The sequence below is a fragment of the Saccoglossus kowalevskii genome, chromosome 21, assembly GCF_978046115.1.
Source record: "Saccoglossus kowalevskii chromosome 21, keSacKowa6.1, whole genome shotgun sequence".
Taxonomy (NCBI): Eukaryota; Metazoa; Hemichordata; class Enteropneusta; family Harrimaniidae; genus Saccoglossus; species Saccoglossus kowalevskii.
This window is the reverse complement of record NC_140661.1, coordinates 16,935,606-17,007,694: the sequence shown is the minus strand read 5'-3', so window position 1 is coordinate 17,007,694 and position 72,089 is coordinate 16,935,606. Positions and strand designations below refer to the sequence as shown.

The following is a 72,089-nucleotide window of genomic DNA, read 5'->3' as shown; positions in this document are numbered from 1 at the left end:
CCTTTATCACGTGTCTCCGCGTACAATTTGTTGAAAGCGCTGCCTTCAAAACCAGACAATACGGCAAATAACAAAACATTAGGACATTAAAACATTGTGCAAGGCACACGACATGTTTCCTCGGTCGTATATCAGATACTTTCTCAGTGGTATTACTATATAGAACGTGAAGTAATAGTTAACATTGTATTTTTTTGGAATTAATGTTGATATAATGACTTGATTATGAAGTATATCAACATTAGCTTAGTTACTGCAAACCTAGTTCATAGAAAAAAATCCAAAAAATACGCATTTTGTTTAAATACTCAATATATCCGTATTGACTCTTAATTGGATTATATTAAACACAGTGCTTTATGGAAACTATACAAAATGGACACAGATGGAAATAAGAATAAGTTAACATTCACAGAACACCATATATGTATACAACTGACCTCTTGCATACATTCTGCAAGCACGGTATCACTCCCTGACAATCTGTATTTTCACACAATTGCTAAGCAGTCCCGCAAAGCAAACTACGAGTTTTGTGTTTCAAATTCTCATACAGATAATCCAAAAACAAAACGAAATCATATAGCTGGATGGAAAATCTGAATAAAAACTTATGATACCACCTTGTTCACCTAATGCCTAAAAAAGGTGTGTTTCAGGTATCGAGCTAGAAAAGAACAAGTAGGGTAGGTCGGATTTTTTTTTAGTTTTTTTTTGCATTCAAACATCTAAAAAAATATAAATAGCATGAATATATCTGGGTCCTTATTCAATACCCAAATATTAATTGAATTTATATTTTGAGATCATAAATATTTATATTGATCAAAATTGCTCACATGGTCAACTGATAATAGTTAGTTTTAAATTACTTACACCACCAAGATATCAAGTATCATACTCAATGGATGTTGTTGGTCTCAGAATTTACAAACAGCCATTGAGGACAATTGTTAATATCTGGTTCAACTGAGGCAAACTGAATAGAATGTGAAAAAAACAAGTTTCAAAGATGTTTAAATGTTCAAGTTTTATTCAAGTTTCCATGTTCAAGTTTTATTCAAGTTTCCATGTTCAATGTTCATTTATTTTCCATAGGGTATCATGCAGCATGTTACCCTTCACTTGTGCATGCTGCTGTCATGAATTTGTTTTTGCGTATCTGTTAACCGACTTAATTAACTGATTATTAGCTGAATTGCTGTGTTATGTCTGTCATCGTTTAGGTCTATTTGAAGTTTTGGACGGAACTTGGCTCAGTGATTTGGAACTAATTACAAGATACCGTCGCTATTCTGACATCCGTAGTTATTAATGTAGTGAACGATTAATCAAAAGATATGACGTATTCAGTACTTAGTGTGATTGGCTTTATGATTGAAGGTTACGCCCTAGAGTCTTTTTACTGCTTTGTAATTGGTCAGAGTTTTGAAAATGAATAAAGAGAGTTTGAGAGGGTCTTGGCGAATACTCTACGATAGACGCAGTAGAGAGAGAAGGCAGTCCTGGGCAGTCGAGTCTGAGTCCGAGAGAGTCCAGGGGCGAGCCTTGAGGCAGTCCAGTCTTGGGCGAGTCTTGGGTCAGCCTTGGATAGTCTTGGGGACTTTTCCCCAGGGCGCTGTGTCTGATAGAGTGCTCGATTGACCGACTAAGACGAGAGCTGAAACGTATTTCGTTGTGTGTGCCTTATTTGACTGTAAAGTTAAAGTGACTTTCCCGATCCCGTACCTCAAGGGGACGAGATAGAGAGACGAGACGAGTTTCCCCCCTGAAAGTGTGGAGAACCCGAGAGAAAAAGAATTTTCCCTCTGATACGTGGTGTGAGAACCCTGGGCATTGCGTCTTACGCACATTGACATCCTGTGAAGAAAAGTGAAATGGCGAAGATGTGTCTTTCTTGTGAACCAAACTAACCGGCTCGATGGCAGAGACGAAACCGCGCTCGACGACTAACACCGTTAACAGTATGGCACCGATGTATAACGCTGAAGAGATGAAGACCTCTGAACCCCTTATGAAGGATGAGTACCGGATAGGACTGTATAATTAAGAATTGAGCGACATTAAAGACAAGAAGATGAAAGAACGACCCGGCTAACGCGATGACAAGAGGAGACGCTTATAGACTTTGACTTTAGCTATCTGTGTATTGCTTAGAGAACCGCTCGTTGGACACTGTAACTGACACTGTGTAACTCAAGGACGTTGAACTCTTTTCCACATTCCTAACCCTATTGCTCAGTAATGTAATGTATTGCTGTTTTTTTCTATTGTTTTTACCGTTTTTTTTTTTGTGATGTCGAATTGTATGTTATGTAAGCGCCCAGATTTTTGTTTTGAAATGATATTTAGTGACGTGCGAGGTCCTTTATAACGATTTAAGCGCGTTTCAGTGGACAAGTATTTGCAACACAGTGTTTTGAGTTTTGTGAAGTTTGATGGAGTTTTAAAGAGTTTATGAGTACGGATTATGATGGGAGGAATGATGCCCCCACGTGTTTTTTTTAAGAGTTTTGAGATTTGTCGATGTACAGAGATATCGACGTTTTAAGAGTTGTTTTTGTTTATGTGTTGTTTTCCGGAATACTTCTGACGCTTTTTGAGTTGATAGCACCTTTGTAACGTTTTTTAATGCCTTTTTGAGATGAGAGTGTTGTGCGCTTATATATGTATTGTTTGATAACGCAAGCTTTTGTTCATGATTGACAGGTTTATGTAATTCAGTAGTTGCTATCGTTTTAGCATTTCCCGTCTTAATTGCCAGAGAAGTAATGTGTTATGAAAGCGAATTTGTCTTTGCATTCCGTTACCACGCCGAATGACTTTTGTTTAGATTAACGACTTTTGAGTTCAGTTGAAGTTTATAAGCGTATATGACAGGAGTTTGATTAATAGCTTTTCATTCATTCTTTATCAGTTACCGCTTTGCAATGCTTTAACCAGAGACGCATCCCTGGTAATCACGTGATCATGCTGTCGACTGCAGCGATTGGCTGATCGCTTGGTTACACCGCCACGCCTTAGTTTTTTTTGACCTTTTGATATAGAGTTTGTAACCTTAGTAATGGAGACAGTGCAGCGAAGGGTTACCCTCAGCGGACCGTTTTGAGAAAGGCGAGTCGATTGGTAGCCTTTCCCTTGTTTTTTTTTATTCATAACCGTTGATATTTGTGACTTTATAACCATTGTATTTAGACTTTATAATCATTGTACTTAATTAGTGTGTTTTACTCTTTTTGATTTATTCCTTTTATTAGTATTGTATTTAACCCTATGACGATGAGTGGCTGACGGTATCTTTGATTTATGAACGTGCAATGCCAAGAGGCATATCTCAGTTTGGGTGAAGGGATGTGTCATGAATTTGTTTTTGCGTATCTGTTAACCGACTTAATTAACTGATTATTAGCTGAATTGCTGTGTTATGTCTGTCATCGTTTAGGTCTATTTGAAGTTTTGGACGGAACTTGGCTCAGTGATTTGGAACTAATTACAAGATACCGTCGCTATTCTGACATCCGTAGTTATTAATGTAGTGAACGATTAATCAAAAGATATGACGTATTCAGTACTTAGTGTGATTGGCTTTATGATTGAAGGTTACGCCCTAGAGTCTTTTTACTGCTTTGTAATTGGTCAGAGTTTTGAAAATGAATAAAGAGAGTTTGAGAGGGTCTTGGCGAATACTCTACGATAGACGCAGTAGAGAGAGAAGGCAGTCCTGGGCAGTCGAGTCTGAGTCCGAGAGAGTCCAGGGGCGAGCCTTGAGGCAGTCCAGTCTTGGGCGAGTCTTGGGTCAGCCTTGGATAGTCTTGGGGACTTTTCCCCAGGGCGCTGTGTCTGATAGAGTGCTCGATTGACCGACTAAGACGAGAGCTGAAACGTATTTCGTTGTGTGTGCCTTATTTGACTGTAAAGTTAAAGTGACTTTCCCGATCCCGTACCTCAAGGGGACGAGATAGAGAGACGAGACGAGTTTCCCCCCTGAAAGTGTGGAGAACCCGAGAGAAAGAGAATTATCCCCTGACACTGCACAAATTGGAAAGACACTCTTGAAGTTTTTTTTTTCAGATTCTGGTCAATTTCTCCTTCGTTTCCACCACAGTAGAAGCAGGTGTTTGGTATTACAATGTTGAGCTATAGAAGGAAACCTCCATCGGGCTTTGCAAATTTATAGTCAGTCGTACAACAGCTATGCCATGTAGAGAAAACCACAAGTATAATCAAATTCAGAAACCAGCATGGCAAACATAGTTTTTTGTCTCTCACTGACAACTCTTTTGTGGAGTACACCAACCGCTGTTTTCGACACTCAACACACTCTTGCAAAAATCTAGCAGTTTGACCAAAAAAACATATGCTTGAAACTGACTCTGTGGCTTCACCATCAGTGATTGTCACATTTTTTTCATTGCAGTAGCAGGGGCTTGGACGGTGTGTTTTGCTGGATTTTTGGCAGATGTTTAGTGCTTTCTTGTGATCGATTTCTCCATGACCTTAGCTGCATCTTTGAAAGATGGCCTGTCAGCTTCACTGGTTTCTTGGCCTAATACTGCATGCAGTGGTTTGTAATGTTCTTTTGTGTCATCCAAAGTTGGGGCTGGCAAGAAGGCTGGTTTACTGACAGACCTTAACGGCGGGATTTTCACAGTTTCTGATTTGAAAACAATAGGTGTGTTGGATACAGTGTACCGCAAGCCAGGCATTGTAGGCAGGGACATTTCTTGTATGAGTCTTCACCAGCTTGTTAACGTCCAGATCTGTGAAGATCAAGTTTAAGTGATGTTGTAAGGAGACAATAGCCTCAGGCAGTTTCGGACCCATGACTTGTATTGGCTCTTCTTTCAGGGATAGCCTTCTAAATCTGTTTTCAGTAACAGCGTTCTGTTGCTCAATACTTTCTGTTCATGCAGTCTTGATATCTGGATTTTTAGAACCAAGATTTCTGATGTCATCCACAGTTCTGCAGACCGATGTTGAGAATTGACATCACCCTTTCTGTAGGATTCACCCAGCTATGACCTGGTGCACACCTCGCTGTAATGAACATGTCCATATTCAGTTCTTTGAAGATACAGATGGATGCACACTTAACAGCTTCTAAGTTGTTTCTGTGGTCTGTTCCTGCATCTGTATATTTCATGAGAATCTTCGGCTGGATCTCTGATGACTTGATTTGTTTCACCAATGACGCAGCATGCCGGAATGGGCTGGGGGACTGAAACACAGAGTCATTCACTATGACAGTAACAGTCCCACGGTAAAATGATTCTTGAGCATCATCTGGGATTCTGTCTCACCTAAGAAGATAAGTCTCATACGCTGTACAGTATCTGGATTGGCTGCTGCAGCAGAACCCAATGAGAGTTCTTTATAGATCATGTCCGCCACCACAGGTTGAACTGTTGCAATGTTTTGTAGCCTTATTTTGAATCGATGTTTCATGAGCCTTGTGTGATACACAGGAAAGTTGGGTTGAATTTCAGCAATGACTGATGCCACTTCTGTCAGCTTTTGTTGTTCTGTCCTACTTTCTGTTACTTTGACAAAACAGTGAATGGTAAAAATACTCCCACCTAGACAGTATTGTATACATCTACAGAAATTGACCGTTGTATGTTTTCAATAAAGCGAAAACGCTGCATGTTATTCTGGAATGGTTTTTCAATCTGCAGATCTTCATCAAAGCATACAGGCTGACTGTGGACTGTCTGAGGCAAGCATCACGTATAACTTGGTGTTGATTAGTAGTGTACCATAAGGCATTAGTTAGTTAGTCGGACATAAATAAATATATAATTATGCTATTCTAATTTTTTATAGTTGTATAAAATCAATATAAAAATAGACTATTTATGAAATAAATCGCTATAAAACACATCGTTTAGCGTTTTTACACTAAAATAAAGTTTGCAAATAGATATAGGTACACATAAATACGTCAAATTCCCGGAATAACAAAGCCTACTTATTCTTATAATTGGACAAAATAATTTGTCGGCACTTTATGTTAAAATTTAATGGATTGTCAAATTCAGTTACAAATTAAAAGTAACTCATTTATATTTCATAAATACAGGTAAAAAATAAATGCCGAACGTTATTTATAAGAGCGCCATAGTACCTTGAGGTTTTTATGGATGGTAGAGACTTTTTTTTAGTCGAAGCAGACATCAGTACATCGAATGAATTTTCCGTCTTTGGCAATGCGGTTTCTGTGCATTTCAAGTCCCAAACACATCTTGCTGTCCGGTTCAGGGACACAAGCGAACTTTATAAATTTAGTCCCAAATGAATTGACAATGCTCAGCACGGGCGATTTAAACATCGAGTTCGTGTTTCCGATTTTTGTCCACGGCCCTTGTTCGTTCTTTGCTAACGCAACCTCACAGAACGATTGTCCCATACATGCGTATAAATCTTCTAAATCCTCAAATATTTCAGCTGTTAGTGAAATAAACGACCTCGATGTCCGAACATTGTGCTTTGAACATACATTTTTTATCGCACAAACGACAACGGCACTTGCACATGAGGCGACCACTTTGGAATCTAAAAATAGGTAAAATGGTGGCAAGTGATGTGGCATGCGATCGCTGATTGGCTAAGAGACGCATCATCGAACACACATTCCAAACACCATCGGAAGTCGAGACGAGAGACGAAACATCATCATCAAAAAGAATTTTTTTTTTTTTAAATTCAAACTCAATAAATTAAAATCATATATATGTTGAACAAAAATATGACCAGGACGTATTTTTAGATAGGGTCGGGTTACCCGAAAACACAGCATCTTTAATTTGTTTAGGCCTAAGCCCTCGTGAAGTGATCGAGGGCTTTCGGGTATGCTTAACATCTATTCACGAATGGTAGTTGTCTTTTGCTAAAAATATACCTGGAGGATAAAGTTTGAATATTCGTCACGTGATGTATTAATTGTTTTGGGTATACGCGACTGCATGAACGATTTTATATTATAACGGTTCCTGTAATTTAATGATAAGCTGTTTTTGTGATTGGCAGTGGATCTAAAATGTTATATTTGGATAGGGAATGAGACCGATACAACGATTAACCGTCAATTACTTTGAAAAAATGACTTCCAATACATTTGTACTCAACCTAGGCGGCAGTATATATGCCGGCGTCAACCATGTGTCTTTATTTCCTTGTTCGGCAATAGTTAATACCTTACCATACACAGACTTGAATAATTATGGCGTCACAATAGAACCTGTGCACAAATAGGCATACACAATATAATCTGCATAAACTAGCCTTGTTAAACGTGAATACAAATGTATTGACACCATAAATCGCAGCCAGTAAAAAAATCGCTAAGTGTATGTTGGTGGCGCATTAAAGGCGTCTTACTCGGAACGAACAATGAGAGCGTAGTGCACGCGACTTTTAGTGTTTCTTAAACATATTATTTTCTAATTGAATAGTGTGTAAATATGCGTTATATTTGTATTGACGGCAACATTTAGTTAAAAGTCAACGTAAATTAGTATGTATGTACACTGTAATAACATAGTATTCGTAAGATATCTGCGTCAACAATTATTTGCCACAGATGAAATGTCACCTTGGACTTTCATAGATTGTGTTTTGTCGGAGTTTTCATCTTTATAAGGTTTTATGAAGATATCGAATACCAGCATGCACCGCGCCTGAGTAATAGCGTAACACCGATGTCTCCACCTGGAGTGAGCTTATAAAAAGGTGCTTCATAAAGTTTCCACTGGGTAGTAATACTACTATAATTGGGCGCTGTTCTGACATGACCTTTTACCCACGTGCACGTGACCAAATGTCGTGGCGTTTCATCAGAAACAAGTGGGCGCGGTTTTTACTTGTCAATCATTAATCGGTGATGGAGACCTACAGACCATGTTTTTCTGAAGTGATTTCACGGTCGAAAATGCATTTTCCCGTCTCTTGAATGCTAATTCTAAAGACGGTATTTATTAAATTGGGTGAGTAAAATATCTCTGTTCATAGTGGGCTGATTTGGCTAAAGGTAATTGCTGAATTAGTGTCTGTAGCCACACATAACTGACAGAGTGTCGATTTCATGAAATTAGTGTCTTCCATTCTTGTATCTTTCGATACTCGCTGTAAGGGCTTGCAGATGTTACGTCTCCCCGTGTGACAGACTACAAGTTTAAACAACGTGTACGCACAGTGCTGGAAGTAACGGTTAAAGAATGAGAGCGTACATGATTTACAGACGATGCAGTAAGTATAAGGTAAACAATATATGGCTAATACTGATGTAGTCAATGCATAAACCATTACAGTGGTTGCTGCCAATGAAATTCAGAGTGCCTTCTACAGATCATAACTGCTTGATACAGTTAATACTAGGACGAAACTTTTGACAGTCTGTAAATAGCTCAGCCATAAGTTAGAATATGTCATTTATAATATTATTACTATCAGTTAAAGAGTTCAGGTTCATCAATAATTTATGTCTGTCATCATATTCATGGACAAGACGCATACAGTAAGTATTTATGGTGAGCTTCCTCTTATCAGCATGACTTGGCTGTATTTATGAATGACGCCATAATAGGAACGTGCGCAAACATTATAAACTACGAATTCACAATATAATTTAGACAAATTAGCACAACGAGGCGTGTGTACAAATTAGCTTACATTTCCAAAAATTATCATAAATGCAAATCTAAATAATTATGGCGTCATAATAGGGATATGTGAATCAATTAACACACATTATCATAAATTATCACAATTTTTAAAATCGTACGAGTCATGACGTTTTATGATTTTAAATTCTGATTAGAAAGAAGGTGTATTGACATTTCGAGGTTTTAATTACTCGTAGCATAAAAAAAAGAAATATCTAAACACTATAAATGTATACTCCATGTAACTATTATATACATAACACTGTTTTTATTAACGCTAAATTATTGACGACGCCCTCGTTACTGCTTTGATTAAAAAAATATTTAATTGATGATAATTTATGCTAATTTATTTACAATATCCCCTCGTGACTTTGTCATTATTTAAATTTCCATTCATGGTCAGTCCACAGTCTTCCAACAAAAAAATTTGATTCGCCATTGCTTCTAACCGTATACATCCAAGACCCGCTTCACTCCAAGAGCATCTGGCATATGGGTGTATTGTGAATTAGGGCTAATACAAAAAAATTAAACTCCATAGACGACAATGTTATATACGAGGAGATTGCTATATGAAAATGAAAAACAAAGTTGAAAACATGGCTCAAAAATAGGACATCAACATGCTAGTAATCAACCACATAAAACAACCTAACATGCAGGCCAGCTTAAAGTCTCATAATACGATTTTACCTAGAGCAATCACTGAAAAAACACCAAGATTAGAACATCCAAATACACACAGAATAAACCCACAGGTACACAGCTTCTGAGCACATGTTAGTCTCACCTTTGACCCAGGTGATCATGCCCTCAAACAGGGAGTACCTGGGAAAAAAATATTAAACAAATTTCATTGTTTCTTGCAAGGTATTTAAAGTGAACAGTCATTGGTTGATTAGTGGCATGAGACCTTGAGAGAATAATTAAGTTTTAATAAAGCTCTTGTTGATCTTGTTTTCGATGATTTTCCAAATTTAAACCCTGGTAGTTATTTATCAAAATCTATCACTTGGTAGCGCCCATTACCCAGACAATTGGTTGTAGAAACTCGAGTTGGGACTAATTAACAAACTAAACACAAACATTTTCAGAAAAGAGCAATAATTGTAAAATTGAAAGAGTTGTATTTCTTGGCCAATGTACTGACAGTATGCAAATTTCTTGTCAGTGACAAGATAAACAACACAATTTTGAGAATGATTTTGAATATTTGGGAGTTTGACCTCATTGAACCTTTAATGGGGTAAATTAGTAATGATAGTACTACAAATTGTTAAGATTGTCTGTCATATTGTAAAAAGACAAAAGGCCCATATAATGGGGTTGAGCATTTTTCTCAGAATTCCTAGAGCCATTTGAATTAGTGGTGGCATGAATAATTCATTGATGAATGAATACAATTTTTGAACCAGTTTTATAAAACCCAACCTAAATCAAATTAATAAGTAAAAATTTACCAAAAAATAATCAATAATATACCAAATTACAAATTTTCGAAATCTTCAACTAAAATGTAAGAGATTGACAACAATGGGTGAAACGCCTAGCAAATTTCTTAATAAAAAATTACTCTCATGCTTATAAAATAGTTAATAATACAAAACAAGAAAAGTGGTAAAATAAAAAAGATTCTCAGTTACTTAGCACATCATCTGTCATATAAATGGGACTGATCTCTTGAAATGTGTGCTTGAACACACAAATTCATAATTATCAGATCCATGCAAGGCCAAGAGAGGTAAAAACTTATAATAAATAGGTCAAAGTAAACTTTGGATATGTAAGATGAGATCTGCCAAAAAATTACTAAATTCCATTGAATACAGCCATAATTATGTTCGAAGCGACAACCTCAGGTGGTCCTAGGCAAACTGTTCCTTCAAGACTCATACCACTAATTGAAACACCATAGACGACAATGATGAACAAAGTCTAAAACATGGCTCAAAATGGGTAATCACCATGCCAGTAATTAACCACATGAAAAAAACTAAGATGTTGGCCAGCTCAAATTCCGAAAAATCACAACAAGTCACACCTACTGTATTTGGATTGCACCGAGAGAATTCACTGAAAAAATACCAAGATTAGAACATCCAAATACACACAGAATAAAACCACAGTACACAGCCTCTGAGTAGTACCGTACCTGAGAAAAAAAAATATTTAGAAAATGTCATTGGTTCTTGCAAGGTATTTAAATTGACCAACGGACGGTCATTGGTTATTTGTATTTGTTAATCGTACGCAAGGACACGCGCCCATATTCTACAGCCCATATACCAGCCTGGTAACTAAGAGAAATGTGTATTTCTGTTGCGTACCCGCGGGGGGGGGTACTTGCAAAAAATACTGACATGGGTGTGTAGCTGGTTGTTTGAAACCCCTACCTCTTATCAGACAGAAATAAACTCAAATTGCCTACCCCTTTTCAGACAAACTGTGTATATTTGACACCCCTTTCCAGACAGTAAGCATAAATGGTAAACAGAGAATCAGAGGATCTGTTTCAGGTTTATTCATTACGGGAAATCGGGGGTGGTCAGCTATTTTTATTTACCTAGATGGAATCCCGGGGATAGACTTTGACGATCGAAATGAAGTTACAGAAAAAAAAAATCAGCTTTATTCTCCTGAGTGTTGGATCACTCAATATCTAGAGACATTCATTGAAAAATATGGACACCTTTCAGACAGAAATAATGAAAAATAACATACCCCTTTTCAGACAGACCTGAGTAAAATAACATACACCTTTTCAGACAGAAGTGGTGAACCCCTATGGCGGAACATATACATATCGCACTTCAATGTGAGTATACCCCCACTCGGGGTTGCGTACCGCCAGCCAACCGTAATAGTTTAGTTCTCCTTCGGCATACAGTACAATCGATGTGTACTTGTCAAATAGGGAGTTAATTGCTAAACCAAACAGCCGTGTTCAAATGCTGTTCGTTTTTGTGAAGTGTGTTCGCCACTGTAAAAAACGACATGACTGCAGATGTCTGAGTCCACTGCAGTTATAGTTCATGATTACACTTGCTGTGTGTTAAACATTAACGTTAAATCACGTAACGTGCAAAGTAAACAGCATACTTAGTCCAGTTATCGTCTACACCACAGATGGACTGTGTCTCAACACTTGGTTTTTGCACCTCTGACGCAGAGTTAGTTTAAACGGGTGTGAACACATTAGGCCGACGTAAAGGGGTTGAAACGACAGGAATAAAACTCCTTTCAACTTCAGGACCGGCGTGAATATTGCGTTATCATGACGTCTACAAAAACGTATGGGAACACATAAGCACGACATAAAGAGACTTAGATATAGGGTGCGCAACGCCGACGACCATTTTGCTCGTTTCTTTATGTTATAAACTGAATTATAGTGCTCGTTCAAATGTATTTAATGTTATCTTATATCTAAATTATCAGAGTCACAATATTTATCAAATTTTTCGTCAGTTTTGTTGTCATATGTCTGTATAAGTATAACTCGAAATACGTCGTAGGCAATGGCGGAGGCAACACCGGCGACCATAAATCGCATGTAAGTGTATTGGCGTTTAAAACAAAATAATCAATTGCATTCAAGCCTTATGATTTTTCAAAGTAGACATGCTCGCAATGTGTCATAACTTTAGTTATCCGTTATTTTATTTGTGGCATTATACATGACCAAGTAATGGCAAGTTTGTGTGGAATAAAAACGTACACAAACGACAGAAATATATAGTTCACAAAAACATTGTCTATCGCTGCGAGTCAGCGCCCATTGCCAAATGGACGCCATATTTACGCCACAGTCAAAATGTGAATAGAATCTTAGCATTTGAATTAATAACAGAACTACTATCCTCGCTCATCTGAAATTTGGATTGGAATTATTAGTATCGGCTAGTTATTTTTAGAGAGCTTAAGAATATGAGCACTATTTGAAATTTAATCTAAAAAAATGATTGAGATCAGTAAAATACGAGAACAGGGAGGACTAGATTATTGACCTTGTTAAGGTGTTAACTATGTCTTGAAATGTAATTCTTGACATTATAGCCGATAGCACAACGAGTGCACATAACTATATCTGAAACGTGGTGACATCGGCGCCGGCTGTTACAGGAACAATGGCCTGGCCAGTGTTCAAGTATATTAACGTTATCATTTGTCTATGTTTTGCATATCTTATCATCGTGAGTTGTATTACCAGCACGAGTAGGGTTGCCTGGGGAACAAGAATAACCATAAACAAACCTTGGTGATTAATATTCAAACTGACATTATTAGTAGTATGATTGCGTCACAGCCATTTTTATTGTTGCAAGCCTTTGACAGACATCGATTGTTATCATGAGTAGTTATTCCAAACATGGATACTATACATAGCAACGTCAACAAAAATAAAATCAGTAAATCACCAGATAAACAGCGATATGACAATACTGACACAGACGTTTGTGAACACTGTGTGAATAGTGTGAAATTTACTTTGTATGATCATCACATGAGTAGGGATATCTCACTCACTCGTATATTAACATAATCTTTCCATTTTTTTAATATCTTTTCATCATTGGTGGCATTTCAGCATAAGTAGGTTTGCGTGAAAAACAATTATAACCATAGACGTACCTTGGTGATTAATATTCAAACGGCCATTATCTGGTATGTGATTACGTCACAAGCCATTCCTATTGGTTGAAGCTTTCTATTTTAACGTTATTATATTTCTATGTTATTCATATCTTTTCGTCGTGGGTTGTATTCCTAGCACGAGTAGGATTGCCTGAGAAACAAGTATAACCATAAACATACCTTGGTGATTAATATTCCAACTGACATTATTAGTAGTACGAGTGCGTCACAGCCATTTTTATTGTTGCAAGCCTTTGAAAGACATTGATTGTTATCATGAGTAGTTATTCCAAACATGGATACTATACATAGCAACGTCAACAAAAATAAAATCAGTAAATCACCAGAAAAACAGCGATATGACAATACCGACACAGACGTTTGTGAACACTGTGTGAATAGTGTGAAATTTACATTGTATGGTCATCACAGGAGTAGGGAGATCTCACTCGCGAAAACAGAACAGAAATTGAAAAATTATCGCCATATTTACGCCACATTCAAGATGTGAATAGAATCTTAGCATTTGAATTAATAATAACAGAACTACTATCCTTGATCATCTGAAATTTGGATTGGAATTATTACTATCGGCTAGTTATTTTTAGAGAGCTTAGGAATATGAGAACTATTTGAGATTTAATCTAAAAAAATGATTGAGATCAGTAAAATACGAGAACAGGGAGGACTAGATTATTGATCTTGTTAAGGTGTTAACTGTGTCTTAAAATGTAATTTCTGACATTATGGTCGATAGCACAACGAGTGCACATAACTATATATGAAACGTGGTGACATCGGGGCCGACTGTAACAGAAACAATGGCCTGGCCAGTGTTCAAGTGTATTAACGTTATTATTTTCTTATGTTATTCATATCTTTTCATCGTGAGTTGTATTTCTAGCACGTGTAGGATTGCCTGGGAAACAAGTATAACCATAGACATACCTTGGTGATTATTGTTCCAACTGAAATTATTTTAATGATCAGAAACATAAAAATCAGTAAAACACGAAGACTGGGAGGATGAGATTATTGACCTTGTCAGTGTATTAAATGTGTCTCAAGGTTAAATATTTGACATAATGACCGATATAACAATGAGTGGACATAACTGTATCTGATACATGGTGACATCGCCGCCGGCTGAAACAGGAACAATGGCCTGGCCAATGTTCAAGTATATTAACATGGATACTATACATAGCAACGTCAACAAAAATAAAATCAGTAAATCACCAGATAAACAGCGATATGACAATACTGACCCAGACGTTTGTGAACACTGTGTGAATAGTGTGAAATTTACTGTGTATGGTCATCACATGAGTAGGGAGATCTCACTCGCTGAAACAGAACAGAAATTCTGGTGGTTCGCGCAGTACAGATTTTTATAACGTGTGAAAACAAATATTTATTTGAAAGATTAAAATTAGACCAATATGCACTTTTTGTCTCAGCAACCCCTATTGTCGCTAATCTCACAAACCTGAAATTGTGCATACTGTTTTGATATTTGATTCTATTGGCTTTTAAAATATTATAGGAAAGACAAACTGTCAAACAACTATTTCAAGAGTGATAATCCAATTTGTTTACTGGGAGACTCGATGGAGCAACCTACACTATGCACGACTAATTTGTTAATCCTTAACCATACAGTTTACACGACTGCAACTGAAGCAATCACTGAAGATGTTGATTGATTCTCAGCGTTCACATTACCAGCAACAGAACTGCTATTCGCATTCAGCTGAAATTTAGATTTCAGTTTTTAAAACACAAGAATGCGGAGGACGAGATATTGACCTTCTTAATGTATTGAATGTGTCTTAAAATGTAATTTTTGACATTATGGCCGATAGCACAACAAGTGGACATAACTATATCTGACACGTGGTGACATTGGCGCCGGTTGAAATAGGAACAACGGTCTGGCCAAAGTTCTATTATATTAACATTATTTTTTTTTTCTATTTTTTTGAATAGCTTTTTATCGTGGATGGTATTCCTAGCACGAGAAGAATTGCCTGAGAAACAAGTATAACCATAAACATACTTTGGTGATTAGTGTTTCAACTATTTGAATGATCAGAAACATACAAATCAGTAAAACACGAAAACGGGGAGGATGAGATTATTGACCTTGTCAGTGTATTAACTGTGTCTCAAAGTCAAATATTTGATATAATGACCGATAGAACAATGAGTGTACATAACTGTATCTGATACAAGGTGACATCGGTGCCAGCTGAAACAGGAACAATGGCTTGGCCAATGTTCAAGTATATTAACCTAATTTTTCCATTTTTACATATCTTTTCATCATTGGTGGTATTCCAGCATAAGTAGGTTTGCGTGAGAAACAATTATAACCATAGACATACCTTGGTGATTAATATTCAAACTGCCATTATTTGGTATGTGATTACGTCACAAGCCATTTCTATTGGTTGAAGCTTGCTGAAAGAGAAACATTCTGATTTTTCGAGAAGTATGGGTTTTAATAGCGCGTGAAAACGAGTATGTGTTTGAAAGGTTACAATTAGAACACTGAGCACATCTTGTGGTGGTATTGTCGAGTACCACTAGGTAGCCCCTATGACGTCCATATTGAGAGATATTGCCCTGGAACAGCATTAATTAAAACAAAATCAGTCATTTTGAATACATGATGTATAATGCATAAATAACATTTGAATCTTCTCTGAAAAACAAAATGCTTTGCATCAATGTCCAATGATGTCAAGGTAATTACAAACACTTCTACGGCACTCTGACATGTCTATCTGGCATGTGGTTAAATAACTTGCGTTTGTGAATTTCTCAATTAATTTTTCAATTCAGAATGGGTGTGAGCGGTGTATGGTTAGATAAATTGTTGTGCATGGTGGATGTCTGCTCGATGTGATAAAATAAATAACACATGGTCATTCGGGCAATATCATTATTTGTTGTCTGTCCCCGAGCTGTTGGTCATGACCACCATCCCCTGGGCAGGCAACAAATCGTGATATTACCCTCACAAACATGTGCTATTATTTAAATGTAACACGTACTTGCTTGATAGATTCAATTTGACCACTAAGCTTATTTTGTCCCAACAACACACATTATTGCTAAAAGCACGAATCTGAAATTTGGCTCACTGTTTTTGATATTTGATTCCATTGACCTGTAGAATAAAGGAAGGACAAAACATGTCAGAACAGCTATTTCTAGAGGAAAATTCAAATTCGAAAACAAAGACACCTATTCAGGTACAGTGATCTTACATGATGGTGCATGGTATGTCGAGTACCACTAGGTAGCCCCTACTAAAAAGATGTGTTTCAACATGAAAATATATATTATATATAGTTTTATTGTATATTCACTGTAGTTGTTACAAGATTTATTGGTACCAGTCTTGTATTTATCAGCATAGTTTGCACGAAACATTTCAATTACGACCTAGCAGCAGCAGCAGCTCAGTTCTAACTGCTTGACGAAAAAGTATATTTGTAAGGTAAGATGAACATTACTTATGGAACGAGTCCGTTTCATTAGAATGAGTGCGTTCCATTAGAAACAATCTGTTATAGCAAACGACAATGAATGAAAAAGACTATAACTGGATCTTCGAAATGACATGAATTTAAATAGTGTTTGTTTTGTAAAACTGAAACTGTGCGACTTTCCTCATGCAGATTATTTGTGTTAACTCTGATGTGGTTTAGGTTTATAATGTTTTGCATTTTAATGTGCATGATGTTACACATGCGATCCACACCGCTAAGACTGTCCTTAAAATAACTTGTGTGTGTGCGTTTGATTTCCTTTTTTTGATATCCTTTTTTACTGACGAGAAATTAGCTTTTTACCATGAACGGCTTATAACTCTTCTGTATTTTTTTTTGGTTGAGTCGATTTCCTTCAAATGTGGCAGGCAGTTCACACTATCTCAATGGCAATAACCAAAAAAACTGAATTTTTAATACTTTCGCACCACATGTATCTCATTTTACAAAATCTTGGAAATTTGTTTATATTGATATATCTTTTTTCACTGGCGAGAAATTTGGCGACATGCTCCGACATTGTATCAACGTAAGTCTAGACGCAACTTTGAATGAACCGCAATTGCTGGATAATACAATTACAGTCGGAAATAATAATTATGACAGAAAAATACGTGCTAGTAATATAGTGAAGTGACTTCTGAAGACTGAATGGTCTTTGCGAACCTATACGGGCTCCAGTTTTAGTTTTAAACTGACACTAGCTCATACGTTCATGTCTTACCATAGCAACGGTCGAAAACATGTTGTTTGTCTTTTAAGGTGAGCGAATAGCCCACCAGGCTACTGCTTGTTTTATAATCAGTGGGACTGATATTTTGCGACGTATGCTAGCAAGGGACGATTTTGTTGGCGATTTGCTCCGCTAGGATTGCCCTTAAAATAATCTGTGTGTGTCTGTGTCTTTACGTATTAACTCGTTTGTGATTTTTTTGGTTGGGCTGATTTCGTTCAAACTTGGCAGGCAGGTCACATCTTTACTATAGTTATGTGGTGAAATGTGGGAAGAAATCATGGCCGATCGTTGCCATGGCAACAACCAAACAAACTGAATTCCTACAACAAAGCTTGGAATCAACATCACGGATATAAAAGCTCATTGTATACAGCTTGAGAGTGTGCCAAAACTTAGTATTTGTTTTTTGACATCTTTTTTCATTGGTGCAAAATTTGACACCCGACTTAAGGCAACTTTTAACGACAGGCGGCTTTTAACTCCTGTGATTTCGTTTTTGGCATGACCGATTTTTTTCATACCAACACTCTAGTTGGACTCAAAATCTCGGGAATAGATCATTTTATTGAGTTTGCGTGTGGGCCCAAATTTTGTTTATATTTATATATCTTTTCTCACTGGCGAGAAATTTGACGACATGCCCGGACATTGTATAAATCTAGACGCAACTTTGAATCAATTGCTGCATATTACAATCACAGTCGGAAATAATAATTATGACTGAAAATACGTGCTAGTAATAAAGTGAAGTGACTTCTGAAGACTGAAAGCTTTTTGCAATTAAACTTTGTATACGGGACACAATTTTATTTTTAAACTGACGCTAGCTCATACGTTCATATCCTACTATAGCAACAGCCGTAAACATGTTTTTTTTATCTTTTAAGAGTAGCGAATAACCCAACAGCCTACTGCTTGTTTTATTGTAAGTGGGACGGATATGTTGCGACGTATCATGGCAAGGGACGATTTTGTTAGCGATTTGCTCCGCTAAAATTGTTCTTAAAATCATCTGTGTGTGTCTGTGTGTATTAACTCTTTTGTGATTTTTTGGTTGGGCTGCTTTCGTTCAAACTTGGCAGGCAGGTCACAACTTTACTATAGTTATGTGGTGAAATGTGGGAAGAAATCATGGCCGATCGTTGCCATGGCAACAACCAAACAAACTGAATTCCTACAACAAAGCTTGGAATCAAAATCACGGATATAAAAGCTCATTGTATACAGCTTTAGAGTGTGCCAAAACTTTGTATTTGTTTTGTTTTTATATCTCACACGTAAGGCAACTTTTCACGACAGACTGCTTTTAACTCCCCTGTGATTTTGTTTTTGGCATGACCTATTTCTTTCATACCAACACTCTAGTTGGGTGGTAAAATCCTGGTTAAATTTACTATGGCATTACGTTCAGACTCTAGTACTCGACTCGTATAACAAATAAAACGCCCGAACGCAAGCAGTGTGCAAGATAGAACGGTAGTATATTTTCAATGCCCTATTCAAATGTCACATAACTTTGTGTGCTACACCACACCTCAAACAAAAATGCTAGCAGTAACATACAACCAATATAGACTTCCGTTTAACAACGGCAAAAAGAACAAACAGTCAAAATTAACAATCAAATCAAAGAGTTCGTTCTGTGCTGGCCTGTCACTCCGTCGTCTTCGAACTTTTGTCACGACTCCCAGGTGGTGTCAATCTGCATTCCTTCATCTCCGTCGAAGCGTACCAAATTTCAGCTCACACGTGGACTTCTTGCAGCTTCTTCCAAAACGTCACCGGAACGAAAACACAAACCAGACCGGAGGGCTAACAATGTTCAAGAACAATCCCCATTTCCTAATAAACTGATAAACCAGTCAGTGATACTGGTAAAAATTATAGTGCTATCAGTTTACCGTCTATTTGGAGTCTCCTTGCTATCAGTTTACCGTCTAATTGCAGTCTTCTCGTCAACGTAAAACAAAAGGCTTTTATACCAAAGCAGACTCCCTAACTCAGTACAAATAAATATGCAAAATAGGGATAAATTGACAAAAGAACACAACATAAAGCGACCGAGGACAATATGACGTTTCAATAAAACCCCAACTACAAATTACACAAATAATAAATACATAAAATAAACTCAAACGTAACAATGGCAAACAGACAAAAAACGGAATTTTGAATACCTTCGCACCACATGTATCTCTTGTTACAAATGTTGGATTAAAAATCTCGGAAATAGATCATTCTATTCAGTTTGCGTGAGGGCCCAAATTTATTTATATTTTTATATCTTTTTTTCACTGGCGAGAAATTTGACGACATGCGCCGACTTTGTATCAACATGAGTTCCGACGCAACTTTGAATGAACCGTAATTGCTGCATAATACAGTCGGAAATAATAATTATGACAGAAAAATGCGTGCTAGTAATTAAGTGAAGTGACCTCTGGAGACTGAATGCTCTTTGCGAACTTTGTATACTGGCTCCAGTTTTAGTTTCAAACTGACACTAGCTCATACGTTCATGTCCTACCATAGCAACGGTCGAAAACATGTTGTTTGTCATTTAAGAGGAGCGAATAGCCCACCAGCCTACTGCTTGTTTTATTATCAGTGGGACTGATATGTTGCGACGTATCGTAGCAAGGGACGATTTTGTTAGCGATTTGCTCTGCTAGGATAGTCCTTAAAATAATCTTCGCGTGTCTGTGTCTTTACGTACTAACTCTTTTATGATTTTTTAGGGTTCGGCTGATTTCGTTCAAACTTGGCAGGCAGGTCATACCTTTACTCTACTTAGGTGGTAAAATGTGGGAATAAATCCTGGCCGATTGTTGCCATGGCTCATTGTATACAGCTTGAGAATGGGCCAAAACTTAGTATTCGTTTTTTGATATCAAGAAATTTGACCTCAAATTTAAGGCAACTTTTTATGACAAACGGCTTTTAACTCCACTGTGATTTTTTTTGGCTTTACTGATTTCTTTCACACCACTACTGTAGTGTAGTGTGGTAAATCTGGAAAAAAAAGAATCCTGGTCTAATTTTCCATGGCAACAGCCAAAAAACCTCCTACCAGTCTAGTAATGGCAGTGTGCAAAGGGAATGCTTTTTATTTTGGCTAAGTTACATTGTTACACTGTATCAACATAAGCCCCATCGCAACTTTTTTAGCGGGCATTGACAGCGGGTCAGATTCAGACTTTTTACACTACAAAGTTTTAGCTAAACATATGACACACGTTAATGGCAACAATGTGACTTCATTAATTATGGAATAGATGTATGATAACCTACAGGGCTCACTTACGTCGCTTGTGGACGTGCTTTGAAAGGGCTCTGTCAATCTAGTAGTATTTTGCCGTGAGTCATAATTGAAACAATTCCGTTTTTGCCAACAGAATTTCTGTTGAGCAGGGTTTACTTATCCATTCACATTTTGTTTTTACTGTAGATTGTAGTGATTTCACTTGAAACGATTAGAATACCGTTCGTGATTCGGAGTCTTAGTAGATGATATGATATTATATTACAACCGAGTTCACAATAACGTCTCAATATTATTTTAATATTTAAGTTATATCGTATGAATTGTTCATATTAGTAAGTCGTATAGTTTACATAAACTTGTAAATCATATTATAGATATGGGAAAATCGAATCCACCTGAACAAAAATCAAATGATGTAAGTACTTGATCCATAACATTGTGTGCATTTGACTATTCTACCAATGTTGTTAAAAAGAAATAGTATATGTAAAAGCGTGTGTTTACACCATTAATTAAGTATTGCTACACATTTTATTATTTACACACACACTGACCACCCCCACACACTAGGACATCTTTCCATCCAGTAAACAATATTATGTTAACATGTGCCAAGAAACACTACTACATCCCCAAATACAATTTATCTCCACTTTTCGATGGACGCATCGAATCATCATCATGTAGGTAAAGTAGAACATCCCATTGAAGGTAAATTTAAAAAGTTGATCTATTTATGATTGTCAAAATGAAAAACAAAATTCAAATATATAATTATCATTTGTGTTAACGAATTTCACTTTTAGAGAATCATATTTAATTTATTGGTTTTCATTTTATTAAACACTGTTAATGATTATCACAGGAAAATGGTGAAGCGGGTAATTCAAATGAACAGTCTGATGAAAAGCCAATAGAACCTTCTAAAAAAGTAAGAAATTAATTGTATATTCAATGTAAATATTTATAATATGTTGTATCCACTGCACTTGTGTACAAGAAAAACATGCTACGACATTGTCGCTTTCCTATTCGCAGATGATTAGCTATAATGTAACATATCGCCAATGAAAATGAGTGAGATCGACGTGTACACATTAACCATCTAAAAGATAATTAACAGCAATATCCAACAAACTATGAAACTTATTATCTCCCACCAAATACTCAAATTTTCACATTTAAGACTTATACGCACTACAAATTGACCATGTTAGTAAATCATATATTTATTATATATCCGTGTAATTCATATTATAGATGAACCAAGCTAAAAAAGACTCAAATAATGTAAGTACTTGTTTCGGAACATTGTGTGCATTTGACTATCCTACCAATGGTGTTAAAAGTAAAGAGTATAAATGAAAGCGTATGTTTGCATCATTAATTAAGTATTGTTACTCATTTTATTATTTACACACAGACTCACCCCCCCCCCACACACACACTAGGACATCTTTCCATCCGTAAACAATATTATGTTAACGTGTGCCAACAAACACTACTACATCCTCAAAATACAATTTATTGGATGTCTCCACTTTTCCGTGGACGCATCCAAAAGGTATCATCAATCAACATGTAGGTAAAGTGGAACATCCCATTTAAGGTAAATTTAAAAAAGTTGATCTATTTATGATTGTCAAAATGAAAAACAAAATTCAAGTATATAATTTTCATTTGTGTTAACGAATTTCACTTTTAGAGAATCATATTTAATTTATTGGTTTTCATTTTATTAAACAATGTTAATGATTCTTACAGGAAAATGGTGAAGCAGGTAATTCAAATGAACAGTCTGATGAAAAGCCAATAAAACCTTCTAAAAAAGTAAGAAATAAATTGTATATTCAATGTAAATATTTATAATATGTTGTATCCACTGCACTTGTGTACAAGAAAAACATGCTACGACATTGTCGCTTTCCTATTCGCAGATGTTTAGCTATAATGTAACATATCGCCAATGAAAATGAGTGAGATCGACGTGTACACATTAACCATCTAAAAGATAGTTAACAGCAATATCCAACAAACTATGAAACTTATTATCTCCTACCCAGTACTCAAATTTTCTCATTTAAAACTTATACCCACTACAAATTGTCCATATTAGTAAGTCATATATTTATTATATATCCGTGTAATTCATATTATGGATGAACCAAACTAAAAAAGACTCAAATAATATAAGTACTTGTTCCATAACATTGTGTGCATTTGACTATCCTACCAATGGTGTTAAAAGTTCTTTACTTTATATGTATATATAAAATCGTATGCTTGCCTCATTTATTAAGTATTCCCACTCATTCTATTATTTACACACACAATCACCCCCCACCCCCCAACACACACTTAGACACGAGACAGAGACAGGGACCTGGACAGAGACAGAGACAGACAAGGTCAAAAGATACATGCTATTTTGGTTAAAGGAATAGGCGCATTAACAATTTATATCGTTTTAAAATTTTACAAATTGTTTCCCATTAAAATCGCATTTATTGATTTGTTCATTAATATTTTTCCAGATGCATAGTTTGTTTCGCTTTTCAATGCGGCTTTTATGTAGATGGAATTATTTTCATTTAGAAATCAAATAACAGATGCAAAATACTTTAAAGAAACCAGCAACTTGGGCATGCGACAATGATTTAGGGTACGAACCGAATAATATCACTCAGGAAATAATATATAATTATTGTATTCAATCCATTGATAGTTGTTGTCATAATGCTTTGAATCACAGGCATATTCTAAATTGGAAAAAGAAGATAAAACCACTTTTGAAGAACTGTGCAAAAGCGTGTACCCGGAAACAATAGATGTAAGTCAAGCATTATAAATGCATACTCACTGCACATTCACAATCCCTAACAATATTCCAGTATTTATGGCATTAAGGTACAGACATATATTTGATTGCTCTTCATCTCACACATGGCTTTATTTAAAAATAATTTTAATTGTTCGATACAGAATAACTAACTCATGTAAAATTGTGCCAATCAGATCAAGATCATTTTCAAATTCCAAACAGCAAGTCCAATTCGCATGAACAACCACTTGTATATTCACTCACATGGTGACCCAGCATGTCATCGTTGTGGACAATTGCCTTCCAGTAAACAGTATTATGTTAATATCTGCCAACAAGCACTATTACATACCAAAATACAATTGTATTAGTTGTCTCCACTCTCCAATGGATGCATCCAGCAGGTATCATCATGTTGGTAAAGTATAACATTCCATTTAAGCTAAATTTGAGGTATTGATCTATTTATGATTGTCAAAATTGAAACAAATTTCAAATATATATTTCATTTTTATTGACGAATGTCACTTACGAGAGAACTAGTGAATGATATTTGTTTTTTTGGTTGTGAGCTTATTAAACACTTTTCATTTTTTTCCAGATAAATGAACAGACCGGTCGAAAGGAAAAAGAGAAGGAATATTTTTTCAATAAGGTATGTACAGATGTTTGTAAATATTTATAATATGTTGTATGCACTGCAATTATGCACAAGAAAAAAGCATACAACTTTGTCACTTTCCTATTTGCAGATCTTTTATGTAACAATTGGCCAATAACAATGAGAGAGGTCGATAAGTACACATTGAATATCTAAAAAAATTGTTACAATATGTCACAAACTACTGAAACCTCCCAACAAATTTTCTCATTTAATTTTTATATCCACTACCAAGTATTCCCGCTTGCCAATTATATTGTAAATGCATAATTCTTTGAACTGCGTCAGTCCAGTCCTCCACTGGTTGTCGAGCACATTTAGCCAAGTCACTCACTCAGAACTTTTAGAGATAAAAAGAGCACTTTCACTTTGTGCCCCTTTTGCATAAAATGGTCTACGATCATCTGTGAGGGTGTACACATGTTCAATTATTAACCAGAGAAGCTCCCACATTATGGTGTTCTGGTGCATGGGCTCACCACAAGCAGCACGAACGAGACAAATAGTATAGGAACAATAACTACTACTGTAACCAGTATTTGTATAAAAGAGAACATGTATTGATTATAAAATACCATCTATTCCACAAGAATTTATAAAATGGTTTAGATCATACATCTAGATATCGGCGGATTGTTAATTTGGCAGATAAAGTTTGTATCAAAGCAAGTCGGCTTCACATGTGAAGATTTAACGAGTTTAATAACTGTATTTTTTTTTCACAGCTACACGAATACTTAATCAAGAAAGATACAGAGAATGCTGAAAAATTGTTAGATTCCAAGTTTGATGAAAAAAAGTTGAAGGAGCTGCACAAAAAAACATTGTATCATAAAGTGAGTGTATACTATTTAAAACAATATAGGATATTCGAATTGTGACAGGTAAAAATTGCCCGAATTGAATTGACTGGTGGATATGAAACAAAATCACACTTGTATCTGAAGCTAAAATGTGTCTCAGTGCTATGCAGAGTTTTCATTACAATTCCAAGACTATTGTGGTATGAGTATGTGTTTCCTTTGACAATTTTTATTTGTTTCGCCCACTGAAGGTATATGTTTGGTCATACATTTTTCAAAGAAATAAATGTTCATTTATAAATTAATGTTAACTCTGTAATTGATATAATTGTTTTTATTACATTTTATCAATCACCGTGATGCCTTTCATCATAGCTATATTCAATTATTTTATCGCGTGACGCTAAGTGTTTAATACGGTTTTTAAAAGAAGAGTTCAATGCAAAGATAAACATGACGAGACATGAGGTAAGTGCATATACTTTCAATAATAAAGAGAACAGAATTCAGATTTGTACACAAAAGATATCATATAATTCTAAAATCCTTGGTTGTGTATCATTGACATCAATGAATAGTTATTTTTCTATTAATAAATTAATATACTGTGAGTAAATGAGTTTAATTAGAAATATATTATGTAATTGAGAGTATATCTATGTGTTATATGGTATCAAGCAACATTTTTTCCTGATGATTATCAATGCAATTTAATGAGCTATGTTGATATATTGGGTTGGATTACCACTCTTGTTGTAGATTTTGGAAAAGCTGAAGACGTCTCTCAGCGAAAATGATGTGACATCTTTGACATTTGTGTCATTTGATCCACATGAGTTCGAAAGGTTACACTTGTATGCCAAAGTAAGTTACTAAATTGCGGCATTATAAAATATGTCTTGTCTTGATCCCACACCTAAACTAAATGTTGATTTCTAGACCCACGAATCAGATAATTTCAAAAAGTAGTAATGTTAAATGCCTGCTTCTTAAATGTGTAAATAAGTTAATGAATGCTCATTGAACACCGACATGACTAATACGTCAATTCTCTCACAACCATTTTAACCATTTTCTCTACTGCCCCCCCCCCCGAAAGAAATTGCCACGTCTCAACAGTTCTTGCAAAATGTTAGGTGATCTCCTATGCACTAAACAACTAATGTCAAGAATAGCACAGTAACAAATAATGATGTATATAGTAGTTAGGAATGCCGGACTATTGCAGTAGAAACAGTATACACGCAGATACATGTTGTATTATTGTGTTAACTATTGTTGTTACCCTTCTTTTGATCACAGATGGCAGAGGCTTTGGTATTAGATAAGATACCTGCTGTTGAAAATCTATTTAAGAATGATAAATTTCATTTAAAAACGTTTTTATCAGAGCGACAATTAGTATCGTTATATCACAATGTAAGTACATCGGTTGTCATATGTCTGTAATAAATCATTTCATGTATGTTATTATATTAACAATTGCAAGAAATGTGAATTGACTGATCACTCTTAAACAGACACACTTGAATGTGATTTATTCTCGCTGATATAGATGATGACACATTTATTTCCATCACTTAATTGAGTGAATGCAATATATCGATGCGGTTACTTAATTGTCCTTGAAATTGTTCAGTTCAGCATACAATAAGATATTTAAAGGCTCAATTATTGCTGCGTTGCACTAAACTGCATTTATGTTGATATCAGATCGGTGGATGACTCGTATCTAAGTTATTGTTCATTGGAGCTTTGTACAGGAACATGAGGTGCCTGAACAATGATGACGAGTGATATTTACGATATCACATCGATATCACATCGTCTTGATTAAACATCGATTTGAATGAATTATAAAATATACAGAGAGTTGTTCAAATATAAAATATGGAATAGCACTGTGTGTGTCGAGAAAGTCAATATTAATTTGTAACTATTCTATATTTATACATTTAACCATGGATCATAATAGAAACAAACGTCCATTAACGCAATTCTGTACTCATCTAAAATCTTCGTCTTTATAAACATATTCGGAAATCTAAGCGCCACAACATATATTCACTAACGAAAATTCGCAGTAGATAACTATAACTATATATTATAGACGACCATGGAAAGTACATACACGGATGATGTTTGTGTAAATTTGTCGCTGCTCTGAACAGATCAGGGTGACATAACATAATGACTTATTTCTTATACAGCCCTCTTCATCCACTAACCAGTGTGACAGTAGTAAACTATTTCATAATTTGCGAAAGGTAAGAATTGAAATTTTACATTTTTAGTGACTTATACCATAGATAGTTTGTGTGTCGCAAGTACTCTACAAATTTCGAGACGCGTATTTGTTATTTACAAACTTGTATCATTACGGTACAATGCACTTGTGCAATACACAGTCAAACTATTCAGTAACCTATCGTATTTCCAAGTTATTTACATATCTAATATGCTTGTCAGAATCTGGTTTTCAATACTGATTACAAAGATGACCCGGTGAAACTGAAATATGTTCGGCGTATTATAAAAGACATGATGCTTGGCGAAAATCAGCTTTTGTATCAGAACGAGTATTATAGCGGCAACACTGCAGAAATACACTTATTTACCTGGGCTGTGTTAATGAATCTACAAGACATGGCAATATTGATTTGGAAACGATTAGATAACGGAAACATAGGTTAGTTACAATTTTGAGTTGATATTCATGCATACAATATGTTAAAAACAATGTCGAAGAACAAGATATATGTTCCTAGATTGTAATATTAACCTGTCGTCGGAGCGTAAATTTATCGCAATTACAACTACGAATTTCCCACGATTGCTTTAATTACTAATATTGTACATATCAAATTAACATGCAAATGTAGCCGGGTCTAGGCATTCAGAGGCAGATGCTGAACGATTAGAAAATCTCCGTTTCCCGACACGCAAATAACCTATTTATATATTGATTCAAATTTACAACTTAACCAGGGGGTCATAATATGAAACAAATTTATATTAATGCAATTCTGTACTCATCTAAAATCTTCGTCTTTACAAACATCTTCGGAAATATAAGCGCCGCAATATATATTCGCAAAATAAAAATGTGCAGTCGATAATTATAACTATATATTATAGACGCTCAGGGAGAGTACATACACATAAAAGCATTTTCAACCGCCTAATTATGTAATTCATCATATTCATTCTATTTTCTAGCTGCAGCATTATATGGTGCCAGTATTCTGAAAGGACTGAAAAAATATGCTGGGGACAAATATATGCTGGAATTGGAAGAGAAATTGTCACAAAATGCGGAGTATGAACATTAAATATATTCTTGTGTGTGTTCTATCATTAAAAGTAAACAAGTATAACAAACCCTTGTGGCAGCCATGTTTGTTTTCATTATTAGAGGACGCTTTCGTGCGTAATCAGTCCATATTTAAGAATTCAAATTTCCTAATATGGTAGGATGAAAACACCACGTAAAATACCGCAAAATTACGACACGCTGTAACTTATGGCGTTACAGTGACAGATAATAATGGGTAATACCATACAGTTATGTCGCTCGCAATGAGTTACATAATAGTAAGCCTCACTGAGACTGTTTTCTAGTTTGTGTATTTGTATTTGAGTTCTCCTTTACAGAACATTTGAAGACATGGCACTTGGTGTGTTAAATGAATGTTATAAAGTCGACTCAAAACAAGCAGAATTGTCAATTGTTCGTAAACTACATCACTGGAATGATGCAACCTGCTTATCTATTGCAAATGCTGGGTGGCACATGAAATTTATGGAGCACGAACTTTGTCAAATGAGGTTACAGAAAGCATGGAATGGACACCTCCACATTGAAACTACATGGCAGTGGGTTCATGTGAGTTTTTCTGTGTAGCTATAAAAATCTAGTTTAGAGATGCTTTATACACACGCTGTGGTTTTAATTCAAGTACAATTTGAAAGTGATAATAGTTAAGCTAATTTTAGTGTATTTAGTATGTGTATATGTGTGTGTGTCTCTGTCTCCCTGTCTATGCCTGTCTATGCCTGTCTCTGCTTGTGTTTGTCTGTGTTTGTCTGTGTCTGTCTGTCTGTCTGTTTTGATGAATCCTGATGAAAAGATACTTTGGGCAAATGCACAGATTTAATTTAAACTATGTATATTTTAGTTTAAACTATGTATATTAATTACCTGATTTGTATGATAGCCATTTTTAGCTGTTCCAAAACTGATATCTAAAGAGCCACTGACAATTTGTACTTAAAGGTTTTGAACAATTTTACTAATTTGATAAGTTTTAGTTGAAAATCTATGCATACTATTTACCTAATTTGAATACGGATTATTCAACTGTTGGCTTTTCCAATGATATCTCGATTACCAACCCTCAGATTTCAATGAAATTTGGTACATTTACATTTTGCCAAAACATTTACATCTATGCTGAGACGTGACTGATAGAATTAAACGACGCTAGCATGCTTCTGATCTTACAACAAAATTTGTATTACCAATTTAATCAATGGTGTTGATATAAAAAAGTCATGATTGATAAAATGAATAGCAACGGACGTGATTCGTCCTTCCAAACTATTTTTCGATATTTTTTTTAAATAGATTTTTATTTCATATTTTATTTTCCGGTCATTATGTTGATGATATTCACAACATGAGTCAGAAATAAATAATAAGTCTCATTCGAAAGGATTGCTCGTTACATTCAAATAATATTTTATTTTATTTTAGTTTTGTGTTGCATTATTCATACCTTTTATGTGTCATGGAATGAGGTTTTCAATGGAGATGAAAAAATGGGATCTATGTACTAGATTTCTTAGACGAAAATGGGTAAAAGGTGTTTTCCCAATTAAAATGGTCGGTTTTTTTATGTCGCCGGTAACAAAGTTTGGATACAATTGTGTAAGTATCAAGAACATATTTATTATCCTACCTCTTTCTCCTCTCTTTATTTCTCCTCTCTACTTATTTTGTCTCAAACTCCCTCATTGAAATTTAGCAAACAGTTAACCTTTATTGGTGAATTAATTTAATTTTAGATATCTTACGCTATTTTGTTGAGTTTGTTTACTTGGTTTGTTTTGACTGACTTAAGACCAGCAACTGAGCCTAATTCTCCCAGTACTATAGAGTATGTCGTTATCTTCTGGGTTGGAACATTAATGGCTGAAGAACTCAGACAAGTGAGTACAATGTTCAGTATCAGTATTAGTATAAACATATAACGTAAAACATTATAAGGATAATTGCCTGTACAGAATGGGCTAATGGAATTTCATATCTACAGTCTTCATTTGGATTTGTTGTCTGTAGGCTAGTTTGTTTCGTATTTCGTATGCTATGGATGAGCGATCCTTCCTCAAAACACCTAACCTTTTACATATTAGAATATCGCTTACCAGATTTTATGTATTATATAAAACATGCCACAGTACTAGCGGTGTACAGCCAGAACAATCACGACAACGTGCCATATTGGATCACGCTGGCTTTTTCATTTTACGGATTCTTGACATTGTCATATTCTAATTTTTATTGTAAGATAGTTGTAGCCAACAGATATTTGGTCTACTCATCTAGAAACTGACCATACAACACAAGGTAACGGCCATATCAAAGTCAAAAATAATAACTTCCATTAAGACAGCAATTTTTGTTTTGTTCTTTGTTTTCATGATCCTATAGATCATGTAAACCACAATTCTGTAATAGAACAAGCCTGTTATTTTTTCGTTACATCAACTTTAAAAAAAAAAAGAATATCATAAAAAAATGTAAATTTACTATTTTTAGTCTATTCTGGTTCTTGTTCACCATGAACGATATGTGCTAAATAGTTTTCGGACCGTAAAATGAAACGGTCAAATATGCCTCTTTGCTGTGCAAATTATGTATTCTATTTACAGAATTGAGGTAAATCTCAATAAACTAAATAGAATATATATATATTGTAAAATAAGGTGTACTGTTCTGCAGTGTACTGTTATGCGAATACGATAAGCCAGGCATATAAAGCACATTGTGGGTGTTGGCTGTTCAAATGCGTGTGTTCCAGAACCCGTTGTGGCTCGTTGAGGAAGTGGGCCTCCCCGGGATGGCGATCGCACAATGTGCCGAGCCCACGATGAGATTATTGCAAGAATATGATTAGACACATTTTAGTAATTGGGGGTCCAGTCCCCAAATGTGAATTATAAACTTCTAGAATTCATATAAAACAGTATAATCAGATAGTATGTCATGTAAAAACAATCAATGGGGTTGAATAAAGTCGGGAATATTAAATAGTTCTGTATGCACAATAACATAAAATGTAGAATCAAAAAATGTTGATAATCATGTTATTAGAAAAAATAATTAATAAAAAAAAATCATTTGCGTGAAATAGCAACTGATATTTGCCTTTATCAGACATACATTTCTTCACAGATGTTTGCGAGACCATTTGGACGAATGAATCAGGTTAAATTATGGGCGTCTAATAATTGGAACCTTTACGACCTTGTTATGTACTTGTGGTTTATAATAGTTATCATATTGAGATTCTCGCTGACTGCTGACCAGTTTTCCGCTGCCAGAATATGTTATTGTATTTCCCTGCTAACATTTTTTATTCGCTCTCTACAATTGTTCACAATCCATAAACAAATTGGGCCCAAGATTATTATGATCTTCAAAATGGTATGTATTCTACTCACAAATAATAATTTACTAATTTAAGCGTAATTAACTCATTTTAAGTTATCGGGTACTCCATATGTTTGTATTAATCATCTTTATTGTGCAAAAATTAGTTTAAATTGACCGGTTTGATAATCTGCCAAAAATACAATTTACGTGGTTCTGAAAAAAATTTAACAGTTTATGATATTCTGGAGGTCGTAAAACAGTAGGGTATATGGTGTTGACGATTGTGCTGAATACGATTGTATAATTGTTATATGTTTAAATGACTACGACCTGTACTAAATATGTACACCAAATTTTGTTTGTCAGATGTACAGTATATGCCTATACATTTATTTCAAATCAAAGCATAAACAATTTATTTTCTATCTTCATGCGTAGACATTTTAATTTGGTATTGGACATATCCTCACATTATGTAAATTATATGTCGTTATATGTTAAGTATAAATCAATATAAATCTATCTTTTTAACATTTAAGATCTTATATAATTTACTATCATCCCTATTATGATCAAATTAAGCCGTGGTATAGTTATGTTTATGTGACCACAATGTTGCACTGATGAATTTGTTTTTGCTTTTTCAAGGTGGAAGACCTATTTTACTTTGTGTTAATATTGGCTGTGTTTGTTGTAAGCTTTGGGGTGGTGATTGAGGCTATATTGTACCCTAACATGGATCCTGACATACGTATTATCTTTAAATCACTGTACAAACCATACTGGCAGCTTTATGGCGAGTTGTTTCTTGAAGAGGTGGAAGGTTAGTAATTATTGATTTCTCACTTGTAAATGTTAAGTGCGTAGGTGATTGACGTATACTCTCACGTATTCAATGACGTCTGAACTTTGGATTTGTAGGTCTGATAGATTATGAAACTTGCCATGAAGATCCAAGATTTTTAAACCAATGTCCAAGTGTTGAAGGACATCGGTGGGTTGCTCCTGTACTTACAGCTATCTACATGTTGATTTCTAGTATATTGCTCATCAATCTCCTGATTGCAGTTTTCAGGTGAGATCAACTTACTAACGGCATGAAAGTGGAACAAACGTTTTTTCAGTGCTTTTGGGAATAAAATAGTATAACTTTCTAAAAACAATTTAATGTAAATTACATAACATTATTGTATATATTGATGAATAACACGGAGTATGAGAAAGACAAAATTACAGACAGTTATACTGTAAGATGGATTACTATTTTATGATAACAACATTTTAAACCCCGTATATCACACATTATGTTCAGAACTATTAATCCCACCGTTGCCTTGAACTAGCAACATGATACACAAAATGTACTAAACTGTCTTGATATATACAAGATAATGCCCAATTCAAACTACAATCAGTCACACGGGGGGGGGGGGGGGGGAGAAAAGACATGTTGTACAATGCAAGAAAATGTTAATTGGCTCAGGTAAGCATAGTATTTTTGCCACGAATGATCTGCAATTTGGGAAATAAACTAATATTTTACACACATTTCAGTCTCTGAATTACAGTGGAGTAATTTCTGTGTATATTGACCCCAAAATGTAAGCCATAGCATTGGGCAATACTTCTGTACCTGGTAAACAACAAAAGAGATATCTGGTTGAACAATTTATGAGTAATAGATTTTTGAATATTTTTTCTTTTTCGGTTAAGTCAACGTGAATTCAAAATGCAAGATGTAATTTTACAAGTCACATATCTTGTGAAATTCAATCCTTCTGTAACCAAGAAGTATGAAGTATTGATCATTTCTGGGTAGTGAATCTATTTTTTAAATAGAAATGACGGCGAAACCACATGATTGATCACAATTAATTATTTAAACAATTGCATGTATTTTTGGCTTTTAATTATAGGAAAACCAAGATGGTGACCAATCAAATTTATTTTTTATAATAATAATAAGCTTTGGTCATATATGTAATAATAAGGCAGTTCGCTCGTTGATGGACACACATGACATGAAATTAATAAACATGCTCATTCAGGAATTAAATACTATATTCATATGCTTATCTACTGAATATTAATGTGGTGTAAATTAGAAAAATCAATAATATGTGAAAAAACATGCCATGTCTCGGCCACTAGATTATATAGTCATTTATTTGTCCAAAAACCCGAAACAAATACTGAAAATAATTGAGCGAGGACATGTGGCACCGCCTTATAGTATTTTTGTAATATATCCCTAGTCAACACTAGACAGGTGACATTGATGCCATTTGAGATGATCTGCGTACAAGTGTCATTGTATTCATTTCTGAGCTCATTGTAGCTGGCAAACAAATTGTAGTCAATGGCTAATAGTTCTCATCAAAACATGGTTTATAGGCCGACATTTACTTCCCATGGGCTTGGCGGTGCTTAGTATTCTAATATGATTGATTATTCAAAGACAGCAGCTGTCAATCGCTCATTAAATGTAGATAGTCATAATCTTTTGTTTATGTGTATAGTTACTGATTTGAGCTTTAAAAAGTGAAATAAACAATTCATTTCTGAACAAGGCAGCTTGTTGGAATCCGAATGCAAGTCGGGTATACTAGTATGCATAGTTCATTCTAAAGTGACACGGTCTATGCTGCAATGTTCAATAAATATATTCACAAACAGAGGCGGTGGCAGGTTTTGTTAACTGTTGGGGCGAAGATCTTTTGTTTGGGGGTCCGGTGGCATACTCCCCGGGCAAATTTTGAAATCTAAACCCTCTAAAACGCTGTTTCCTGCATTTTGGGAAACGAATTTTGATGATACACTTAGGTATATTTCCGCGGATGGGCCGAACGGCGGTATTTCCACCGAAATTGGTGGATTTTAGTGACAAATATATATGAGTGTTTCACCTTATTTTATCGTGGGAGCGACCGCCCCCACTGCCCCCACGGTGCCGCCGCGACTGACGACTGACAGACAAAAATGTTGATTTTCTTTGCATCATCTCATTCCATGTGGAATGAAACACATTCGTTCACGGGTTTTACCTACATGTATTACTATTATCTTCCATGACCTCGCAAGCAAGAGCAGCTTGGATCGATCTCCGGGTCGTAATATATTTTGTATCGTACGGGAACGTGTGGTTAGTTTCGCGTCACATATTCACGTGTTCGTGCCATTGCCAGTGATAATGTTTTTTTTTTTTTTTTTTTTTTTTTGTTATTTAAACTAGGCTTATGTCGAAACAATTGCACTATAGTGTGTGAATCAATTGTCGGGGCACATGTCAACATGTGTTTGTTAATTAGTTAAATGCATAAGAATATGTATCAATACATTTTTACATTTAGATAGATGTATTCATCTAGTGTTATCTTTATTCATATTTCCTTATTAACTGAGGAAATTACCCTATTATTTCACTGTTAGATCGTTTACATGTGTTCGTACATTAAGAGTTACCCCCTATGAGCAAAGGAATCGACCTCAAACATGCTAATTATTCTGCAGTGTTACCCATGATTCCTACTCTCGATGGATATGGCGGTTATCAATGGAGTCCACATTTGAATTTAGTTCATAGTTTTTCAAGTTATTCACCTATTTGCCCCTCATCAAGGGCATTCACAGTTTTAATACAGAAGTTTGTACTACTGATGTAATTACTGGTTGAAATGTTCAGCGTTCTACCCATGAATTAAGAAGTCATTACGACTTTCTTTTGAACTCGATCATTTGAGTCTGCTGTATGTTCTGTGGAGATTTATTAAACGGGGCGATTTATTCGAACCGAATTCCCACAGCCACATCAATATGCAAGTTATGTGATCAAAATCATGACATAGACTAATGATATTAATGATCAATCCCAAACTAAACACATCCTTTTGATCTATAAATCATAAACTTTGTTAATCTAAAATGATCTCAATGTTCTATTAAATTGAATTAATGAGAAAAAAAATGTCAATATATATGCAATCTCTAAAACCTATAGAGAATTAATATTAAACCGTAGTGCACATATTTACTGAACAGTTAATATATTGGATGGTATTCACACAATTCTATAATACACTTCTCATGAAGTACTCTATAGAAGAAGGGAGCACTCCCCATCTAAAAATGACGTATAATTATTTTTTTTTGTAGTTACACTATTGATTCTGTTCAAAAACAATCAAAAACAGTTTGGCGATTTATTCGATACGGAATAGTAAATGAATATGTTGATAGGCCAACCCTTGCTCCACCACTAATAATTGTCAATCATATATTCAGAGTACTTCTCCACATTTGCAAAGGTGAGTATATTGGTTCTTGTTTGTAGTTGTGTATTCTCAAGATTCCAAAATTAACTTTAGTAACTTAATGTGCATAGTAACATATTGAAAATGACTGTTAAATTTGTAATACGTCTTATCTCTGTTGCTACTTAAATATGATTGAATTACAGATTTAGATTCACCAGACAAGTATTCTTGCTATAATCTATTTCGTAACAATGCAATAAAAGATAATGATAAATAGATGGAAGAAAAGCGGGTTAAGGAAATCTTTCTACGTGAGTTTACATTTGATTTCTCCACATTATGTGTATTATAAGTTACATCATTTAGTGAAGTTATGTAAATAATAACTTTAGCAATAACAATAGCTTTGTCTATATATATATTTTAAATTGTAAATTACATAGAGTTGTCTATTTGAAGACAATTGGATGAAATAACCGTATGACGATATCACTGAAAAGCTTCGTTTTTTTATAAACAACACGCTAACGTGTTTGATTCAGGGACAGAACAATGTTAGTTCCTAGTGGGTTTTTTTCCTATCTCTAGTCATGAATTAAATGCGAAATAATTAAATGTTGAATATATCTTTCATCTTGAATGCGTTAGGAAATAAATTTAAGTCATATCATCTTTGAGTTTTTTTTTCTTTAAAATGTGTAGTTGCTTATTTCATTTACACCTCCACCAATTACAGGACTTCCGTTAAATCAAAAATCCCATCGTATTCTCAATGACATGGAATGGAACTGTACCAAGGAATATCTGAAATGTAAAGATCCCTTAACTGATGAGTATCAAAGGTACACTTATAACAAGTTATATCGGTAATTTGCTAGGTTGAATTCAACCGAAATGGTATAACATTTAGTCATAGACCGTGTATACCATGGATATATCAAAGGCAGTGCCCATCTGCCTATTCTCTAACAACAACATATATGCCACATAATTGTATTTTATCTATACAGAGTATGCGAAAGCCTTTGTGAAAATGGAGATGAAAACAAATCAATTCTACTGATGCTACAGTACACTGAAGAAAGGTGATATCACTGTTTCTAACATTTTGTATTTTGTTTTTTGTATAATCCAGTTGTTTGATGTAACAAAACAAAACATATATGACACATAACAAATGAAGCGTGACAATATCGTCACCGTTCGCGTTCTAGGCAATGCTGTCCACCGGCATTGATTTTTGATGAAGCCTTAGGTGATGATTCATGTGTTGTGTACAATCACCAAACATGGTTATTCCACAGTGGTACATTATAGCTACACTGCTATACTTAACATATTGCTATAAGTAGGTTGTACATACATCACACTTTTGTCAGATAATTTGAATGGTTTCTCCTTCTTTTCCAACGTTGTTGTTTTAATGAGGTCATGGTGTGAATCTAAGTATGTACATGTTAAGTGATACTGACGTTGATAACAAATTGTTCCATTAAATTGCGCCCCCTCGCGGCGACATATTGCTCTTGTGCAGGCGTTGCTTTTTGTAAGCCTTGGGCTATGATTCAAGTGCTCGGTACAATCACTAAAACATGGTTATTCACACAATGGAACATTATAGCTACAGCGCTGTACATTGTACATTATATGTTGTATTGTTTGTTAGGTACAAATTTAGTTGTAGTTACTATATTATCAATATGTGGTTACATTTTATTTAATTAATTAACATTTTGCTATAAGTTGGTTGTACATACATCACACTTTTGTTAAATGATTTGAATAGTTTCTCCTTCTTTTCCAACGTTGTTGTTTTAATGAGGTAATGGACATGCTAATGCGCGAATTTAAGTATGTACGTTCATAATAAATTATTTCTTTAAACTGTGCCCTCTCGCAATATTAATCATTGATGAACGACTGCAAATCGAAGCAGCCTTTTGCATCATAGGAACGTCTTGTCACTGAAGTGTGAGATTTATATATATATATATATCATAGGGGAACTGAACAATGTTTCACTCTGAATTTTATCCTAAATATATCGAAAATATATGTTTCAATGGATTCATTTCATTCATTATTTGCAAACTTTCACGATCAGATAAAGTATATACGATTCCGAGTAAGACAAAAAATATAATAGTTGTGTAATATAATATCTTTCACTAACAATCTTTATATTTCCTTTCTTTATGATTATTTTTTTTCCCGATTTTATGGTATCCAAAATACGTTTATTGTTGAGGGTTATTTAATTTGGTATTTCAGTGCTATGGAATGTTTTGGAAGTTTAATATATTTGATATCACATAGTCAATAGAAGTAGACACTATTTAGCTGTTATCTGTCGCCCAAACCCAGGTCCAATATTTTTTGTTTGTTTCAGTTTAATAGTACTGGACAATGGAACATTATTACTAAATACATTATATATATATTTTTTAAAAAGGGTTGTCTTCTAATTTGGTAATTATTATTCCTCCAGATTCAAGGAAAGTGATCGGTTGATGCGTAAAATTGCTGAAGATATGAACAAAAATTAACAAGAATATTAAAGCCCATGGGGTGAAGAAGATAAAAGTGAGAGGAAAAACCATGTTATAATTTACTCTGTGGGGAATGATACAAAGAATTTATAACTGACAAGAAATGCTAAGGAATGTATTTAAAATAGCATATAATTTAATGAAATTATAGTGCTGTAATTATTGTGTTTGATAGTCCACTGGAGTGGCGCTTGTTGTGGGGCTTCACCAATTATGTATTAGCCTGTAATCTGCATTGTAATGTGTATTGTTATTTTTGACTTAGAAATCTGTTTTGTGTACAATATCTTATAAAAAATTAACATATATAAGACTGTGCAATTATTTCTCGTTGAAAAAAACAATAATAATTGTAAATGAGTTTAACTGAATCGTTTTTTATTCCTCAGATTTATGATGAGTATAGAGTTTATTTAAAAACAATTATTATTTAACCACGCTTTAAGCAAGCACAAATAATTAAAAAAATAATGACATTTATCATTAGTGTATTATTCTAATATTGTTAAACAAATAATATCGCTACTTCCTTTGATAGCCATGACTGTTTGATTGATCCATTTTAAGTTTTGCATTTATATGCCATTTTCCCTGTGATAGTCGTAATTTAAAAGGGTCATACTATGATATTGATTTAAAACTTAAATCATTATATATTCAAACATCAATGCTGACATATAGTGTAGACATGTTTTTTTATTTGACTATTATATATCCATTGTATTTGAAGGCACAGCAATACTCGTAAATTTTGAATACTTTAATTTAGTGTTTATATTTGTGTATACATTTGACGACATAATGATGTACACCGTTCTTATTAAAACTCGCGGATCAATTGATAGTATTTTTAAGCGTGATTCTTCTAGTCCACATATGCATTAATTTAAGTAATTTAACTCCCGCATGCGCCATCCTCCAACCACGTCGTAACTTCAGAAATAAAGGCTGCATCATCTGGGAAACGCTTTCTTTTCAAAAACAACTTCATGGCTGGGAAGAGATGAAAGTAAAAGGTTGCAAGGTCAGGAGAGTAAAGGGGGTGGGGGAGGATTTCATAGCCACTAGCCCATGCTTCTGATCTGGCGACATGCGAGTTGTGGACCGGAGCGTTGTCCTGCAGCAGGAGGATATCTTTGACTCATCATATTGGCACATCTCTAAATTCATCCTCGTGCAATTTCAGAATTCAAGGCTGCATCATCTGGGAAACGAGCTACTAGACTGTTGCCAGTCTGTGTACACTTGTTCTATGACATGTTTGTATCGGAAAAGCAAAATAAAAAAAATAACGATTTATAGTACTTGACATATCATGATAAAATAATTGTGCATTTTATTAAAATTTGATACATTTTCAATAAAATCAAATAATTAAATAAAATCGTATAAACTATCATTTCCATGAACATACGTCCTCTGGGGCCAATTCTGGTGATATAAGCACTCCTGAAGACGTAAACTATATTAGTTTATTCAAAAACATCTACTAGTATATTTTTGTATATGTGACATTATTGCAATGAAATATTGCACATGACACGCATCAATCAATTGTCACGGGGTTTAGATACTACAGATTAAATATAATCAAACATGTTGAGACTGATATTAGCAGCGTCATCTTCACAACTTAACAAGACAATGCATTGTTGAATAGCCGGCTCGTATGTGTTAATGATAATTCTATAACCCCCTCTTTTATATATGCATTGTATACATGTGATCATATAGAAGGACAGACACGTGATCACGCATCTGTTTCAATATTTTGCTGATACCAACATAGGCTTAATTCATCGGTTCATGCATATGAGATAGCTTAATCATGAAACACACAAAATGCGTTTCAAAAAAAAAAATACAAATAATATACTTGACAGCTAGTGCCATAGTCCTTAAACTATTCTATCAAAGTGTTTCATTGTAAGGCACTTCAGAAACAAACACGCACGCATGTTTTAAGGTAGCATACCCGACTATGCATGTTTCAAAAGTGTTTATTCAAACGACATGTACAAAAGTTCATAATAGTGACTAAAACACTTTTGTTCTAAATTCCTTTTATTTTGAAGCACTTCCTAAAACAAACACGCATGTAATGTTTCAAGGTAAAACACCCGACTATGCATGTTTCATAAGTGTTTATGTAGAAAAGTTTATAAGAGTACCTAAAACACTTTTCTTCTAAATTGTTTTTATCTTCAGTAACTAAACCCCATTACTTTCAAACTGTTTTATTTCTGTTGATCTGCAGCGGCTCGGGAATCGATCGTGATCGATTGGTTAATGTTAATGAGCTGCGCCATATACGGCCAACCGGGTCAACGGTCTTTTAATCTTATTCTCCGAGAAGTTGCTTGTTGACCTCGTTCGATTCATCGCGCAGTTGCTTTGAGCGCAATGTATCGAGCTAAACTTTGCTCTTGGCGACTTTCTGTACTGTTTTGAGGGCTGCATAGGATTCAAGTTGAGAAGGTATTGGTGTGAGCTCTGAATAACGTGTGAAATCTATAATAAAGGCGGTCGATCGTAGCATGCACCGGCTGGTTTGTATTTTCCTGATCGTAGCATTGAACTCCAATATTGCAACATTTTAGTTGTAGCAGCGACAGCTACATCGGCGACTGACTAATTATTCGCCCATCATTGTCGCGTATGACTGATGACAGAAACACATTCAGGCTGTCGCACATTTTAATATTACGAAACATTTCAAGAACTCGTTTCTTACTAATAATAATAACTTTATTGTCTCCGCGTAAAAAGATTTTCATAAGAAAAGTACAGCGAGTTTTAAAATAATAACTGGATATATGTAAAAATATTATAAAAAAAAACAAAAGAACTTAACTAGTAAATAAAGCTTTGTGTTGTGTAAATATAATTGTCAAGTTCTATAATTATGCCAGTATCTTTGCTTGAGAGTATATGTGAACAGTATATTGTTATTTTTGGATGAAAGTAATGTCATAATTTTTTTTGATGAAGTTTTCCCTGCATGTGTTCATATTTTGGGCAATTCAATAGAAAATGTTCTTCATCTTCAAATGAGTTCATGTCACAGTTATTGCATATTCCTGTGTTCATAGATTTCATAGTTTCATTTCCTAAGTTATGGCAACATTCATTCAAGTTCATTCAAATATGGCTCAAAGATGTATTCTGTTTTAAATTTAGCATATGTTCTCAGTTTGCTATTTTCTTTGGAAATCATTTCTTTCCAAAAACTGGCATATTTATTTTCAAGGTAAGTTTTTAAAAATTATATTAATTTGATTTTTTTTGTTCTATAGTAAGTGTTTTTTCTTTCATGAAGTTTAGTGAATTGTCTTTTAATGTTGTATGTATTGGATTTAGCATTGTGTTGTGCTTGTTCTAGGTATGCCTGTTTTGTTAAGATTATTATCTGGGAGATCCTTTATATGCAACCAGTAATTAATAGCTTGAACTTTTGCACTGAGTAGTAGTGGATAATGACCCATCTTTGCTAAGTTACAGGGTTTTTTAGTCACTTGTAAGATTTGTTTGCAGAATTTAATATTGACTTTTTCAATTGATGTTTTGTCCCATTTAGCATTGTCCTGAATGTCCTGCAAATCTAGGGCCATAATTCTGAGCCAAAAAGCAAAATTGTTTTTATGTAAATGTTAAATAGTTTCATTTTTAGTGTTATTTCTAGATTTCCAAAAAATACTTTGTTCATGATGTAAATTGATTTTTACAGCTTTACCTGCTAAATTTGACACGGTATCAGCAAATTAAAACTCCCATTTGATTCCTAGATATGTATAACTGTTTGTTGTTTGAATGTTATCATTTCCAAAACTGAATTGGTATTTATTTCTCAATGTTGATGAATCAAAGATAACGACTTGTGTTTTTGAAAGGTTCACACTCAATTTTCACCTATTGCAATAATATTTTAGCGTATTTAATGATGTCTGTAGATCAGCCTGGGTAGTGGAAGTGAGGGCTAAATCATCTGCGTATAAAATACTTAACAGTGTTATTATTCAGTAGTGATTCAGTATTGGCATTATCCAAACTATCTTTTAAATCATTAATAAAAATGTTGAAAAGAGTTGGGCTAATTGTACATCCCTGTTTTACTCCTCTATTAATAGTGAATTCTTTGGTTATATATTTATTTATATTAATGCAAGCTTTTGTTTTTGAATACATGTTTTTTATTATTTTGTAAATTTTGCCATTAATGTTATTTTTAATAGTATATAGAATAGCCCTACTCTCCATACATAAGTTGCGTTCACGCACAGCTCCTTAGCACGGGCTAAGAGGTCAAATTCCTTAGCCCGTGCTAAGAAAACGTGCGTGAACGCTTAGCACGGGCCAAGGAATGCGAAGTACGGGTTAAATCTGATCCGAATTTAAGACGCGGTCTAGACCTTAGCACGGGCTAACGAAGTATGCGCGAACACTTAGCCCAGGGCTAAGCACCCTCTGCGGCGACCTTTGGGTGTGAAAATTGTCCCATGTTCGTATAACGACACTATTCCACCAGTCATTACTCCGCGCTCACTTCCACACTAATCGGGTCACTGTAGTAGAGCGTACAGCAGCTCCAATCGTAGACAAAATAAATTTGGTTCGCTGTCTACGACATGCATTAATAAAACGCTGTATTCTGTTACGCCCGTTGTATACTGTTTATGTGCATCCAAATAAGTGGTCCGTCTTCTCTCGCGTTCCTGTGCACGTCGCTTCAAAATTAGAACGAAACATGCCAGCAGCAGAAATAGAACCTCGCGCGTGTCATCCATTTTTCGTTCGTAAATAGCGGCTTACCAAAGGTCACCAACTAATGGTAGCCCTTAGCCCGTGCTAACGACTGGCCCTCCCTGTGCGTGGACGCAATTGGGTCTAGCCGAAATGCAAATATGCTAGATAAGCCTAAATCAGCTTAAATCTTAGCCCGTACTTCATGTAACGTGAACCACAGTCCCTCTATCACCGGTCTCGAAACGCCTATTGTCTTAGGGGGGATTAGCAATAAACATCCAGTGAGTGCGTGTAGCGGTTGTTGGCGTCGCATAGTCACGTGACAGTATAGCGTCGCTTTCCATTTTGGACAACGTATGATCGAGGGCTCCGTATTTTATTCCTTGCTCTTAGCTGTAAAATTTCATATATTTAACAACTTTTTGTTATTACCGAAGCGAAATACCATTAGTTAACAGGTGAGTTATTATCCATTCTTTCTTTTCGAATATTTCGTAGTTTTTTCGATCTTGAAAATTTGACCTCGATTTTCTGACCTCCATTTTGTCAAAAAGTTCATCGCTCAAAACATGTCGGTAGTTTTTCGGTTCCCTTTTCTCGCTTGATATGCTAGCAAAATCTTCAACTCGCATCGTTTTGGCGGGTGGAAGTGTATTTGCTTCGAGTGGGAGTGTTTATATCGTATTATTTTTTGTCGAATTCTTGAAAACTGTGATCTTGGTTATTCACATACGACCAAACATCCTGAGAATAGTCGATTGTTGCGATAATGGGTCGTGTTTTTTAAAGCAGATATTCTTACGTTATGATCACTAAATTCACTATTTTATGTGCTGTTGAAGGTGCCATTCACGGTAAAAGATGTTCTGTGCTGCCAACATTTTTTTTGTGTCCCGAAAAATAGATTTTCTGTGTGTGTTTTTCGAAACTCGTGGTTCAACTCGACGCCATTTTAGATACCGAACTGTGCGTAAATACATCAACGAGAGTTTCTCGTTTCGGTTCCTTTTTTGAGAATAATACAAATCCGGTGTAGATAATAATACCCAATACTGGTTGTTATGAAGATTAACAAATGAGTTGTGGGGTTAAGGTATATTTGGGTATCTGCTGTTTCGTTATATTCGGTGAAATATCTTTGTTTACATTTCTATTTTATTTTTATATTGTCAGACAAGAACGTGCAGCTGTTGAAGCCATACAGGCTCTTAACAACCATGCCTCGTAAGAAGAACAGTTTTCGGAGGCCCAAGAGTTACTACAAGCAATTTGAAAAAAAAGTCCAGTGAATGTGATGACTTTTCACAATCGCATGTTACCATTGCTAATGATGCTACAATGCAACAGGCAAGAATTAAATGTGGAAGTTATTATATTCTCAAAGTGCTGGAAATGCTATGTGTCTTAGTAAACAAACAGTTGATGAATTGAAAATGACTTGTGAGTTGAGTCGCACTTATTTTTATTTTATGTGAAATTGTTATTCACTGTAAAGTTTTCCAGAAATTGGTAATATGCTAGTAATTTAAAATTTATCTTACGAGTTATTTTTGTTTTGTTTTTCCCAGTGCATTCTTTTGTAGAAGTATCTAAATACCTACTAAACCATGGAGTGGATTTTATATTGAGTGAGAGGTTCCGTCAAAACCCACTACAAGCCCACTTCAGTAAGCATCGGCACAGAGGAGGAGCAAATAACCACCCAACAGTTATGGCTTTTGGGTATCAAGAGAATGTCATCAGACTTCAAAAATCTTATCACATGCAGTGCATCACAGGCAATACAGGGAGACACAAGAGAAGGCCCTTACAGCATATAGTAGATGATACTCCTCTTCTCTTCCCAAACAGAAGTGTTAGTATTTCTGTTTTTGAAAACAATGTAAAATAGTAAAAAAACAAGATATACTAATATATTGCTGTTTTTTGTATTTATTGTTAGATGTAAATAAGTTATAAATAAATACAAATTTTAATTAATTTTGCTTTTGTGCTTTCATTGCCATTTTCTTTAAGTTGTAGGGAATGTAATCAGCAAAATATCTGAGTGCCTGCTCTTCCTCAATACTTAGTTCACTTGTGCTTGCTGCTTCAACTGTTTCAGACTGGTAGTCCATGGTGTTCCTTCAGGTTCTTGCCAACACTGCAAAGTAAAAAATGCATGTTCTGAACAGTTGATCTATATCTGTGTCACTGGGCCGAAAATCCATAAATACATTAATTATGTCATCTGTGGTTTTTCTGTCTACCCACATATTTAAAAAAGCATGCCAAACCATCTTGTGGTGTAAGGCCTTTGCAACAACAATTTGTTATGCACTGCTGGGTCTGGTAAAACCTGAAACGGAAAAACTTAATTATTGCACATGGTAATTGCATTTTTTAAATTACTATATTTTAATTTTAGGATATTACAATGCTCTTCCTTCATGGATACTAGATGGCTAGTAATAATTCATATTCAGTACATTTGAGTTGAAAAAAATACTTATTAAGCTTATCTAAAAAAAATAATCAGGCCCACAAAAAAATTCTTTGAGCCTATCTTAAAAAAAATTATAACGTGGCTCTATGGAGATTAAACCTGTAATAAAAAAAATGTCTACCTGATCTGCTGTGTTCTTCACTGGACCTTTTCACAAATTGAATATTGCCAGTTTGCTAGTGTTCAGAAACTGAAAACAATGTAATATAACCATGAAGTATACAGATTACCATAGATAGAAACTAAAACTTATAAATAAATATATTCATAATAAATCATTCATATTTTCATATTCGTCAAGACATCGTGAGGATTTTCGGTCAACAATACTCATTCACACTTTCACAAGAGGCGACAAGTTGGTAGTGATGTCGACTTCATGTTATCGTGTCTGCCCAGTTTGATTCATACACGGCGAGTCTGCCGACCCAAATAAAAAGCAATAGGCTCTTTTTCGTATAATTATTGTACTCAAATTTATTGTCTCCTCCTTGCCCAAGATATTGTCACAGGAGCGCCGTGAAACGGAAGTACATGCAATCTCAGACAACTAATAATCGTTGGAGATGCAACCAGCTGCCTGATGCAACTGTGCTAAAAATATGGAAAAAAAATCGAACAACATTTAGACCAAACATTTACTAATTCTCCTCGATCAGACAGCAATAGTAACGGACATACCTTTGACGTTTGTATCATGAACATTTTTCATGTGCCCCTTGAAGCCACTTAAACTTTTGTACTGCTTGTCGCAAGTCGGGCAGACGTAGACGAAATTTCTCCGTTTAGCAGATTCGCGTACATGTACTTTCATATCGTCTGGAACATCGGCAGCATTAGAGGGGAAAAAGTCTTCCTGTCCCATCACAAAATCCCATTCGATATCTTCGTCCTCGAAGCCAACAAAATCATTTCCGTACTTCCACGACATGCTGCTCAAAAATCGACTTCCAATGTTTTGATTCTGGTTCTGAAAACTTCTGCGCAACCGCACAATTTTTTTTTCGCAAAGCATGTCGGGTAAATCATTAATGGTAATGATATGCCAGTCAACTTGAAGATGACCCCTGACAAGTTGCGTCAACTGCGGATTACGTATAGGTGTCAATGGTTTATTTACCCGCTACGCGCAATAGGACAATAGGACAGCGGCCGTTTCGAGACCGGTGATAGAGGGACTGTGCGTGAACACAACTAGTGTCTAATGCTTTGGCAATCTACAAAACAAACATAGAGTTTTTGTTTATTTTTAATGTGTTTCTGAATTAGAGTTTCTAATACAAAAAAATGATCTGTTGTTCTATGTTTTTTTCTGAAGCTGGCCTGGTTGTTTTTGAGTATTTTATTTTTTTCAATGAAACAGTTTATGCGTTTATATATGATGGAACAGAAGACCTTACCAATACAACTTGAAACTGATATTCCCCTGTAATTTTGAGGGTGTAATTTGTCTCTTTTTTTTTGTTATAAAGAGTAGTGATGCACCTTAAATTCCAAATATCTGGGAAAACTGAGCTACTCAAAACTAAGTTCTTTTTCACTAATAACCTTATCTATGTAATCATTTTCTCTTCATGCTCTGATAATTCTTTCATTTTATTTTCCTTGAAACTATTATCATCTTTTTTATTGTTTAGTGTTGCATAATATTCCATGAAATTGTATTATTACTATGTTGATCTGTATTTTTCATATGGTTAATAATTTTTCAAAACTCTTTTGAATTGAGTTTATTAAGATAATTTTCTTGGATTTGGTTTTTCTTTTGTTTTATAAGTTTCTTAAATCTGTTCTTTTTAGAATAAAAAGATTGTCTTAGTTGCATATCAAATGGTAATTTATGTATCAACTTTGCACAATCCATTATATCACGTTTACTCTGGTTGCATTGTTTATCAAACCATCTGGGATTCTTTTTTTGTTTATTTTTGTGAATACTTTTATTGGGATTGATTTTATTAAAAATACCCGAAGCTGAACTTTCTAGTAACTGATTAAATTTATGGGATGCTATATTTACATTATTATTTTAAATTATGAATTGTGTTATTAAACTTTCTTTTTATGCTGATCTATCATGGTATTTAAAAACAGATAATTTATCGCATTTCCACTTCGTATTGACTCAAATTTAGTATGTTCATGTACATGATGTGTAGTGTGCTCATAAAGTAATGTTGAAATTTGGCTAGGATCTGAATATGTAAAACTGTGAACTTTGAAACATTTCAAATTTGTTGAAAAGATCAGTTGTTGCTAAGCCATAGTCTACCTTAGTTACCATTCCAGTGATAACATGTGTAGTTTCCACAAATATCAACTGCTATGCGACCATTTAGAATTCTCAAGTTACAATATTTAGAAAGATCACATAATAGTTTACCATAGCTGTTTTTGTTTTTATGCATGTTACAGCGGCTCAAATTAGTAGTATCTATCATATAATTTTGAGGTAGTGGTACATGTCTTGAATAGTCACTTTGGATGAAATCATGGAGTAAACCAGTTCTTGCATTTATATCTCCCATTATTGAAATAGAACCCTTTGAATCCATCTCTCTAATTATTTTTTGTAACCGTTCAAAAAATGTGTCTGAGTTGGTATTTGAATTTGCTGGTGGATTGTAAACAAAACATATTTGTATATCTGTGGGTGTATTGAAAAAAATGTTTTTGTAGTTTACACCAAATCATATCTCCGTGATCAGTATTGTCAGCCCGCCACGTTTTTGCTTTTTATGAACTATTGAATGGTCCCAGTATTTGTCAATTCAATGTTTTTATTTTCATTGGTTAACCTCGTTTCCCCTAAGCCAATTATTTTGTCTTTGTTTAAACCCTGTAGAATCCAATATCGAATATATATAGCTGTTTTTATTGTATTCTGTTTCTTTAATTTCTTTTCGTAAACCATTAGAAGCCTACTCATGATTTCAAATACCCAGAACATTGTAAATATAGCAATATAAGGATATTGACTTAACAAAGTTGGAGGCCACAGCTTAATTTTCAAGAAAATCATCATTGTATTTAAGTGAATAGTGTATATTTTGGCAGTATTATAGTGCTTTTGTCATAGGTTCCTGTGGCAGAGATAATGTAGGCTGGTGACATAGGCTAAAAATTATATACCGGTATTGTGAATGATGGGGTACTTTTTGTTCTAATTTATTTCAAAAATCTGGGTTTTAAGACGTGGCAAAAAATGTAATTATTCTTTAACCTTGTACTCTATGGAATTGTTCTGAAAATAACGTTTTTGAAAGATATTAGGACAAGTTTCTCAAAATAAGTCACTGTAACACACAAAAGAAATACCTTCATGATTTTATACAATAAACCAATGAACATTTTAATGCAATTTATGACCAACTTTCTCACAAATTATGAGTAGGCTGCTACCTTACGACTTCCTAAAGCAACATTAAATTGGGAAGAAAAATTAGCATATTCATAAGATTGATGATATACTCATGTGTATTTACTGGTAAAATTGATTTAAACTCGATTGGATACCATCTTGACATCAATACCTCTTAAATAATGTCACTCTATCATTTTCTTTTTTCGTAGATGTACATTGTACCACTTTGGATGTACTGCCCTAGTTGTAGCATACCTATTCCATTTGATGTTAAGTAATTGAATATATATTGTTAAGACCAAATATAAAAAAACTCAAGGTCAAGCACCTTGCCACACAAAAACATATATATTTGTTTATTTACTATTTTTTAGATGTTCCATGACTGTTCCACTGATATCTAAAGAACCATTTATTAGATTTTGATGAAACTTGGTGCATAGATGCATAAATAAAAGATATAAATCTGGATTAAACTCATTGACTCGCCTATTGACTTACATAAGCCTGCTGCACTATCTAGAACTACAATGTATGTATTACGTATTAATAGCCCATGTGCTTACATCAATGACAACAAAAGCAAAAAAAAATATTTAAATGTTCCATTATACATTAATAGTTTATATGCACTTCTACTGGAGATACACTTTCATTAGGGCAAATACCGGTACCATTTGAAACTAAGATTATAACATTTTGTGTAGTACTAATTCTTTCCCTGCAATGTGTATTTTTAGCCCCTGGCAGAAAATGGTCCAGGGACTTACTTTTTCGATTTCTTCTTGAAAGTCTGATATGCACCTTAGATTTGTTTATTTCATGATGATATATTTTTTTTTCAAAAATAGTTTTGTGCCAGGCGAAAGTTCTGGACATTGAATATCACTGTTTTCTCTCCTGAATTTGTTGTGTACATGTAAATTGCAAGTGCTAGTGCTGACATATAATGATGATATATTTGATTCTTCAATTTTGATGAATATTTTTGTAATTTTTATTGAAAAGTGATGTTTTCAACTTCTTGTTGAAAACCGCAAATCAGATTGCTTTGATATTATACATATAGGTACTACAGGCTAGCCTCTGTCAGATTTGTTCATTTTGTGATGATATCTTCAATTCTTTAATTAAAATGTGTGTTGCTAACAGCAGAGCTATCACAGTTGAGAGGCTGCTTGTTTCTTGACTTTAATGTTGTCATACATCATTTCATCTTTCAGGTCTATATGCTATGCCATTAATTGTAAAGCTTTATAATTAACGGCAGTATAGTTACAATCAAGTATTCACCAAGCATACTACATTTTGACTTCTTTCTGTTTTTTACCACTTGCCAAAAATAATGATTGTCTGTGTGTCAGGTGCCACAAAAGCAATGACTTGTATGCTTGTGTTCAATGAAAAACCTGCAGCAACTGGGAGCATATAAAGTGTGTTTCTCAGTTAATATTTTTCATGGCAAAAAAGAACCAATATCTCCATGCATGCATTGTTTGTTAGACATTGTTGAAATAAAAATAGTTTGATTTCAGTATGTACATCAAACTGAAATGTCCACACCCACAAATCACTCAGTTTAATGAAGATCGTTCTTCATGGCAGAAGCATGAAAGAATGTTTGCCATTTAAGTTTGGACCATCAACACTTAATTATTTGTTACTGAATAGTCCAAATTTAAAATGTGTGTCAAGGGTCACATATTTGACATTGTTGCTAGTGTATATTTGTATTTGATGTGTGTGTTACTTTATATTTTCAACCATTTTCATGATCAACAAGTGCACTATTAAAGTTCAGCAATTTATACAATTGGAATTTTGCATCACAAAACATGCATGCAATCATGCATATAGAAAAAATATCATTCAGGAAACTAATGTTAACATTGGTTAATATATCTGCCCAATCATTTCATACAGAAACTTGGGTTAAGTCAATTTTGAGCATTTTTTTTAACATTTTAGACTCTTCCATTTGACCCTAATTTGTTTTATTTTTGTTGTACAGATCACTAGCTTCAATCTGTTCCATCATATGAAAAGATGAATTTGACAAAATCTATTCCAAACTCGTTCAACCTCGTTCAACCACGTTCAACCTGTTCAACCAAATGAAAAGATGAATTTGACAAAAATCACTTCAAACTCGTTCAACCTCGTTCAACCACGTTCAACCTGTTCAACCAAATGAAAAGATGAATTTGACAAAATTCACTTCAAACTCGTTCAACCTCGTTCTACCACGTTCAACCTGTTCAACCAAGTGAAAAGATGAATTTGACAAAATCCATTTCATCTCCGTTCAACCTCGTTCAACCACGTTCAACCTGTTCAACCAAATGAAAAGATGAATTTGACAAAAGTCACTTCACACTCGTTCAACCTCGTTCAACCACGTTCAACCTGTTCAACCAAATGAAAAGATGAATTTGACAAAATTCACTTCAAACTCGTTCAACCTCGTTCAACCACGTTCAACCTGTTCAACCAAATGAAAAGATGAATTTGACAAAATTCACTTCAAACTCGTTCAACCTCGTTCAACCATGTTCAACATGTTCAACCAAATGAAAAGATGAATTTGACAAAATCCATTTCATCTCCGTTCAACCTCGTTCAACCACGTTCAACATGTTCAACCAAATGAAAAGATGAATTTGACAAAATCCATTTCATCTCCGTTCAACCTCGTTCATCCACGTTCAACCTGTTCAACCAAATGAAAAGATGAATTTGACAAAATCCATTTCATCTCCGTTCAACCTCGTTCAACCTGTTCAACCAAATGAAAAGATGAATTTGACAAAATTCACTTCAAACTCGTTCAACCTCGTTCAACCACGTTCAACCTGTTCAACCAAATGAAAAGGTGAATTTGACAAAATTCACTTCAAACTCGTTCAACCTCGTTCAACCACGTTCAACCTGTTCAACCAAATGAAAAAGATGAATTTGACAAAGTTCACATCAAACTCGTTCAACCTCGTTCAACCACGTTCAACCTGTTCAACCAAATGAAAAGATGAATTTGACAAAATCCATTTCATCTCCGTTCAACCTCGTTCAACCACGTTCAACCTGTTCAACCAAATGAAAAGATGAATTTGACAAAATTCACTTCAAACTCGTTCAACCTCGTTCAACCACGTTCAACCTGTTCAACCAAATGAAAAGATGAATTTGACAAAATTCACATCAAACTCGTTCAACCTCGTTCAACCACGTTCAACCTGTTCAACAAAATGAAAAGATGAATTTGATAAAATCCATTTCATCTCCGTTCAACCTCGTTCAACCACGTTCAACCTGTTCAACCAAATGAAAAGATGAATTTGACAAAATTCACTTCAAACGCGTTCAACCTCGTTCAATCACGTTCAACCTGTTCAACCAAATGAAAAGATGAATTTGACAAAATCCATTTCATCTCTGTTCAACCTCGTTCAATCACGTTCAACCTGTTCAACCAAATGAAAAGATGAATTTGACAAAATTCACTCCAAACTCGTTCAACCTCGTTCAACCTCGTTCAACCTGTTCAACCAAATGAAAAGATGAATTTAACAAAATCCATTCCCTCTCCGTTCAACCTCGTTCAACCACGTTCAACCTGTTCAACCAAATGAAAAGATGAATTTAACAAAATCCATTCCCTCTCCGTTCAACCTCGTTCAACCACGTTCAACCTGTTCAACCAAATGAAAAGATGAATTTAACAAAATCCATTCCCTCTCCGTTCAACCTCGTTCAACCACGTTCAACATGTTCAACCAAATGAAAAGATGAATTTGACAAAATCCATTTCATCTCCGTTCAACCTCGTTCAACCACGTTCAACATGTTCAACCAAATGAAAAGATGAATTTGACAAAATCCATTTCATCTCCGTTCAACCTCGTTCAACCACGTTCAACCTGTTCAACCAAATGAAAAGATGAATTTGACAAAATCCATTTCATCTCCGTTCAACCACGTTCAACCTGTTCAACCAAATGAAAAGATGAATTTAACCAAATCCATTCCCTCTGCGTTCAACCTCGATCAACCACGTTCAACCTGTTCAACCAAATGAAAAGATGAATTTAACAAAATCCATTCCCTCTCCGTTCAACCTCGTTCAACCACGTTCAACCTGTTCAACCAAATGAAAAGATGAATTTGACAAAATATATTTCATCTCCGTTCAACCTCGTTCAACCACGTTCAACCTGTTCAACCAAATGAAAAGATGAATTTGACAAAATCCATTCCAAACAAATAAATGAAGTTGGTATGTATAAAGCTGTGACTTTAATTAACAGATTATAACTGGTGGTGTCCCAGTTGCATTTGGAACCCAAAACAAAACTATCGAAGCAATAATGTTAAGCACGGCTACTGCCGAACATAAAATGATCTAAATTAAAGTCAATTATAATAAAAACATAACCAGTACAAATAGTGTACCTGACGTCTGCAACAACCACCTCACCAATAGCTCTAAACGTGCCCATCTAGTGCCTCTCCCTATACCTTCTTTGTGTCATTGCAGTTATTTGGAGGGGCATGTTAAATTACATTTGGGGCTGGAGTGATAGGGTGATTGTTCAGGTTAGTAGTGAGGGGACCTTTAGGAACTTTTTCCCCCAAAACTTTCCCTTTCATGGCTTTCACATACAACCCTACATTTTTTTTTTCAAATTTTAATATGTAAATAAGGTATTTTTAAACTGGCCAATGATATCTGAGTTCCCAGCTGCTGCAGATCAGCCCTTTTATTTTGAGGCACTTCAGAAAACTAACACGCATGCATGTTTTAAAGTACCACACCCGACTATGCATATTTTTAAGTGTTGATGTACAGAACTTCATAAGAGTAACTACAATACTTTTCTTCCATACTGTTTTATTTTAATAATGCCTCCTAAAACAAATACACAGACCATATTTCAATTTAATACACACGATTACATAAGTGCTCATATGCAGAACACTTCTTGTATGCTGTCTACGGTATGGATCTATATTAGACAAAATACTTATTATCGACTATAAGCAGCATATTTAGTAAAATGTATTTAGTATTTTCAATAGTAAACAGCAGGCGTGCATACTATGTACCTATCAGAAGTTGAATAACCGGTGGAATTAAACATGCAAGGTTTTGTTATCAGTGCTCGAGTTAGTAAGTTACATGACGCAGCGCTAGACAGGCGTTATTTCTATGTGATATATTCATTATATCTCTTTGCGTTGTAGCTATTATTCTATTGGCGGAGCCACAGCGTTGAATTCCAATAAGGTGTGATTACAACACAACTGTGCAAATTTGTGTCCAATTTGAATGAGCTCCTCTAAGCCTTTAATAATAAATACAATTATAGGAAAACACATTTTGAACAAAAAATTAGTTTGCTACTTCTTTGCAAACATTTTGTAAACGTCGGTGTTCATGACCAACACTATTATGTGTTCCGTGTTCAAGTAACTGGTAACTTTTCTCGTGTGTATGCTCATTCAATAATTGAATTGTACTACCAGGAGTGAGTGAACTGTTGGCATATTCATTAAAGAGCAACAACAACTTGGACGGAATGATTTCTTTTTAGATTGTCTGTGGAAAGAAGGGAATTGCAAATTATCCTAAGCAAGCCTAAAGGTATGGTGATATTACTCCGCTACGAAACATGTGAAAACTGTAATTGATAGAGCCAGCGTCGGCAGATGTGTCCTGCATTGATAATTGCAGCGGCCTCCATTCTTTTTATTGTGTGCGGGATAACTGACTAAACTGAACAGGAAAATGCAGTTTAACTCGTGTTGATGGTGTGTGGTTTTCACATAGCATGTGCGTTAGTTGATGACAACATAAATATTTTACATCACATATTTCTGAATCGAATATAAATACAAAATGACTTACAATTAATATTGAATCATGCGGATGATAAATGTATGAAGTAGTTCGTAAATACATGTTGATACAATGACATAACAAGCACAGCACTGAATAAAAATGTCATTTCTGTGCTTATCATTTGTCTACATTCAGGCATGTTAAAATATCAATCCATAAATACTCTCTCCTGTTCAAATCATACCAATTTGCTTTAAGGTCAGAAAAAGAATTTTAATATTAGGGCAAACAACAACAATGTTAGCAAGTGTTCAAAGTGTGGCAAGAATTTATTTGACGCCTTCTTTTTTCAGAGTTTGCTAATTATTTTATAAATAATATTCTGAACTGTTTAAGATAACAAAACAGCAATTTTAAAGTGTCTTTAACAAGCGGTTTTAGCCATTAAAATCATATTTATATTTCTAGGGAAATTAGTGATAGGCTGCAAACATATTTTGTAGAATAAACATCAAGTTCTTTTTAAAAAAATATCCTGTATTATTAGTTCCCTTTGTCCACTGGCCTACTTACTATAGATATGTCACACGCAACGTAATAGTACCGTAATTGGTATAGTACAGGTGTGATGCTTCAAATACCAAAATGGCAACAGTAACAGAAGACTTCCCTGGCGGCGATGATAATATACGCACACGGAGCCAACAGATGAGGTTTCAACTGGTACTGGTATTATTATACTCTGCAAACATCAAGTACAATAACGCGGTAAAACTCCACTACTCCAATGACTAGATACTTAAACTCCAATACAATTGAACGAGATCTCCGATCTAATCTCAGTGCTGAACAACTCCCCTATATATACCCACACTGTCTATAAATAGAACATTACATCAGCATACATAATGAGTCTGGAACTTACTACAAATTTATAGAATGTTCCATTACCTTCTATTTCCTCCTACAGTATTCTATTACCTATTCAACCAGTTTCTAAAAATTCTACCCAGACACAGTACGGTTCTAGAACATTCTCAGTCACACGGAAGTGGTAAACAAGTCGTATGCGACATGCCTCCCCTCTCAAGAATATTATAACATATAATATTACATGACTAGCAACGACGTCAATAATACGAATACGATAACAATTTCAAATAAAACAACAATACAATATATCAAATCGAACTGAGTACATAAATTCGAAAATCACATACAGTAGAATATAATAAAATATGAAATACAGTCATAAACGAATAACATTCTACTATACTGTTCAAAGTTCCTCTGTCCATCAATCTACTCAGGTAGTCCGCTACCACATTGTCCCGTCCAGGAATATCTTCAACACGATAATTATATCTTTGCAGAGTCATCGCCCATCTCATCACTCAGTCATTTGCAAACTTGGCTTTATCCAGGTAAGACAATGGTTTATGATCCGTCTGCAAAATGAACTCCACACCGGCTAAATATAGGCGAAATTTATTCACGTCCCATACAATGGCTAAACATTCCCTTTCTACAGTTGAATATTTCTGTTCTGCATCGGATAACTTCTTACTTGCATACGCAACTGGATGAAGCTTCTCTCCATGATTCTGCATAAGTACAGCTCCAATTCCTACCTGAGACGCGTCCGTCCGCAACACAAATGGTTTCTGTGGGTCTGGCAACTTCAAAATTGGTTTGCCCAATAAGTATTCCCGCAAAGTGTCATATGCTTTCTCCTGGGCCTCTCCCCATACAACTTTGTTGGGTTGTCCTTTCCTTAGTAGATCACTCAGGGGTGCTGCAATAGTTGCGAATAAGGGGATGTGGTCTCTGTAGTAATTGACCAGCCCAAAGAATGATCAGACACTTTTCTTGGTCGCTGGTCTTTGCGCTTCTCGATTTTTTTCATGTTGTCGTGACTCGAACTCACCCAATTGTGTCCAATTTCTTGACCCAGGAATTCTACTGATGTTGCACCCAGAACACACTTGGATGGTCTAGCTGTTATGTCCGCTGCCCTCAGTCTTCGTACAACTCAGATAATACTTGAACATGCTCATCCCAGCAGCTTGAATAAACTATCAAGTCATCTATATAGCTTCCAACCCCCTCCATATCTGACAATAATTTCCTGTTTCCCCGCACCAGAGTAGCTCCCAAATTCTTCATTCCAAATGGCATCCTTAAAAATTCATAAGTTCCATCGGGAGTAACAAATGCTGTCTTTGGTATATCTTCTTCAGCTACTGGTATCTGCCAATAACCCTTACTTAAATCAATTTTTGACAGGAACTTACTATTATGTAGCCTCTGAAATATATCCCATGTTGTTACCATTGGCTCAGGGTCGATTACATTGACCTTATTTAATTTTCTATAGTCTACACATATGCGATTCGATCCATCCTTCTTCTTTACAATCACCACTGGTGACGCATAGGGTGATGTGGACCTGATTACTCCCATTTTTAACATATCTTCAATATCTTGCCTAAGATTCCCCCTTATTGCATATGGTAGTGAGTATGGCTTAGATCGTATTGGTGTATCATTTGTCAGGTCAATCTTATGACTGATTATCCTGGCAAGTCAGTATACACCTTATCATAGGTATTGACTAAACCCACCAGTTCTCTCCTCTGGTGTTCTGTCAGGTCTGTAACAATTTGATCATCTTTACCTGACTCCTTAGGTTTACAAGTTCCTAACTCTAAAAGATCATCTTCGTCTACAGCATTCTCTTCATCTGACTCATTGCACCCCGCTGTAGCTGCGCGCACAGCATTCATCAAGTCTATGGCTGTACTTGGTGAGTAACTTGCCCCACTTCCATCTGGTTGAGCTGATGTCTCCCGCTCAACATACAACTTTAACATATTTACATGATACGTCTTCACTTTGTCACCTACCCTCACTCGATAATCGTTTTCGCATATTACCTGCTCCACCACATAAAGACCCTTCCACTGTATCAATAGCTTGTTGTTGTCAGTTGGCAGTAAAATTAACACCTTATCTCCTTCCTTAAGCACTCGCTTCTTCGTTTTACGATCATAGTAACACTTGTATCGGTTCTGTGCCTTTTGTAATTCTTCTCGAGCAATCTCTAAAGTCTGTTCTAACCGATCTCTCAACTCAAACACATACTGGTAACTATTTACTATCTCAGGAGTATCGCTCTTTTCGGTCCATAACTCTTTAAGGATCTTCATTGGGCCTCTAACCGTTCGACCATACAACAGCTCAAATGGGGAAAAAACAGTTGACTCCTGTGGTACCTCTCTATATGCGAAGAGTAAAACACTAATATACCGATGCCATTGCCTTGGTTGTTCATGGCACAACCGCTTTAACATCTTCTTCAAAGTACCATTAAACTTTTCCACCAGTCCATTACAAATGGGGTGATAGGGCGTAGACGTCAGTCTCTTAATGCTGAGTAATCTCGATACTTCTTGCATGCATTCTGACACAAACTGATTTCCCATGTCACTTAGTACTTCTTCTGGAACCGCCAATCGGCTATAAAAGTCAATCAACGCCTCGGCTACAGTCTCTGTATCTATATTTTTAAGTGGAACGGCCTCTGGATACTGTGTAGCATAGTCCACCATAGTTAAGATGTATCGATGACCCCCGTCACTGGCTGGTGTAATTGGTCCAACCAAATATATAGCCACACGCTTGAATGGCATTTCAATTAAAGGCATCTTACCTAACGGGGCTTTCACAACTGATCCCTTTGAAACAGTCTTCTGGCACACATCACACGATCTACAAAAACTGGTAACATCTTGATGTAGCCTAGGCCAATAAAAGCTAGTCACAATCCGGTCTTCTGTCTTCTTTATCCCCATGTGTCCACCATATATTGAATCATGGGCAATCTCCATAACACGAGTCCTCAACAGTTTCGGCACAACCACTTGACATACCGTCTTTCCTCCTGGAACTGAACGATCCCGATACACATGATACAGCAAGCCTCCATATACCTGGAACTCGGTTGTATGGTGCCATCTCACTTCTGGTTCTCTCTTATTATAATATTTCTTCAACGATGTGTCTGCTTTCTGCATCTCGATTAAGTTGTTTTTTGTTACATGTGCTCCAGTCTTTACATCATACACTTTGAGCGGCTTCAGCTTACCAGATTTCTTCGCTTGTGCTCTGGTTGTTACTGCTCCACTCACATTCCACACTGGATCCGGGTCATCTGGTGGTCTTGCTCCGGGAACATTCCCAACAATTAACTCGTAGATTGGGTCCTGCACACATAATGCTTCAACCGTGCCTCTCAAATATGGCGTATTAATTTCCACCATGGCGACTGGAACCCTTCTTACAGTACGATCGACCATCAATATATGACCAATCTTTTTTGTATACTGGTCATCTGGTACCAAGCTCTTCTTGACTATAATGCCATTACACCCAGTGTCTCTCAACATGGTCACAACTGTGTCACCAACCTTCCCTTGACCCACAGGCAAAGTCCTGTCCTCCACAACGCCACTCCTTTCCATACATGCACCATTCACAACCTTTAACTGCTCCCCCAATGCTAACAACAAATGGTCCTTCTCAATCATTTTAGGCACATCACTGGTAATTTGAACAGCACAGCTAGCACTGATATTAGACTTCTCTTTAACCACTGCAGCTGCACCAGTAGTGGTGCTGGGTTTGACACTCTTTCTTTCTTGACCCTTGTGTTGTCCACTACGGCAGAACTTAGCCACATGTCCTACGGCACCACACTGAAGGCACTGTTCACCTTGTCATGGTTGACATCTGTAACGTGGGATGGACATTGTGCTGCTTGATGACCAACACCCTGACATACATAACACCGGATACTACTACCCTGTCCCAAATCAGTATTTCTAATGGCAGTCTTATTATCGTTACGCCTCACCTAGTCCTTTGTGGATAACTGTCAACCATGTGCCATTAGGTACTGCTTTGCTATTACTGCCAAGTCATCTAAATCTTTGGGTGTTCTTTCTTTAAGATAAACTGCAAGATCTTTTGTACAGGCACCAATAAACTGCTCCTTTACCATCAAGTCGGTAAAACCATCATATGTTGCTGCAGTGCCAGACAGCTCAACCCATTTAACAAAATAATCCTTAAGCCGCACAATTAACTGGTCAGGACTCTTGGAACTTTCAGGTTTAATTTCACGGAATCGCTTCCTGTACCCATCCTCTGTGAAATCGTATCTTGTCAACAGCGCCACCTTCACACGATCATAGTCAACTGCATCAGTGTCGGACATCCTGGAATATACTTCCAGTGCTCTACCAGTCAACAATGCACTCAATTTTGTGGCCTATTCATTTCTATGCCAACTCGCATTCGTTGCAACCCGCAATAAATAACTATCAAGTTTGTCCTTACCATCAACAAATGCAGGCAACTTTGGTGACTGTGCATCACTGACCACATTTCGTTGACCGCCAAAATCAGCCTGTTGGAGCCCCGGCATTGCTGTTTGCAGCTCTAATTTCCTCAACTCAAATTCTCTTTCCTTTTCTAGCTGTTCTGCTTCCATTCGCAATTTCTCTCTTTCGCTTGCTTCCGCTTCCAGTCGTAACTTTTCCTTTCTTTCCTCAATCTCAATTTCCGCTTCCAGCCGTAACTTTTCCTTTCTTTCCTCAATCTCCATTTTCCTAACCTCTGCTTCTATTTCCATTTTTGACCTTCTCTCTTCTCTCGCGGCTTGTCTGTCAGCCCGCTGAGAACTCAGTTGCTCCAAAATAAATTTCCTTTTGTCTTCTCCAGTCATTCCCAGTTCATCCGCCCATTCCATCAACTTTTGTTTCGACATATCTTTTATCTCGCTGGCCATGTTGTCTTCTGTATGTCTTCACTGTTCCCGGACGAGCCCCCAGATGTCACACACAACGTATTATTACCGTAATTGGTATAGTACAGGTGTGATGGTTCAAATACCAAAATGGCAACAGTAACAGAAGACTTCCCTGGCGGCGATGATAAAATACGAACACGGCGCCAACAGATGAGGTTTCAACTGGTACTGGTATTATTATACTCTGCAAACAAAGTACAATAACGCGGTAAAACTCCACTACTCCAATAACTAGATACTTAAACTCCAATACAATTCAACGAGATCTCCGATCTGATCTCAGTGCTGAACAACTCCCCTATATATACCCACACTGTCTATAAATAGACCATTACATCAGCATACATAACTTACTACAAATTTCTAGAATGTTCCATTACCTTCTATTGCCTCCTACAGTGTTCTATTACCTATTCAACCAGTTTCTAAAAATTCCACCCAGACACAGTACGGTTCTAGAACATTCTCAGTCACACGTAAGTGGTAAACAAGTCGTATGCGACAAGATAATTCTACTTTTCCGTTTGAGCGCCCTTAAGCGACTAGTTTTATAATTTTTAGACATTCGATCATAGCATTGTTTTTGTTTTTACCTTCATTTGCCAAATTTACAAGACAGGAGCTCACTGCGTGTAGACAGCATTGTTGCCCGTACTCCTGTGTGCTATTACTTCTTGGACAGTCACTGTGAACGAGAAGTCATCGGTACATTGTCCAGCAAACGATACTGTACGATAATATCACATATATCTTTCATGGACTATCCATTGAAATCGTTTTATCATAGTGTGATTTAAATTAATGTCATAAAACTTATTCTTACTCTTCATCGAAATAAACTCAAATAACATATGCTAGTTCCGTTAAGTAATTTGCTATAGGTATAAAAGTTGCTCAGTGTATGACGGCATACTAAGGAGGAACTAAAAGAACACAGTGCAAGAGACGCGGTATTTGTAAATTATCTACATTAGAAATTACTTCAGATAACGAAATATCGCCGAGCAGTTTCCTAAATTGTGTTTTGTAGCATCTAAAGTTATCTTCAAGATACTGAATCACACGTTGGTAGATCGAAAATAGTCTGCATTATAGGCATATAAAAACAATATTCGATTGCGCATGTTTCTTAGATGCACACAATACTCTTAAGTTGTTGTCTGTATCAGCGCCGATGACAAACAAATGTGACACATCTTTCAAACTACCTTGGCAGGATAGGAATACGAGTGTGATGTGACTAAAATGGTTATCTCGATCAGCATGGGTAAAAGCTTCGTAGAAGTTATAAATAATTTGCACTTTCGATTAGGTTTATGAAAAGACTAGTTTGTGACACGATGGATAGCAAATTGCTCTAACCTAGATCCTGACATGCCATTGCCATCAGAAAGGTAAACACATAAAGGCTCAGGGGAAAAATACGTTCAACACAGACCTCGTTGACTAACAAAGTCATGATGTCGACGTTAAAGAGCTGTTTCATGAATCCATTAAATACTGCAAGTAAACTAAAACCAGACGGTACTGTATTTTACTTTGAACAATCTGATTCAAATAATCTAACTGTAATTTATTAGGAAGAAATTTACACAAATAAAGAAAGAATGAACTTATCAAATACGTGACACAATTATTAAGACAATAAAGTATCCATCGTCAATGAGCCAGATTACAATTTCCTACAGCACAACAGTAGGCATGGACTCAAATGCGAACTGAAACCACTTAGTATACGAAAAAAGCATATTTCCACTTTCTCATATAATGGAAATAAAACAATGCATGTGTGTGTAACTTGTTAGCGAAAAGTCGAGGTTTTAAATTCTGTATCTTTTAATGTGCCTGTCTGTGATTAAGTGGTTTCCCTACGTACGACGAAACAGATGGAAAATAGGGGACATTTTGTTTGCAGCTCAGTTCGCTGATACTTATCAATCAACTAAGTAAGCCAATATTAAAAATATATTTTATTATGAAATTCCCGCAAAATCATTCATAATAACTTCAGACAGTGGCCCATTAAATCGATGTAGCTGCAATTCTTGATATATCATTTTATTGCTCCCTCAATGTTACTGTTGTACCAACAAGGCTATTTCACCAACATGTCTCTTCTCTTGCTTGAGTGTGAAAGCACATGGTTTTGTGACTACACCTCTTATGTTTTTAAATATTATAATTTTATTTGGGAAGGTTCTTCTATAAAAATGAACTGATATATATGAAACATGTTGGTGAACTAGCCTTGCACTGTGAGTGTTTTATTGTTTGCAGTCTGTAAATAAAAAAAAAGAACTGCAGACCTCACTTCTTTATATTTATGAGTGTACAAAAATACACATAATATTTCTATTTTATTTATTTTATTTTATAATATTTTCACTGAATTCATTAGAATAAATAAATTTACCATTTACAAATTAATGTGTTGGATACTATACAATCTTAATATTTTGCAATCTATATCCTAATATTTTAATCGGTTTGAAATTTGAAAAAAATATTTAGGAAGCATAACAATACAACGACTAGATTTGCTGTCACAGTTTGCTCCTAATTCATATTTGAATATTGCCAGCAATAATTAGTAACGCTCGTTCATAATACCATTTATTCTCGACATCATATTCAGTGGCTAGTTCTCAGGATCTACAACAGTAAATAAATAAACAGAAATCATTATGATGCTATGTTTTTAGACGAATTGTGATTTGGACCTTACCATTTCAAGCTGCAGGCTGTCTAAACAATGACTCAACAACACTGGACTACACTACTTGTTAAGAACGCAGTTCTGACTGCTTATACCATTTATTCAACCACACAATTTCAACGTAAAAATCAGTTCGCGAGTACATGAAAACATGGTGAAAGATACAAATATGTATAGTTTCGATTCCACGCTGAATACACTACTCATAAACATGCCCCCATGACGAATGTCCCTGAAGTCTCATCGAAATATCATGACCGTACCAGATTACGCGAAAAGACGCGAGGGTTGAACTATCAAATTCAATATACAAATGATACAACTTTAGTAATCTAAACAGATTATACATTTTAAAGTTCAGTCATAGATAAAACTGATCGCTTATAATTCAGTTTAGTTCAGTTACTCACTCCTTCAGCGGGGCTGTTCTCTGGTCTATGTAACATTATGAGCTTTGCTACTGGCTGATCAAAGAAAGAATTGCCTATTTTTAGGCATACCTTCATTACTAAGCCATCCTTACTTGGCAATGCTTCCATTACCATTGCACGTGGCCACTGATATATAATATACCAGTAATGCACAAACATAAACATTTGAATAAATGGTATAACCAGTCAGAACTGCGTTCTTAACATGTAGTGTAGTCCAGTGTTGTGCTGTGTTACTGGATTTGAATTTGCGAATTTATTTCTGATTTTTGTTAAAGTTTTAAGGATTTTGGAATTGATTTTAGGCAAATCTGTCTGTTTATTATGAATATAATGCACCCCGTAGCCAATGTCAAACCGTCAGTGACATGTATATTTCCTCTAGCTCTGACAATAAGCAATTTCAATATCCAATCAGAAATACAGATTGAGACGGAAATCATCAAACCATTGACGTCACCACATTGTGTTTACACTGATATTAACTAACAATTTATAGTGAAAATAGTATATTAACTAGTTTCTAAAAATAAATTTTAGTAAAATCGCTGCTAAACAACACCAGCACAATGCTTGAACATACTGTGAGAATGATGAACCGAGGCTAGCCAACCTTTACAACAAGGCTCAACATACTCTGTAACCTATATTTAGAAAACAGTAGAAGCACAACTGTTACAACATATTTTTCATCGACCTAACTTGAACAACATTTATAGAATATTTTGACTGCATTTACACTGCATAACTATTTCAAGTCGTTTCAACAGCCAAACAAGTAATTATGTCATTCGCCCCCACATGCTACATCAAACGTAGCAAAGGTACCAACTTCTGCTCACGTTTCGATATACATTTTCCACTGACGCGTACTTTAAATATACTCACCAATCGCAAGTACACTAAGCACTGAAAACGTGAGCCTCAGTGACGCCATTTTGATACACTGTGAACTTCGGTATATCGGCTATCGGTATTAACTCTACGTAGCACCTACCCACGAACATAGAGTTAACAAGCTTGGTCTCTTGAAACTTAACTTACTATGAAGTATAAGGCAAGTTTTTAGGGGAAATCAAGTACATAGTGCAAAGTACGTGCTGCGTACCCCTCGTAATTTCTGTCTGTTGTGGCTTAGCACATACCACACTAGTATGCGGTATATAATGTTTGGTCGCAGTCATACTGAGTTTTACAACTATATTGTTGTGCTTTTGCACAGAGGACTGAACGCAATCAAGAATGTTATTCTTTATGATAAACTTAATACTGTGCACGCCTGGTCACATGATACATAAAATCAATGTATAGTATTGATAACATCGTGAATTGGCACGTCTGGGGACACAATATTGCGACGCATGCAATGGTTCGTTATATTCTTTCTAGTAACATATTATTGTAAATTAAACGCGTGTCAGCGTGTTCGAACGTTCCCCAAACCTACTGCTGTCTTCTGCTATCGGCGATGTTTTATCGATCATCGATTATTGATGGTATTAAGGATTTTGATCGTTGGAGGCCAGGTTTCAGTTATTTCATAAATCAAAAGTTGTTCTTATAAATAAAACGGTAAATTGTGAATAATCTCTCGTAGGCACGTCTACCGTCTCATTTACCAAGGCTACATAGATCAGGCGAACATCGGAACACGATGTGAGAGAAAATTAAACATTGATTGGAAGGGGCTAAGTATCATGGCTCTCTCGCTTTCAACGAGATATCGACTGATTGTATTTAGTGTATATTACCAATGCATTTTGACATACATGCAATTGTTTGAAAGTTCCTAAAATCCTGGACAATAGTATTAGATTATGATACTGTTTCGTGATCGACTGCCTATACCAAATCTAGTAAAACAATGATGAATCATGATGTGAAGAAACATTATGAACACTTATCATTTCCTGCTTAGAAAACAAAAAGTGAAAAAATATATTGATATTTGACTTTGTACATTTTTCAATCTGGTCTAACCTATAGAGGTATACTACACTGTTGCTAGTCTACGTACACTTGTTTGTACGACAACATTTCTGTATTGAACAATCAAAAAAAAATAATTTGTAGTACTTGATACTCCTACCATGATAAAATAATTGTAAATTTTATTAAAATTTTATTCATTTTACAGATCGTGTTTTTAATAAAATTATATAAACTTTCTTTCCATGACGGATTGTATATTAGAATACTTCTAAACGTCTACTAGCATACTTTTGTTTATGTGACATTAATGCAATGAAATATCACAGTTGACACACATCGATCAATCTAATTACATATCAAAGGACAGACACGTGATCATGCATATGTCTCAAACGTCTGATAATGAACTGATTGTTTCGATTTATTCAATTCATGGCTCCACAATAATATGAATGAAAGACCACTTAACAACACGACTATTATCACTATCCAGATACCGATGATGTACCAGAGCCTGCAACATGAAACATCAAGCTAAAAGATCGTTAGATGATTGAACTGGTTGACAACAGACACGCCATTTCTATAAATCGCGCCCTTTATTTATTATAAGTGAACATTATTTCACGTCAATGCCGTTCAACACGACCATTAATTTTGGTTGACTATGCAGTCGTTTGAACACAAGCTTAATTTATGAACGACTGCTGGTCAAAAATACGTTTTTTGGTAAATGGCAATACGGAAAACTGGTCGCGAGTCAGCTGGCGTAATAATAAAAGTAATAATAAAATAAATACCCATCCCACAATCGACGTGTTCTTGTCAAATGGGGAGTTCATCAATACCAAACTGTCATGTTGACGAAGGCCCACGTTCTCAGCACAATTGTTACAGTAAAAAAATAATGTGTTCGACAGTGTAGCCCTCGACATCACTGATGTGGATAAAACATCGGAAAATAAACTTGAAGAAAGGATGTGTGAGTCATTGGAGCCAGACAGTTTTGTCAGTCCTTCTGTCCACTTCAGTCGTAGTAACGACTTCGTATACTCGTTTGTTCAAATATATATTTAAAAGTATTATAACATAAGTGCTAAGTAAACAATATACCTTTGGAGAGGTATCGTATTCACCACAGAGGATTGTGTGTCAACAATCATGTTTGCGTCTCTATATACGCGAACATAACTTATGTCGGTGTTAGAGAAAAATAGGTGCAAGTACGTCAGGCCTACGTGAAGGGTTTTAAAATGACGGAGATTAATATCCTACTTGGACTTCAGCACCGGTGTAAATATTACTTTATAGTTATGTCGACAGGTGGGAACACTTTACACCGGTATATAGTGTCAAGACCAAATAACCATTCACGTGTGGCGTTTAAGTGTATTGGCTTTCAAAACTAAATTTTATTGCTCGGCCAGGTGTAATATAAATACACTTTTAAACAATAGGGATTATTTCCTAGAAAGTCATGCTGTAGTAAACAGCTCCAGCCAAGCTTCGGTAAAGACGCGTTTTCCCGAACTTACAGATCGATTATGCCGTGCCAAAGTGATTGTATGTGACTATGAATATCACAGCAGTGGTTATATATATAGTATTTATGACAATAAATATTGTACAAGGTCAATTTTGTCGGATAAACGTCAAAAACACGAACTGGAAAAGGAACGCGCTACTAAGTTTGAATAATTAACAAGTCTACGTACACTTGTTTCTACGACAACATTTCTGTATTGAACAATCACAAAAAAAAAATGAATAAATAAAATTTGTAGTACCTGATACTTCTACCATGATAAAATAATTGAAAATTTTATTAAAATTGTATTCATTTTACAGATCCTGTTTTTAATAAAATTATATAAACTTTCTTTCCATGACAGATTGTATATTAGTATACTTCTAAATGTCTACTAGCATACTTTTGTTTATGTTACATTAATGCAATGAAATATCACACTTGACACACATCAATCAATCTAATTACATATCAAAGGACAGACACGTGATCATGCATATGTCTCAACGCCTGATGATGAACTGATTGTTTCGTTTTATTCAATTCATGGCTCCACAATAATATGAATGAAAGACCACTTAACAACACGACTATTATCACTATCCAGATACCGATGATGTACCAGAACCTGCAACATGAAACATCAAGCTAAAAGAGCGTTAGATGATTGAACCGGTTGACAACAGACACGCCGTTTCTATAAATCGCGCCCTTTATTTATTATAAGTGAACATTTTTTTCACGTCAATGCCGTTCAACACGACCATTAATTTTGGTTGACTATGCAGTCGTTTGAACACAAGCTTCATTCATGAACGACTGCTGGTCAAAAATACGTTTTTTGGTAAATGGCAATACGGAAAACTGGTCGCGAGTCAGCTGGCGTAATAATAAAAGTAATAATAAAATAAATACCCATCCCACAATCGATGTGTTCTTGTCAAATGGGAAGTTCATCAATACTAAACTGTCATGTTGACGAAGGCCCACTGACGAGACGTTCTCAGCACAATTGTTACAGTAAAAAAAGAATGTGTTCGACAGTGTAGCCCTCGACATGAGTGATGTGGATAAAACATCGGAAAATAAACTTGAAGAAAGGATGTGTGAGTCATTGGAGCCAGACAGTTTTGTCAGTCCTTCTGTCCACTTCAGTCGTAGTAACGACTTCGTATACTCGTTTGTTCAAATATATATTTAAAATCATTATAACATAAGTGCTAATTACACAGTTCATAATGCTCTTCTCATTATTATATAGCGGATTCAACAAAGACACTCAAAATCGTGTTCGCAAATGAAAAAAAGTCGCCACAGAGATCACAAGCCAGAAATACAGATTTGTAAATGTCCCTTTTTACAGTAGTCTTACAGTTATTGATAGAGTGCCACTGTCATTGCAGTATCTGCAGTTATTGAGTTAATAAATAAATAAAACTTTTATTGTTGGTATGAATTCATCATGATGTAAATCATTGACAAAAATGCAACTTTATTTTATTCAAAACAATAAACTTTGATTGTAAAGGTATCTATTTTTGAAGAATATGGTGGCTCTGAATAGGGCCGTTTGATTTGCCAACAAAATATTCTGCGGAAGTCATTACTGGATGTCGGTGAACCCCTCGAACCACGGGCGCTTGCAACAGGATGTATGGTTAAGGGAGATAGGCTTGGGTAGGGTTATATACTAGTATACTAGCAATAAAGTATGAAACGACCGCACTTGGAATCGCTGTACAAAAACGAATACGGTTGGTTTGTGAATAAACTCGCACACTACACTCACCTATCTATCGAGCGTCGCGACGTGAAAAACACAACTACTCTCTGACAAGCTCCGCCCATCGAACGCTCATTGGTGGAAAGGGCTCGGGTTAAAGGGTCACACTGTCGCTCACTTCACCGGGGGATATTACCCTATATAATCAAAAGGTGACTCGTTTCGTTGACAGTGGTTGGTGCTCTCTCTGCTTCGTCGCAAGTCAATGTCATTGTATTCTTCGCCCAGGTCAATTTCACCGACATATTGATTTTTGGCGCCCTTATTGTCAAGTTGCCAATCTTCTTGTATGATCATTTCATCCATTATTATGCCACCAGTTAATCCACATTCCGGTACACGTCATTGTCCACCTAAATACATCTGGGTTCAATCCAGGACTTTGATTGATGACATTTTTATACATCATTAACAACCTCGTGGATGGCAGATTCAAGTACTTGTTGTCAATGATATCCTGGTAACCTTGTGGCCCCCTGCACCAAAGTTGAATTGCAAAGTGGATTACTGCTCTGTACCATCTACGTTCTTTGGGTTGCACTTTATTATTATTGATTAATGAAGTCAATAACGAAAGCACGTTTAAATCACCGTTCAGTGATATTATGATTAACACATCCCTTACATTCATTTCCGAAACGACACATCCCTATCAGGACTAGGCACATCTAAATTTGTGCTCGTTTTTGGCAGGTAGCTCTTCTGATAGCAGAACTTTGCTGACAGCTTCGACAAATATCGGAAGCAGAAGCCCATGATATGATATATGCGACAACACTTTATATCACGCGCACTTAAAGTTTTACAATTTACTGGATTAGATTCAATTATTAAGTTGTGTGTGACAATAATATTACATGGTTTGGTTACACCAGTGCATAGTTTTTTCCTGTCTAAGAAGAGTACTGGAATATTTAAGTTATATTCTGTAGAAAACATGGCTGTTGGAAACTCATACTGTTTCAAATCAACTGCCGTATCATTTATCTTAACCATCACAGGTAAACGTTACAGACATAATGTGGATACCAATCAGCTGCTCTCGGATAATGTGCTTGCACAAGGTTACAGTGTTACCGGTAATATTAGACTGAAAGAACCTTTTATTCAACATTAATGTTGCGAATTCACATATGTCTTTATATCCATCCTTATTGTGGCACCATGTTATACCTCTGTATATTTCTGAAAAGAAAATACACATCGTACTCAACTAGACCGAAATACAGTCAGATTATTCTGACAGGAACCATGAAGAAATTTTTTGAAAGCTTCAATAACTTGGAAAAATATACCGCGTGTAATAAATACAAGTTTAAGATAAACTCATAATATTTAAATTTCACGAGGGACCGGACACTTTACAATCAGATTATTTTGTGTATGGCTATGCAATGTCATTTTCTTTTTTCCATATAAAAGTGCTGAATTTGGGATTCTATCTGGTGGAACATATGTGTATATCTTTTCAATAGGAGTACCTCCTAGAGGCTGAACAAATCCAGTGACTCAGTCACGTTGTGATTGGAGTTTGACTGGAAACACAAGCTAAGGTAACTAGGGTGATTGTGACCAGTCGTAAGCGTGAATAGTGTGACCGGTTTTATCTACATTTTTCACACACCTTCAACGTGTATTTTTTCACTTCTCGGTATATATTCTGTCTTCTTATTTCCAATCACAGCCAACTGTTGTCTATTGTGGTTACACCTATATATTGTTGGTACAAGACATTTCAGATCTCTAAAAATATCTGCCATTGAAATGGGAAAATAATGATATAGTAGATTACTAATAAAACACACAACAAAAGACGATATTTAATAGGATCTTACAGAAACAGAGCATTGATTGAGTCCTAGTCTATGTACCTTTTTACTGAAAATCTTGTAGCTCCCAGTTGTGGTCGCGAATGACGTAGAATACTCTTTGTAAACTGACCTACACACAATACCATCACTTCTCGAGTTTGGCAAAATCCTGTAAATACATACACATGTAAAAATGGAATTTAAAAAGGAGACGAACTAGCTTGCAAAGTACTAATTTATTCATATCAACGATTACAGTCAGATCCGATCATCTATTCATTATAAGATACATGTAATAGCGTTTTAAACGTGTTTTACAAGTGTTGTTTTGACTTTAAAGCAATCGGTACAAACGTGAGACCGCGTTCGACGAAATGCTACTTTAAGAGTGGCACCCCCTGTAAAGCAGCGATTTTTTCGAAAAAGCATTTACCAACGCGTTGAGATTGGTGTAAAATAGTTGATGTTATATGCGATAGTACCTACCAATACCTATAAAATGCCATCTTCCAGCTTTCACAATGATGATGCTCCCCCTTCTTCCGGATTTTGGCTCCGTATTTGCGTTCGTAGATGACCGCTATTGTATTTGAAATCAGTGTGACCCCTTGATCCGAGACCTTTCCACCAATGAGCGTTCGATGGGCGGTGCTTGTCAGGGAGTCGTTGTGTATTACCGGACACTGTCTTTTGAAAAATCAATGTGGTGAAATTGTAATTTTGGCGGTGTCTAAATGGGAAAATAAACTGCGTATATGCGTACGTCGCTTCAAAATACGCAAATCGGGAAGTAAAATAAATGTTAAAGTTGGGAATTTGCGAGCTTAGTTTCTTATTTATTTACTCAATCTTTGTTTTATTCGACACCGAGTGTTTAAAAGATGCATACTCCGGGAAACAAAGACACCCCGCTCATTTAATTAGCTCCCTGAGGGGATATTCTGCTTTCCTTGCTGTAATACGTAAACCCAGACATTCGAG

At 35.5% G+C, this 72,089-nt stretch overlaps 2 protein-coding genes and 2 long non-coding RNA genes across 5 annotated transcripts; all 4 read left to right on the top strand.

Annotated features, from left to right (window-relative positions):
• The first annotated feature begins 16,702 nt into the window (after positions 1-16,702).
• Positions 16,703-27,438, top strand: LOC144343694 (uncharacterized). Its single transcript, XM_085495050.1, has 11 exons — positions 16,703-16,806; positions 21,234-21,274; positions 21,725-21,790; positions 22,120-22,149; positions 22,624-22,689; positions 23,612-23,689; positions 24,282-24,335; positions 25,067-25,177; positions 25,904-26,008; positions 26,447-26,563; positions 27,355-27,438. Exons 2-11 carry the CDS (start codon positions 21,236-21,238, stop codon positions 27,436-27,438), a joined length of 750 nt encoding a protein of 249 aa, XP_085351176.1. The 5' UTR covers positions 16,703-16,806; positions 21,234-21,235.
• Positions 27,439-27,667: 229 nt separating this feature from the next.
• Positions 27,668-28,525, top strand: LOC144343709 (uncharacterized). Its single transcript, XR_013419035.2, has 2 exons — positions 27,668-27,833; positions 28,364-28,525. It is a non-coding gene; the product is annotated as an uncharacterized LOC144343709 (long non-coding RNA).
• Positions 28,526-32,506: 3,981 nt separating this feature from the next.
• On the top strand, positions 32,507-38,638 carry LOC144343705 (transient receptor potential cation channel subfamily M member 5-like). 2 transcript variants are annotated; one of them, XM_078006126.2, is made up of 5 exons: positions 32,507-32,625; positions 32,724-32,877; positions 35,955-36,106; positions 36,259-36,366; positions 36,792-36,865. In XM_078006126.2, exons 1-4 carry the CDS (start codon positions 32,538-32,540, stop codon positions 36,330-36,332), a joined length of 468 nt encoding a protein of 155 aa, XP_077862252.2. In that variant the 5' UTR covers positions 32,507-32,537; the 3' UTR covers positions 36,333-36,366; positions 36,792-36,865. The 2 variants fall into 2 exon arrangements, with proteins under 2 accessions (XP_077862252.2, XP_085351377.1); XM_085495251.1 differs by lacking the exons at positions 32,507-32,625; positions 32,724-32,877; positions 35,955-36,106 and adding exons at positions 37,066-37,140; positions 38,544-38,638 and having other exon boundaries at positions 36,299-36,366; positions 36,792-36,897.
• A 4,943-nt stretch (positions 38,639-43,581) lies between these two features.
• On the top strand, positions 43,582-45,263 carry LOC146729666 (uncharacterized). Its single transcript, XR_014928043.1, has 3 exons — positions 43,582-43,805; positions 44,521-44,787; positions 44,916-45,263. It is a non-coding gene; the product is annotated as an uncharacterized LOC146729666 (long non-coding RNA).
• Positions 45,264-72,089: the final 26,826 nt, after the last annotated feature.

Coding starts and splice junctions, on each gene's coding strand:
- LOC144343694 (XM_085495050.1), top strand. CDS start 21,236: ATGGGAAAATCGAATCCACCTGAACAAAAATCAAATGAT. Junction 22,150..22,623: donor CTAAAAAAGACTCAAATAAT/GTAAGTACTTGT, acceptor TGATTCTTACAG/GAAAATGGTGAAGCAGGTAA. Junction 26,564..27,354: donor TAGTATCGTTATATCACAAT/GTAAGTACATCG, acceptor TTTCTTATACAG/CCCTCTTCATCCACTAACCA.
- LOC144343705 (XM_078006126.2), top strand. CDS start 32,538: ATGGATCCTGACATACGTATTATCTTTAAATCACTGTACAAACCATAC. Junction 32,626..32,723: donor GTTTCTTGAAGAGGTGGAAG/GTTAGTAATTAT, acceptor TTGGATTTGTAG/GTCTGATAGATTATGAAACT. Junction 36,107..36,258: donor ACTTCTCCACATTTGCAAAG/GTGAGTATATTG, acceptor ATTGAATTACAG/ATTTAGATTCACCAGACAAG.